This window comes from Prionailurus viverrinus, chromosome E2, assembly GCF_022837055.1.
Source record: "Prionailurus viverrinus isolate Anna chromosome E2, UM_Priviv_1.0, whole genome shotgun sequence".
NCBI classification, from domain to species: domain Eukaryota; kingdom Metazoa; phylum Chordata; class Mammalia; order Carnivora; family Felidae; genus Prionailurus; species Prionailurus viverrinus.
This window is the reverse complement of record NC_062575.1, coordinates 43,757,939-43,821,131: the sequence shown is the minus strand read 5'-3', so window position 1 is coordinate 43,821,131 and position 63,193 is coordinate 43,757,939. Positions and strand designations below refer to the sequence as shown.

Here is a 63,193-nt window from a genome sequence, read left to right as displayed (position 1 = left end):
CAGGAGGTCTGCAGTTGGTAAAAAAGGTGAAAAAAAAACCAGTAAAAAATAGTTTACGTAGGCTTTTCCTACTGATATATTAATAAAAGGGGGGACGTGGGTAGTGTGTACACACACATATACATACACACAAATTTGAAGAGGGACACTATTTAGAAGAAAACAGATAAACAGTATTTGCCTTTAAGGAAGAAAAGTAGACTTCTTATATACTATTTTGTTTCTTTTATAGTAACTGGCTGACGTGTAAACTGCAATAATCTCATATTGAGAGAGGATGCAGGAATATTTATTAGAATTACAAAGCTATGTCTCCTATTATCCAGAATTTCCAGTTACGGATTTACCTTACAGATAAATTCACCTATTTATGAAATAATTCATGGAGGTCCTTCATTGCAGGACTATCTGCAAAAACTGGAAACAACCTAGCTCCTTGTGGAGAGATGGTAAGTTTTAAGTCAGAGACAATAGAAGAGGAAAACTTTTGACTGTAAATCCTCTTAATCTGTTTTTGAACTGTGCGAATATGTACATTAAAGCCTTGGTCAGAGAAACAATCTGCTGAGGATACCATGCTGGCCACATGGCCTCTGCAGCAGATTCAGGGCTGGAAGTCTAGGCTGCAGGTTCCGAATGCCCAGGAGCAGGGAGAACACTTGGTCCGCCCTGGCCTCCTAACTGGTCTTCCTGCTTCTTACCCCACTAAGTTTATTCTGAACACAGTAGCCAGAGGTTCTCTTTAACTGTAAGTCAGATTGTCACTCTTTTTTTTAATTATAAAATTTTATTTTTTTAAATTTTATTGTACTTAAAAAATTTGTTTTTAATTTTTAAAAATTTACATCCAAGTTAGCATATAGTGCAATAATGATTTCAGGAGTAGAATCCAGTGGTTCATCACATACATATAACACTCAGTGCCCATCCCAACAAGTGCCCTCCTCAATGCCCCTTGCCCATTTTGCTTAGCATACTACACTCTAGTTCCATACACATTGTTGCAAATGGCAAGATTCCATTCTTTTTTATTGCCGAGTAATATTCCATTGCGCGCGTGCACGCATGTGTGTGTGTGTATATATATATGTGTGTATATACATATGTATATACACACATATACACACACACACACCACATCTTCTTTATCCACTCATTTGGGCTCTTTCCATACTTTGGCTATTGTTGATAGCGCTGCTATAAACATTGGGGTGGACGTGCCCCTTCAAAACCGCACTGCTGTATTCTTTGGATAAATACTTTGTAGTCCAATTGCTGGGTTGTAGTGTAGTTCTATTTTTATTTTGAGGAACCTCCATACTGTTTTCCAGAGTGGCTGCACCAGTTTGTATTTCCACAGATTGTTTCTTCTGTTCAAAACCCTACAACTGCTTCTACCTCACAATAAATGACAATCATTACACCACACTCTGCTGCTGCTTCTCTACCTGGCCTCCACTTACTCTCTATCATATTCTACTACTCTCCTCCTTTGCTCCACCCCAGTCATACAAGGTTCACTCCTGCTTCAGGGTCTTTGCAGCTATAATTTCTTCTCCTTGAGTATCTAATCACCTTCTTGAGTCATCTCTCAAATGTCAGCTTCCCTAACCTATTTATTTACTTAAAAGATTTTTTTTTTTTTTTGAGACAGAGACAGAGTGTGAGTGGGGGAGGTGCAGAGAGAGAGAGGGAGACACAGAATCCAAAGCAGGCTCCAGGCTCCGAGCTGTCAGCACAGAGCCCGATGTGGGGCTTGAAGCCACGGACAGTGAGATCATGACCCGAGCCAAAGTTGGACACCCAACCGACTGAGCCATCCAGGAGCCCCTTAAAAGATTTTTTTTAAAGTTTATTTATTTTGAGAGAGAGAGAGAATGAGCGCGTGGAGGAGAAGAGAGAGAGAAGCCTAAGCAGGTTCTGCACCATCACCATGGAGCCTGATGCAGGGCTTGAACTCATGATCTGTGAGACCATGACCTGAGCTGAAGTCAGATGCTTAACTGGCCAGGCGCCCCATATCTACTTAAAAGACTTTTAATTAATTTCCACACCCAATGTGGGGCTCAAACTCAGAACCCTGATATCAAGAGTTGCATGTTCCATTGACTAGGCCAGCCAGGCACCCCCCCCAACCTATTTTAAATTGGAAGCAGCAATCCCTCCTCTAGTCCATGTACCTTTTCTTAGCTCTTTTCTTCATAGCACTTAATCATCTTAACATATTACATATTTTATTCATTTATTCTGTCTTTTCACAATAGAAAACAAGCCCCAATAAGGGCCAGGTTTGTTTTGTTCACTGCTGCTTACTCTGCAATTGCAACTGTATCTCTTCCACAGTAAGGACTCAATAAATATTTGTTGAATAAACAAATTCTTTCCCATTTTCCATAGAAAATCAGTAAAACTAAAAACAGAAGACCAGAGGTAGGAAGGCATAAGACTGTGAGCATGATTACTGCCTTTCATTAAAATCCTTTCTGATTTAAACCAAAACACATACGTGTGCACGCGCATGCACACACACCCATACCTCTTATCAAAACAATTTTTTTTTCTTAAAGAGGTATTAGGAAGTAGAGTTGACAGGACTTGGTAATGGGTGTGATGGTGGTACAGAACTGAAGGAAAATGGGAGTGTCAAAGATGACTGCCAGATTTCTGGCATGCAGGTTAGCAGCTGGCACTGCTACATACTGGGATCAAGAACACTGGAAGAAAAGTAGAGGGGAGATCACTTCGGTTTGGGGACACTGAATGTGACAGGCTATTATTAAGACCTTCAAGTACAGGTAACAAGAAGTCTGATCTAGACTCAGAAAAGAGATCTATACCAGGTATGTGAATCTGAGAATAACTTCATATAAAGGCCATAGAAGCTGAGGCCAGAGAGAATGCAGCTTAAAAAACAGAAAAAAGGCAAAGTAAAACTCTAAGGAGCACTGTTACTTCAAAATGGGGTGGTGGAGGATCCGGTAAGAGACTGAGGAGTAGCCACTGAAGAAGGTAGGAGGAGCAGATAATATGGCAGCCAGGAAGATAAGAATACTTCAAGAAGGAAGAGTTCAGTTGTACACAACACTTCTGTAAAGCAAGTATGAAAGGAAAACTGAAAAGGCTCACTAGAGATCAATGGTGATCTTACCAAAAACTGTTTTAGTGGAGTAGATCAAGTGGGTTAAGTGAAAGGGAGATTGGGCATCTTGTCAGTTAAAGAAGTAGGTAGGGGCTGGGTGGATGTAGAATTCAAGTATAAATTTCTTTTCTTTCTATTTATTTTTATTTTTTAATATAATTTATTGTCAAGTTGGCTAACATAGTGCATACAGTGTGCTCTTGGTTTTGGGGGTAGATTCCTGTGATTCATCGCTTACATACAACACCCAGTACTCATCCCCACAAGCGCCCTCCTCAATGTCCATCACCCATTCCCCTCACCCCCACCCCCCCAACTCTGTTTATTCTCTGTATTTAAGATTCTCTTATTGTCTGCCTCCCTCCCTCCCTGTTTGTAACTATTTCCCCCCTTCCTTTCCCCCATGGTCTTCTGTTAAGTTCCTCAAGTTCCACGTGAGTGAAAACATGTATCTGTCTTTCTCTGACTTATCTCACTTAGCATAATACCCTTCAGTTCCATCCACGTTCAAGCATCAATTTCTTTAAAAAAATGAGTAACAATAAATATGCTACACATATTCACAACTATATATTAATATATATGAATATTAACACATTAATAGGATATAGTATGCTAATACAATTAAATACAAATGAAAGGATCCCTTATCAAGAAAGATGTTGAAGATACAGGCAGAGAAAGAAGTAAGGTAAATCAATATTTTAAGTCTGGAATGATAGGAGTTAGGGAGCCAGAGCACATGCAGTTTGTTGATAGGTGTTTTTTGTTTTTTCTTTTTGTATAGGGCCGCCAGGAAACTGGATACAGATGGAGTTGGTTGAGAGTGTGGTAAGTATCTGGAGTAGTTTCCATCATGTCCTCTAATTTCTCTTTGAAATAGATGGCAAGGCCTTTTGTTGACTGTAAAAAGGTGATTAGAGATAAGTACCCCGTTTTGCTGGCAATGCTGAGAGCCCAGTAGAAAGTGGTAATGAGATTTACAGTGGCACTAATTTACTCAATTGTGATTCTCTTCCGCAGGACTCAACCCTCTGGGTGAATACTAACAATGTTAAAGATGGATGCTTTCAGAGTAGAAGTTCCTTTAGGCAGGACCATAAGAAGCTCAGGAAAGGAGGAGGGAAATTTAGGGTATTTGCAAGATAAATGATGGATCATGGAGTCTAGGCTGGCTGGAGATGGTGGTGGGGAAAGCAAAAGAAAGGAGGGAGCTATATGAATCCAAAGTAGAAAGATCTTGGACCTGGACATTTGCACCAGCCTAAGAACAGTTACTGAGCAAGGGAGTGGTTAGGTCACTGTATATATATATATATATATATATATATATATATTTATTTTTTATTAAATATTTTATTTTTTTAAGTAATCTCTAAACCCCATGTGGGGCTCTAACTCACAACTCTGAGATCAACAGTCACATGATGGCTGACTGAACCAGCCAGGTGCCCCTACAGTTATTTCCTGACTAAGCCAGTTGGAAGATCAGTGTGGTTGTCTAAATCCATGATTCAGAAGTGACGCAACTGATGTTGATGTACAAGGTCCGGGTTTGTCCACAGCTTTGGGTGGGAGATGGAGGATAAGAGGAAAAGGTCACAGGTCAAGGAACAGGAACCAGCGTGTGGGATGGGCCCAGAAGAGTTAACATAGCAGGCCTGACTGCTATCCTTTGTAAGGCCTGCTTACAAGTTTGGCCCTTCACTGATACATGGAAACTGGAAACTTGGATTTCAGGAGGGTTTCCACCATTCCCAGAACTGGTAAGAGTAGCTCACCGTGCCTAAACTGTTTGGACAATCAATATGGTTTAATTGTGCTTTACTTCTGGCATTCTGGGACTTGGGTATGTGCCAAGCAGATGGTGCTTACATAGCCAGTCCCCAATCAAAATCATGGACACCAAGTCTCTAATGAGCTTCCCTGATACATTCCTCACGTGTTCTAACAACTTGTTGCTGGGGGAATGAAATACATCCTGTGTGATTTCAGTTCAAAATCCCCTCTGAAAGTTTGAGCCTGGTTTCCTCCAGACTTTGCCTATGTGTCTTTTCCCTTTGCTAATTTTGCTTTGCATCCTTTTGATGTTAAGAAATCACAGCCATGATTATGATTATCCTGGGGTCTCTCAATACAGATGGGTAAACCACACTGAAGCTGGTCACTTGGAAGGAGAGAAATGTAGAGGAAGGGGAAGACAAGTGACAGACTTTTCAAGAGAATGGGTAGTAATCAGACGATGAGATGATCACATAAGCCTCAATAAGGAGGGGTTTCAACCAGGAGCGGAAGAACAAGGACACCAAGATCACATCCTGAACACTGGTTTGCAGGGCAAGAAATGAGTAGTGTCCCCATGGGAAGGTTGCTTTGGGAAGCAGTGTCCTTAACGGACAAAGGCTATGCACAGAGGAGGATAAACCCTGCATCTGCTCTAATATAAACATCTATCTATGTCTACATCTATAGTACATCAGGGTTTTCTGGTACTTTATGGTTAGTAACAAATCAGTGTGCTGGTGTGGAGTGGCACCATAGCTGGGCACTACCATCTTTAACCATACTCTAAGTCCACTAGAAGGTAAATCAGTGCTCCACTCACCTACTCCAGCTCTGCCTTCTCTTGCGGAGGAAAAGCAGTGCTAGCATTATTTTAACAATCAAAAGCTAGAAATTACCCAAATGTAGTATCAATGGTAGAATGGCTAAACAGTGGTCTGTTAACACAATGGAATATTATGCTGCAATGAAAACCTCACAGCCAAATGCAACAATATGGACTAATCCCACAATGTTGAGCAAAGAAGCTAAGCACAAAAAGAGTATACATACTGTATAATTCCAATTATATAAAGAACACAAAAAAGCAAAAGCCATCTATGCTGGTAGAAGTCAGGATAGTAGTTACTCCTGAGGGGGCAAGGGGCTACTGGAAGGGAGCTGTAGGGGGGCTTATGGGGAACTATTAATACTCTGAATCTTGAGCTGGGTGCAATTTACAATTACTGATACATATACTATTCTGTGTGTATATTATACTTCAAAACTAAAACAGTACTGCTCAATATATTAAGTGACAACAGCAAGTTTCACCATAGTACGTACACTATGAATCCATTTTTGCTGAAAAGCACATGGCTGTAGAATAATGCCAGGCAGAACATGCCCAAATAGTGTTGATGATGGTTAGCTCTGGGTGGTGGGAGTGTAAATTTTCTTTTCTTCTTTTCCTTTACCTATTTTTAGAAACCATTTCCATACTGCCTGCATTCTTTCTTTTTTTATTTTTTAAGTAAGCCCAGCACGGGGCTTGAACTCACAACCCCAAGATCAAGAGTTGCATGCTCTACCAACTGAGCCAGCCAGGCGCCCCATACTGCCTACAATTTTTTTAAATGTATTACTTTTATAGACGTAAAACAAAACAACACCTAATTCCATTTTATAAACTGCAACCTGCAAGGTTCCACATACCCACCCTGGACAAAGCAATGCTACTAAACACTGGGGAGGGAGCAAGTGATAACCAACACCCAACTAACCCGTAAAGAAAAAAATTTACAAAACAATTTTGGCACAAGCAAAACACTGAACTGCAATGTTGGGATCTGCATTCTCATCAGCAATCCTATGTGAGGCTAGCACTGGAGGATTACCCGGATTAGGTGAGCACTAGGATTACAGGGGCACACTCCAGACACCTAGTAAACATGTTCCTGTCCTCTGTACCGGGAGGACTGAAAACCATTCACTGGAATTCATCACAATGTCGCCTGGGCCCGAGTTTCTCACACTCCCTCAAGACTGGTATTCTTTGCTCTTTCCTTGCACTCTCAGACTACTCTTCAGTCTGGGGGCAAAAGCAAGACTTCCTAAACGGGAGAGTCACTTTAAGAAAGCCTTATTGTTGAACTGAAATATGCTTTTGCCTCACAGTGCTACTTTGTTTCTTTATAAACCACAACATGGACATCAGTGCACATTAAAGCATTTCCTTAAAATCAACATTCATTATGAACTAGAATTAGATTCAGGTCTATTCTGATCCGTTTGTGAGCTAAACCTGAAAACATTTTAATCAGTCAGCCAAGTTCGTTAAATATGAACCAAGCTGAAATTTAAAGGACACCCACACCACTGGCTCATAGCTCTGCACCATCACTGAGAACAGAAACCACATTAGATTCATAGTCTCACCACGTGCTCCTGAAGCCAGATTTATAAATGTCTCAAAACCACAAACTTGCTTTTACTAACACTGGCTCTGAAAAACACAGGAAGAACCTTTGCCATCACACCTCCTCAGAAGTTTGGGATTACCCCAAGAGCAATGCCTGGGACCTGCACCTCTAGCTACCCAGTGCACACACTACCTGGCTGCCTGGCTGCCACGGGCCGCCAAGCCCCTGCTGCTCAAAGCTACACATCCCTTGCTTCCCTAACTTGACCAACTCCTTGCTAGTCAGGGAATACCTCTTCCAAGAAGTTATCCCTGTGTCTCCATCTTGGGAGAAGCTAGGGCAGTCTGCTCTGAGCAAAGCCTGATTTAGTATCTTAAGATTCACAGATTAATGGTGCTACTTTACTTCCCTAAATTGGCTTCCAATGTACAAATAAAACCTGTTGTCTTTTAAAAACACAGTCAAGGGGTGCCTGGGTGGTTCAGTTGGTTAAGCATCCAACTTCAGCTCAGGTCATGATCTCACGGCTCATGAGTTCGAGCCCTGCGTCGGGCTCTGTGCTGACAGCTCAGAGCCTGGAGCCTGCTTCGGATTCTGTTTCTCTCTCTCTCTGCTCTTCCCCCACTCCTGCGTGTGTTCTCTCTCTCTCTCTCTCTCTCAAAAATAATTAAAAAACAAAAAACAAACCCACAGTCAAAATGGTTTAAGTAAGCAAACTGGTGACACGTAAGGTCCTAAAGAGAGATCACTCACCTTGCTTACTCTATCCTGTGACCTCTCCCCACAGTCACAAATTAAACCAGCTCTGAACTAATAATAGGGCAGGGGGATCCTAGAATCTGGACATAATTAGATCTGAGTGATTAGCATGGCCTTGCGAAAGGTGCAGCTTCTCTTTCAGACAGATAACCCACAGAGACAGGGACAACAGCCATGTAAAACTGAGACACAGAAACAACCCACACCCTTTTCCTGTATGCTAGGAATAAAAAACCAAGTCTCAGCACTCAAATCAGCCAAACCCATAGGAAACCTGAGTCTCTGTCTCCGTTTTTCCCTGGATTCTGTCCTGCAGAAATGCTCCCTCCTGACTCTTAGTCCTTCCCCCCTCTTCCTGCCCCAGTTACAACCAAGATGTACTAGATTTGAGAGGATGGAGCAATGGTAAAATAATCCTACTGTGAAAACTTTACCAAGGCCCTTTAAGGAGGGGGCTGGATTAGATGAGCTGTGCTGTGTGCATATGTGTGTATGTGTGTGTGTGTGCGAGTAAATATATATATATATATTTGTTTGTTTGGTTGGTTTTTTAATTAAGTAGGCTCCACACCCAGTGCAAAAGCCCAACATGGGGTTTGAACTTATGACCCTGAGATCAAGACCTGAACCAAGATCAAGACTTGGACACCCAACTGAATGAGCTACCCAGGTAGGTGCCTCTGGCTGTGCTGTTTTAAAGCCGTTTTTCTAATCCTGTGATCAGAACTACCTGGGGGACATAGCCTGATGCCCAGGCTCCTCTGTAGAACTTCGGACTCAGACTCTCCAGATGTGGGCATGGGAATTTGTACTTTAAAATGTTCCTCAGCTGATTTGGAGAAGAGATTTGTGAACATTTCTTGAAAGAGACCAGGATGAAGTGGTAATTCCTGTGATAATGGGTTTCCAAAACATTGTGCCACTGGAAGTAAGGTCCCTTTATACCTCGATCTTTCATAGTCCATGTGAAGACCACGTTTTCAGTAAACGTTTTTAAAGATTTTGGGGAAGGGAGAAGAATGAATTCCCTACTCACTGTCTTTTCATGTGGAGGGAACTCAGCCAGTGTTCCTCAGAATGGAAGGGTCACCGTTGCACTTTGGGCTGGATAGCTGATTATGTGGCACTGTCCAGTATGGTGTAGGATTTTGCAATCCTTGGCCCTTGCTCTTAAATGCCAGTGGTGGTCCCTGGTCACTGTGACAACCAAAACACATCCCCTAATACTCCTCTAAATGCTCTCTGGTTATCAGTTCAATCTGTGATTAAGAGCCACTGAGCTGGATTAACATTCCTGACCTCTCTCCCTACCCCCTACAATAAGTCCTGCTTTTCGGGGGGAAGAAATGGTCTATCCAACAAATGAGTTTAGGAGTCAGCCTTCCCTCTCTCCTCTTTCACACTTGCCTGCCCACAGAGGAAGCATTTTAGCCTGAGGCTTCCAGCCTGGCCTGTGCCTGGCTGGCTTAGTCTTCTCAAGATAGGGAAATGTAACTCAAGAACACTCCACACTCTAGTGGGGGAGAACAGAGCTTCTAGCTTTACCTATAACAATAAATTAGTCTTAGGAAAAGTGTTGGAAATTAGTTATTTTAGAGAATATAAACATAACCATAACTCCATTCTTATACTTAAAAGATGTCTTTCATTGTTTCTCTCTATTATGACATTATTATTTTAAGAGAAAGAACTTTGACGAACATTTTTTATTTACCAGTTTTATTCTGTCTTAGAATAAAAACCTTGCTTTAATATTGTGAGGTGCACTGCAGGTATGCCATGCGGCCAGTTTTTACTGGGGCAAAAAATGCCTTAGTCAGTGACCCAGAGGCCTTGGAAAACACACGAATGCATACTTTCAAAGCATGTAGAGCTGGTATTTACAGCTTTTCTTGGAATTGGCCCGGGACATCTCAAACAATCTACATAGGTACTGTCATAGCATTTGCTTTGATGTTCAGAATGCTTCAGAAATGTGTTCAATATAATGATTTGTGGGTCCTCCAAAAGGTTTTGTTGTTAACATGCAAGCAAACAGTATTAAGCAATATTACCTAAACTATGGCTGGCAAGAACTGGACCTCAGTAATGAAACCAAATTACAAAACATTTCCGTGTAGCTATACAAAAGATATAAAATTAAAATTAAAAATATCAACCATCTTTAAATATTCCAATTCTCCTACAGTGCAGTTTTCCACATCTTTATCACTATTGAATACTTTAAGGACAGAGTTAACAAAAATCAAAATAGATAAAAATATTTAAATCTTTGGATCCCTTTATTCTATGGCCTTCATAAAAACACAAAAATGGCCATATTTTTTCCCCCACTATAGCTTAAAATATCAAAAAGATTTACTAGTGATTTATAATTAGCAATGAACTCTATTACTGAGTCATTTATGGGCCACGGGCCCAAGGACCAGTGTTAGGATATCTTATAGGTTGCCAAAATAATATCTAACACTCTGAATCCTCTTGAAATATAATGGAATGAATCAAGGTATTACAACAAAATTCCAGGCATATCTGGAAGAACAGGTTAATTGATGCCCAGTTTTATTGTCTTAAAAAAGGGGAGGGTGCTTATTTGAAAATACAGCTAAGTACATTCTTATCTATGATTATTTACATTCATATACTGAAAATATTTATTATTTGGACAAATCCTGTGATATGCCATTTGTTATAAAATGAAGTTCTTACAATGAGTATGAGCAATTTATCCTTTTCAGGTAATGGAAGAAATGTATCAAATCTTCATTTGTGTTCCAAACATTAAAAAAAAAAAAAAAAAAAATCAAAATCAGAAATCTCAAGCCTGGAAAACTATGAAAAAAGACCCACCACCCATAGCTCTGCTCCTCAGCACATCAACTTCTGCAAGGACACAGTATGTTTGCTGACTTTAAAATGTTTATTCTTTAAAAAATTAGTTGCTTTTTATACAGCTATACAAAGTTCTTAATGTTTCTTTGGCAATGGAATATAATGGAATTTTACAACTATATAAAAAAGTTACCTTTGCCTAAGAAACAGTATTTACTGTGTTTACATAGTTGACTGACAAAATTCTCTACCATCCAGCACCCTAATTAATTGACGAAATAAGCTACCTCAAAAGGGATATTACAGGATTTCCAAAAAGAAAGAAACAAAGAGAGAAAGATACACACACACACACACACACACACACACACACACACACACACACAACCTTCTGTGGCTCAAAACACAGTATCACGGCCCTATCTGCAGGCAACTTACAATCATTGCCAAATACAATTTAGTGATAAGAAAAATCCTTTCAGTGATGAAAAAATACTTATAAGTCCCATTGAAGTACTGTTGTAGTTTAACTATACATAAGAAATTACTTAACCTTCTGCTATTCCAAATATATTTAATGCTCATTTTTTAAGATGAGCCTTCCCGCCCCCTCCCTCCCCCCCAAAGTAACTGCATTGGATCTTTGAAATTAAGCAGAAAAAAACACACAAACAAACACCCAGTGCTGGTGACAAATATACAGCGGATTCACCTCTTCCTTCTTCTCAAAGACCGGAACCAATTCTCAGGACCATGAAGAGCTAGAAATTCACCTACTTTCAAAGACTTGTCTGTAGACTATGCAGCAACTTTGTTGTCTTTCTAAAAAGGAAAAAAAAAAATTAGCTCATGCTTCACATGATTGGTTTATTAGTATTTCTTTCTAATTTACTTAAGTATATTTCCCATTACTTTTAAATATGCCCTCCTTTTCCTTTCATGTATAAATCTTTTCACTAATTTCCAGAAAACATTTTGTAACTTCCACACACCCAGCAGTAGCTCATTATTTGTTAACTGCATTTTCCAGTTAGTGGAGGTTAAAGCAGTCATGGTGTGGGCTGGTTCCAGCAAGAAGGCCCCCTAAGATATAGGCATACCTTACTATCTTTGTTTGCATCCTAATTATTTTTAAACAGAATGACAGAACTTAAACTTTCAACACAGTTAGCCAAGGTCATCGAATATAACTGACAACATACTCTGGAAAAAGATTAATAAAATCCCTAAGTCTCTGATGTCCTTACTAAGCAATAAAATATCCAGACAGTAAAATAACATTTCTCTCCAAAGTTTCATGCAAGGAGAAAGCAATGATTTAGAAATTCATTTTAAAACTTTTAAATTTCAAATAAGTTCTGCAAATCAGCAAGCTGACAGGGTAATTTTTAAAAAGTAACCATGGAAAAAACAAAAATGTCAGAGAGTCTCTAGCTTCCTAGTGAGACGAATCCTAATCTAAAGTCTTGTATATAACATCAGAGCCAGGGGTCTGTTTTCCTCAGGACTAGTTGTTACCACATACCTGATTTTAAATGCTGATTTTCATCCTGTTAGAAATACACTATTTCCTATGTTAAAGATTTAACTTTATCTGTGTATACGGGCACCAAACCATTTGTACAATGTCATTAAACTGGAATACATATGGCATGGTGTAAACTGGTACAGAAAGAAATAAACTGAAGATAATCCCACCCCACTGTCCCCCACCAAAGCCAACCTTCACACGCCCCCATTTTTTTTTTTTTTTACCTTTCAGAAAGCTGTACGATCAATCCAGACCTATTTTAGGGTCCAAAAGCTGTGGTTTTCTGAAAGGTAAAAAAAAAAGAAAGCAAAAGAGAGAGAGAGAGAGAGAGAGAGAGAGAGAGAGAGAGAGAGAGAGAAGGGAAGAGGAGGGGGATACAGAGAAATAGAGGGAGGGAGGGGAGAAAATAAAAGGGGAGAAGGGAGAGAGAGTACCATGCTGAGTCATTTTGGTTACCTCTTTGTCTCTGGACCCTATCTGAAAAAACAGACTCAAACGGAAAGTAATCTGTCTTACCTGCCATGGTGGCTTAACCATCTTAGAAGCAGCATATAAAATAAGAGCAGACTATACTCTTATTACACCCAACCCGATCTCCTTGCCCTCCACCCCCACAAAGCATCAAAGGACCAAGCTCAGCACAAGTTTATGTTTCTAACATTATCCTTGAGGAAAACTGGGCTAGAAGTCAACGAGAGGAAGTTTTGGCTTTATTAGCTTGTATCCATATCAAGAGAGTTAACCTTGGGGCGCCTGGGTGGCTCAGTCCGTTAAGCGACTGACTTCAGCTCAGGTCATAATCTTACAGTTTGTGAGTTCGAGCTCCGTGTCGGGCTCTGTGCTGACAGCTCGGAGCCTGGAGCCAGCTTCAGATTCTGTGTCTCCCTCTCTCTCTGCCCCTCTCCAACTTGTCCTCTGTCTCTCAAAAATAAACATTAAAAACATAAAAAAAAAAAAAAAAAAAAAAAAAGAGTTAACCTCTCTGGGTCCTTGGTTTCCTAACTATCTACTGGGGGTAGGGTGAGAGAGAGCCTACAGTTCAGCTGATACTTTAAAGGAGTTCTAAAAATCTACAATTCTGCTTTGCCCATGTTTTCATTAAACAACCACTTGCTTATGTACACCTCAAAACTAATGATTCATGCCAATAGAGCACAAAGAACAAAGCCAACCCATTACATAAAGGCTGCTGCAAATGCCACTGACATCCATCTATGAGAAGTATTAGATGTTGTTTTAGAAACAAGTTTAATCCTTGAAAGTAAATCTCCTTTATGTAATAGTGATCACTATTTCTGCCAGGTGATATGATTTAGAAGGCATAGAATGCAGAGAAGGTCACTGCTCTAGTGGCAGACATAAGGGTCATGCAACTTTGGAATGGGCAATCAAGGGCTAGCCACACTGATGGATCTTCTGCCTTACTGAAGGGTGAAATAGTGTATTCCTAATCAGCATGCTGAGCATTTACTTCAAGCCCACTATGGTTCCATGTCCATTGGTGGAAATGAAAGTAAAATACATATTCACTAATTGCCAAGAGACTCCCATCTAGCTGGCGATGCAGAACAAAACACATGAAATATGGAAAATGAGTGTTAAAATGTGTGCCAATGAAAGCAGATACCACAAGAGGTCAGAAAAGGAAGAAATCTGTGGAGGAAGGAAGAGAAGTTTCCGAAGACAGAGCATACCTTGGACAAGACTGTGAAGGGTGTGAAAGGGACCCCGTGACTTTCAGCTGTGTCTATCTCTACATTGGACTAAAACACAAGAAGGCTAGGACTGCATCTGTTTTGCTTACACTAACATCCAGGCTAGTGCATGGCATATATGAATTCAATGTATTTGGTCAAGGAATGAGGTCAGTGTTGGAATCAAGGACAGTGTATACAAGTGATGACCACGAGTCAAACTGCTTGAACCAGATAGCTTAAAGGGTAATGAGAAATGGGGCTGGATACATTAGCAGGATCCTCACAGAGTACGAAGAGCAGGCAGTACAAGGTCACATTTGAACCTTCTTGTCATCAGGGCAATACCTAGGGTCCGGTCAATCTATCACCCCTTGAAACACTCAAGCAGAGGCTGGACTATTTGTCAAGGATACACTAATGTGGATAAAGACTCATGCAGATAACTTCTACAGTGCATTCTAATTCTGCAATGTATGTGACAGGGGATTTAACTGAAGGCTCAAAGTGACCAAAGAGTGAGACAGAGCTTCAAAAAATGTTTGTATTCATAAATGTATGTACTGTGCACCCAGCAGTTAATCAACAGTTTATGGATGACTGTTCAGATAAAGGGAAATAATAGTTCAATCTTACAGACAACATGACAGCTCTTTTTCCAAATATCTGCCAAATTATTAAGACAATTATGTATATTCTGTACTTTTACAAGGGTAGAGTTAAACTAATAGGGTGAGGATACAGGGGAAAAAAAATCTTCACTCACATTGTAAAATTGTAACAATTAAGACCATTCCTGAGGTAGGATGGATGCTCTTAGTAAAAGTAAGCTGCCAGCTCCTTAACAGGGATACTTCAGGACTCATGGCTTGGCCAAGAGCTCAGACCTCTCAAATGTTTTCCAACTCTGAAACTTTAATGATCTTTAGAAGGTGTATAGGAGATAAAACTGTGTTAACTCTCTTTCCACAATGTGAAAACTGAGGGCCTGAAAGGTTTGACGACTCAACTGAGGTCACACTAGCAACAATCACTAAAATCCTCATTGGGATCCAAGTTTAATTTAAATGTACTTTTTCTCAAACCAAGCTGACTCAATGTGGTCTTCAACAAGAAGGTGTCATAGGTTCTTCAACAGGTAACTGACATGCCTGAAGTGAGGTAAAGAAGAGACTGAATGTCTGAAGACCAATCAGTGAGTTGTTATGGTAGCTGGCAGGGACATCTCACAGGAATGAATGTGGTAATGCGGACATGGGCTATACTGCCTGGGAGATGAAAAGAGTGACACACCATTAGCCAATGCAGACACTGGGAGGAGGCTGTGCGGAGACGATGGAAAGGCTAGAAGATGATAAGGTCATTTGAGGAAGGTTAAGTTTAAGTTGGTCACAGGACATAAAGCACATAAAGACAGAGAAATGCAGGTAGAAGCACAGAAGGTCCTAGGTGAAAAACCAATTAAAAGCGATGAATCAACACGTTCACAAAGGAGAGGAGGAAAGAAAGGGGAAGGGAGAGGAAAAAGAAAGAAGGGAGAGGAAGCAGGAGCCCAAGCATGAGCACAAATGCTTACAAGGAGCAAACTGAACATTCTGGGCAGAAGGAATGGGTGAAAAGGTCCTGAGATAGTTGTAAGTTTGGCGCTGAACAAGAGCAAGAAGGTCCACATATCTGCAGCAGAGTGAATAAAGAAAAGGTGAGTCCCACTGGCAAAAAAGACCAGAGCCAGTATAAGACTTATGACCTGAAGAAGGAGTCAGATCATGAAGTGCCTGGCTGTGGTGAGGAACACATGTTATTATTATTTTCTAAAGATTTTATTAAATAATATTTTATTTTTAAGTAATAGCTACACTTGGGGTGCCTGGGTGGCTCAGTCGGTTAAGCGTCCGACTTCAGCTCAGGTCATGATCTCCTGGTTCGTGAGTTCGAGCTCCACGTCAGGCCGTGTGCTGCCAGATCAGAGCCTGGAGCCTGCTTCAGATTCTGTGTCTCCTTCTCTCTGCCCCTCCCCCGCTCATGCTCTGTCTGTCTCTCTCTCTGTCTCTTTCTCAAAAAATAAACATTAAAAAAAATTTTTTTTACATTGCATTCCATTTTAAACGAAAACTTGGGCGCCTGGGTGGCGCAGTCGGTTAAGCGTCCGACTTCAGCCAGGTCACGATCTCGCGGTCCGGGAGTTCGAGCCCCGCGTCAGGCTCTGGGCTGATGGCTCAGAGCCTGGAGCCTGTTTCCGATTCTGTGTCTCCCTCTCTCTCTGCCCCTCCCCCGTTCATGCTCTGTCTCTCTCTGTCCCAAAAATAAATTAAAAAAAAAAAAAAAGTTGAAAAAATAAAACGAAAACTTGCCTCAATGCTTATAATCTTTTCTGAGTAAGATATTGAAAAGCAAAAAAAAAAAAAAAAAAAAATTGTTTTTAAAGATTAAAACAAAAAGAAAAAAGTAGTAGCTACACTCAATGTAGGGCTTAAATTCACAACCCCGAGGTCAAGACTCATACTCCACTGACTAACCAGCCAGGTGCCCTGGAATATGTGTTATTTTTTAAAAAGAAAAAAACAAAACAAAAAGACCCCAAACAACAGTATTTAAAAAAAAACTAGGAAGAAAGTTTCTAAGTTGGGTCAGTGGTTGTCAGTGTCAAATATTGCAGAGGAGTTCAGGGCAAATATTTGTGAAAAGGCTACTGACCTCTATAAGCAAAAGGTCACTGGCAAGAACCTTAATAGTGACAAGCAAAAGGCATTCTATAACTCCTAAGACACAGTCTCCCCAGCCAGAACGGCAACTTTCCAAGTTACAAGTCCTGTAGCTGCACCAGGTCACCAGTGCTGGATAGCCTGAGCTAATGAACTGAGGCTAATTTTCAGCAGTCTTGGCTGGATGATACAGTATCAGAGGTGTCAAAGTTAACAGACCAGACCCAAAAGCCACTAACACTGATCCTTCAAGAAGGATCTCAACAATGTCCAGTTCAAATAATGGACAGTGAAACTCCTGCCAGTAGGTCTTTTTGTTTCCAGCTGCCCTGTGCAACTCTTAGATCTCTTTATAAGGTGATTTTGATCCCTTCTGTGATTATATAAAGTTCCTCTCTACTAAACCTAAAAATCAATAAACTAGGAAGTGACATTGACTTAATCGACAGACTCCTTTAAATAAATTAATTATATATATAAACAATACTATACAGAGCTATATAGTTTTCTAGCAGCAGTTTGCAAATACCAACATATCACAGTATTTTCAAGACCAAGGTAAAATAAGAAAACCAGGGAAAACATAGTTGAATTTTCCACAAAACTAAATTAAGGGTACTGACTCAGAAACAAACTTACAAGGCTTGAGACCCTGAAGCATCGCTTACTAGCTGACCTTGGACAAGGTATTTACTATCTCAATACCTATTTCTTCATCTGTAAAATGGCGGTAAGAATAGTACTATCTTACAGAGTTCATGTGAGGTTTAAGCGAGTTAATACACAAAAAACATTTAGAACAATGCCTAGTAAGTACATGCAAAATTCTATATAAATGTTGGCTGCTATGAATGCTTTCCACTCTGGAGTATGTGCTTCCTAGACTCTTTTGGTGTTAAAGCACACTCCATAATATGAAATAAAGGTGACATTATACAGTCTTTTTTTGGTATAATTTCTTTAGCAATCCCCCATGCCTCCAAAAAAAAAAAAAAAAAATCCTAAGCCTATCTCTAATACACTTTTTATTTTGGGGGGAAATTTTACTATCCATGAAATCTAAAACCATGGTTCTATAATAAAAAAGACCCCTCCACCCCAATCTCATTTCTATCTTTTGCTTCCTCCAAATGGAAACAGTTAAAAAAAACTTGGACTCATTAGCCAAGAAATTACTGCTCCTTATAATTATATAAACAACCTCATCCCCCACTGAAGAGTCAAAATGGAAGTTATACAATGTCTTAAAAATATTCACCCAATATAAAGTAAAAACATTCCAAATTTCATAAAACTGCCTGCCAACCCCAAAGCAGACAATACTTACTCTGTATTCAAAATCTGCAAACTCCCTGCCCCCACGACCTCCTCTGAATCCACCACGAAATCCTCGAGGGGTAGTGAAGGTACCACCTCTGCCACCACCACGCCCTCGGCCACCACGGAAACCAAGACCTCCTCTGCCTCTGTAACCGCCACGGCCACGGTTTGGACGAAGTGGGATTCCAAATGTTTCGGCATTTAATCTTCTTTCCTCAGCCCAGGTTGGTCTCCGTTCTCTGTTATAAGAATAAACTCTACTGTATCAGGTCGTAAGAACATTTTCCGGCAAAACTATGTGACACTAATTCCCAAATTACGGATAAGTAATTCCTAAAGATCAAATAAAAATAAGCACCTTATCTGCGCTGACAGTGTGGAGCCTGCTTGGGATTCTGTCTCCTCTCTCTGCCCCTCCCCCATGCACTCTCAAAAATAAACATTAAAAAAATAAAAAATAAAAAACCAAGCACCTTATCTAAGTCATCACAAGCCATCCATGGCAAAATGTCCTCATGATATTCTCTTAAATTTCATATGCAAATATGACCAGTATTAGTTTTTTCCAAATACAGTATATAAAACAAACATGGTAATAGCCCCCAATATAATGGGAATTCAAATATAGGATTGGCAACTGACTCCACTCTCCTTTTGGCCCAATGTAAGAGAGGGCAAAGCCAGGAAAGGGGACTCTGTCTCAGGAAGCTGGAAGAAGGAAGCTAAGTCCCCAAGTTCCTAGTATGCTCCTGGCCCAGTCCCCGGACCTGGTGTCTGAAGCAAGTGTTTAAATTGCTACTGATGCAGGGGTGCCTGGGTGGCTCAGTCAGTTAAGTGTCCAACTCTTGGCGTCAGCTCAGGTCATGATCTCATGGTTCGTGGGATCGAGCCCTGCATCAGGCTCTGCTCCGACAGTGTGGAATCTGCTTGGGATTCTCTCTCCCTCTCTCTGTCCCTCCTCTGCTCATGCTCGCTCTCTGTCTCACTCTCAAAATAAATAAATAAACAACAAAAAAAATTAAATTGCTACTGCTGCTGTAGTAAATTGCTCCAGCCCAGACAATCGCAGGACTTTGATCACAACATCTCCATCCGTGTTTACACTGAAGTAGACAACTGCCACCAGGTGGCACCAAACTATAGTCAGAAACTCTGGAACTAGTGATGCTGGATCTTTCAATTAACCTGACAATTTTCTGGATCCACATTTGCTGTGATATGACAAAGTTTTACTGTATCAACAAACTTCAAAGTAACATTAGTGCTTTTGGCCTTGGCTTCATTTGAACCACACTGAAGAGGAGTAAAATAAAAGGTCTTACTTAGATGTCAGATGTTAGCTTTTGGTTTAATTACCAATTCTCAAATGTGAATGCATCCCTAAACAAAAGTATACGGTTATTTCTTCTTCACAAGGAGTAATATCACTGAAAATTTTAGTATGGATTATTTTCTTCTAGCAAAATAAAACATTAAAAAATTATAGTCATTAGATATCTTTAAGTATTCATTAAAGTTTGTGAATTTCAGGGGCGCCTGGGTGGCGCAGTCGGTTGGGCGTCCGACTTCAGCCAGGTCACGATCTCACGGTCCGTGAGTTCGAGCCCCGCGTCGGGCTCTGTGCTGACAGCTCGGAGACTGGAGCCTGTTTCCGATTCTGTGTCTCCCTCTCTCTCTGCCCCTCCCCCGTTCATGCTCTGTCTCTCTCTGTCCCAAAAATAAATAAACGTTGAAAGTTTGTGAATTTCTAAGAAATCATTTCATATTTCAAGCTAAGAATATAAGAGCAGCTTAAAAGACTGTACCTATTATCATCACAAGAAATATTATCAAAGAAGGATTTGGTTTTATCATAGTAGCAATTAGGTCCAAGTGGATCTTCTTCATCTGCATTTCCTTCACTGTTTTGGGTATCAACTCCTGAGTCTCCTTTATCTTCACCATTTACAGGCTTTTCCTGCTTCTCAAGTTTATCTTCTAATGAAAAACAAGCACATACCAGAAAGTCAAGACTTCTATTAAACATCCATGATTCACAAGTCAAATCAGAACATTTTCTGAATAGAAAAACGAAAACTCACCTTTCAATTTAAGTTTATTATGAAACTCTCTGTCAATTTCCTCCTTGTTAAATTGTGCATTCGCACTTTCAAAGTCAAAGTCTTTCTCAAACTTCATTGGACCATCTCGTCGGATACCAAATCGTCCCCTGCCACCTCGATGACCCCCACGTCCTCTTCTTGGAGCTGAAGGAGCACCTGGAACTAGGTCAATAAAGAAAGAATAAGCTGGTTTAGGACAGAAACTATTATTGTAGTCAACAACAAAAATGCTTACAAGTCTCTATACACTTCACTGTACTTGTAGTTTTTACATATAAAAAAAAGGAGTTTCACTAACACTTAATATATAGTAGGCTGAGAACCACGCACATGAAATTTATTTTTATGGGGTCCACACTCATATATGTTATTTACAGAGTGTACAACCAAACAATTTTGGAGGCTCCTGTACCAAATTACTCTAATACTCTTTGAGGGAGGGGCTTTGCTCTGCTTATAGTTTTAATTCCTACAATGTGCCAAACGTATAGTGAATTCTCAAAATTTAGGAAGTCTTCTATGAAAGGATCATAAGAAACAACATTTAGAATGAGAAAAATAGGGGCGCCTGGGTGGCGCAGTCGGTTAAGCGTCCGACTTCAGCCAGGTCACGATCTCGCGGTCCATGAGTTTGAGCCCCGCGTCAGGCTCTGGGCTGATGGCTCAGAGCCTGGAGCCTGTTTCCGATTCTGTGTCTCCCTCTCTCTCTGCCCCTCCCCCGTTCATGCTCTGTCTCTCTCTGTCCCAAAAAAAATAAATGTTGAAAAAAATTAAAAAAAAAAAAAAGAATGAGAAAAATAAATGAACACTAATAAACACAAATTGCAAGGTAGGAGGTATTCTTTCCACATCACAGATCACAAAAGAAGCACCAGGTCTCAACCACTCCAACCACTTCCTCTTTCACCTTTCTTTTCTCCCTCTAAATGTCTTCATATTATTCAAGTCTTCTAGCACCTATTCTTTCTCTATTATGATAACAGGATTTATGAGATATGATAATGAAATACCAAAGTAGCATAAATGACAGTGAAAAGTTGAGAACCCAAATATACAACACAAGAGGAAAAGTTAAGAAAAAATAAAAGAGGAATATGGAGCAGTAATTGATGTGAGTTAACAGAAACAACACAAAGCAGTATGAATTCAATGATTATAATTATGTGAAATGTTTAATACTGACAAAGATCAGAAAGTGGCTGCACAGTAATAGGTTTGTGATCAGTGTTTGCTGAAGTTTGGCAAATTGCCCATGTTTGAGAAAACAAACTACAAAAAGCCACAGCGGCATATCCAGACACTTAGATCTAGATAAGCAGGATGTTTAAAACATTCAACTTCACTATTAAAAACACTTTGGCCACAAGCCAGGAAGTAAGTATAGCACAATCTTTCCGTGTTAAAAAAAGTTTAAGTGTAGTCTGTTTGTAAAACCGTAAGAAAAACAATCTGAAAGAATATTCACTGTTCTGTTAACGAACCTTTGAGGGATGAATTTAAGGGCAGTAAAAGGTCCTTTTATTTATTACTTTATATGATTTTTAAATGATGGTAGTATGGCAATTATCTTCTTTTTTCTTTTATTTAGATTTATTTATTTATTTTTGAGAGAGAGAACACATGAGTGGGGGAGGGACAGAGCAAGAATCCCAAGCAGACCCTGCACTGTCAGTGCAGAGCCCAGAGCCCGACGCAGGTCTCAAACTCACAAACGATGAATTTATGACCTGACCCGAAGTTGCACCGTGGCATTTATCTTATTTTGAGAGAGAAGGTCTCTCTTTCAAGATAAAAAAAAAGTGAAATGTAGTAAATCAAACCAAAACTTCTGTATTCTATGGCACATAGCACATACAAAAATACATACAGCAACGTACAAGAGAAATACAGTATACGTTTTCTGAAGTGAAAAATCACTTTCTTATTATTATCTAAACAAGGTGGTTAAAACTTGCCTTTTATTTTTTAATTTGGACATTTAAAATAATACTTTATCTTCTAATAATATATTTGAAAGTATTAATAAAATGAATGAATCTGGGGATAAATGTTATAGATTACAAAACAGAAGAGTACAATCATATGAAGTCAAAAATCATGAAAGAAAATTAAAGTTCTACAACAATTATAGAAAAAAAGCTCAGGGCTTAAATAATTATATTAAGAAAGCCTCAAACCTTCAAGGTACAGATAATTTTACTCCTAACAGCATAGAAAACATTGAAAATAATTTTATAATGCTAATGTGAAACTGACACAAAAATGTAAAAAAAGAATACAAAAGTACAAATGAGGAAACCATACAACAATGTAAGTATACAAATCTTACTGACAGATAAAGTCAATATACTTTAAGACAACTGCCTATCATCCAGTAGAGTTTATTCCAGAAATATAATGGTCATTAAAAAAAAAAAAACTTGTAATTTAAAACAATTAGACACAAAAAAATTGAAAATATAGTACAGAGCAGTCCTATATGCTCATTACCTAGTCTCCCATCTAATGGTAAAATCTTATTTAACTATTTTACTTTACAAAAACCAGGAAACTGACCCTGGCACAATATAATTATACTACCAATCTCCGATTTCAACAGTTTTTTGTGCATACTCACTTTTTGGTGTATCTTTGTAATTCTATAACATTCTGCTACATGCATACATCTGCACAACTAGTGCCCTAATCAAGATTAAGAAATGTTTTGTTTCCCCAATAGAACTCCCCAGTGCTACTCCTTCATAGTCACCAACTCAGGCTTTCATTTTTTAAAAGTAATTATGCATCAAATGTTCCTTCTAACTGAGCAGCACAGAATATGGCTTTCAGAATAAAGTAACTTACCGATTTGTCTCTTGCTATCATTTCTGAGTTGCTCATTTTCTGGTCTTGAAACTTTGTGTACTTCAGCTACAAAAGATATACAAAGTCACAAATCAGCTCAGTACACAAAATCAAACACTTCTGTAAAGTTCAAAAATGGGAAAAACAAAGAAACCCAAAACAAAAAGCAAAAAATCTATACCCCCACCACCATCACTACTTTGAGTCAAATTTGAAAGACTGAACATCTATCAAGTTCAGTTTAAACCTTCTAGGATCATTTGTATAAAGTAAATCTTTTTAATGAAAAATAAGGTGAATGGAAAATGTGGATCAGTCAATTAATGAATAGTAAATAGCTAAAGTTCTACCTCGCCTGTGCTCTTGATTCTCTATTGCTTTTTGGCTGGTAGATGGTAAAGGCCTGGTTGATACAGGGCTCCTCCTCCCAACAGGTGCTGGAGCAGGTAAGTGGGCCGAGGCGGTCTGTACTGCTTGTTCCATGGTTGGGCTTTTTCTCAAAGGGTCTAACTGAGGGCTTGAACGACCTAAAACGTAACCAAAAGATAAGAAACTACCCTATCCTCTGGGGATTTCAAAATAATCTAGACCCTCAACAAAAATGTCTACAGTTTTATTTCTACCAATTTAAATCTTTAGCACAAATTTGAATTCACCTACTTATTAGACCAGAGTTTAAACCTGGTTATCTTTAGTGGGCTGGTGACTAGGCTATAAAGAAACATTGAAAAAGCAAAACAAAACAAAAAAACAAAACCACCCAACGACCGACCAACCAACCAACCTTTGGAACTTTATTTGTATTTTAACTGGTGGAATAAGATTTAAGTAAGTTTTTAAAAAAGTACTCCCTGGGCAAGATTTCTGAAGAATACTATCAAAGATCATGTTGTAGGCAGTCAGATGCAGGCTTTCCCCAGTAATGACAGCCACAAGATTATACTGACACCTCAGCCATTATTTCCAAAGGCTGTAACCTAAGGTTTTATATCTCCATTACAATCCATTATAAAGGAAGTAAAGGATTAGAAAATTAGACAGGTGAAGTCCTCTAATACCTTAGGTAAATTATACATCAATACTCAGGCCAGCAACAGATAACAACCTTCAGATAATTACACAGCAGCCGTATTCATTTCTGGCCATTTGAAACATCTCTTGGAAGTTTTTGTTTAATATGGGTTTTATACTTACAACTTCCATTTTTCCTTTTATGAGGTCAGAGTCTGGTCATAGTATGAACAGAAGACTGTAACATCAGATGCTCCCATCATGCTTTTTGTCCCTATAATGTTTTCTATAAATCTCTGCTCCAGGTGCCGTCATATCCCATGATATTGCACCAAAATGTTCTAAGGAAATTATGCTCATTTCATGTAAAAAAAAAAAAAAATTCCAAGTATGCTGTACATGTTACTACCCACCTGTGCATATCTGCATAGGCTCCAACCACTGGTAAACTGCGGTGAGTGCTGACAATGCACTGGTTACTGTGTACCAGATGCTTCAGGGACCGTTTATTAGTAACACTTCCCAAGTTTATGGTTATCTAAAGTATGCATTCATAAATGTGTATCACCATTTCCAGCCATTAATGCCAAAGTTTACCATTAAGAGGAACAGTACAATGTTCCCACTGATTAATGGGAAACCATGGCAGTCTGTGTAAGTTTTGGCCTGTGAGAAAGCATTCTATAATCACTTACCACCTTACAAAGGGCTTTATTTACAAAACAAGTGCTAAGGTTTTTTTGAAAAGCCTAATGTTTAATTTTACAATACTAAATTAAATAATCTTATAAATATACAAGACTTGTCTCATCAAGGCTTTTGAGAAAAAAATCCTGTGACTCCCAAGTGTTACAGAACTACAAGTGATGGGGCGATCAAAGCAATCAAGTTGAGTCTTCTAGTCACAGCAATTTCGTTATCGGAGGGAAAGACACGTAATGCTGGACTACCATTAGGAATAAGATCAGAAGGTGGTTTTAGCATAGTAAAAACACACCCCTTCACCTAGTGTCACATTCTTATCAGTTCAAAGAATATTCTTGGTATTTTAATTTTGTAAAATTCAGAAGTTTTAATTGATGAAACTTAATAATGCAGAATCCCAGGCTTTCTCCATCACTGCTTTATAGAAATACATCCCTCTCTTCTAATAAATATGTACTTGAAAAAAAATCTTAAAATACATTAATCTATTTAAAATTTATTTTCTAAGCATGCAAGAAAGAATCTAGATTTATTTCTCCCAAATGATCAGGCAGTTGTCTCTCCCAACATCACTTACTGGATAGCCAGTTTTCCTCTACTAATTAAAAAATATCTTTATCATATATTAATCACTTATTTATATTTAGAACAGTATCTTTTTTTTTAAATGTTAATTCCTTTTTTTTTTTTTTTTTTGAGGGAGAGAGACAGAGCATGAGTGGGGGAGGGACAGAGAGAGCGGGAGACACAGAATCTGAAGCAGGCTCTAGGCTCTGAACTGTCAGCACAGAGCCCGACAGAGGGCTCAAACCCATGAACCATAAGATCATGACCTGAGCCGAAGTCGGATGTCCAACTGCCTGAGCCACCCAGGTGCCCCAATATTTGGAACTATTTCTGACTTTTATTTCTGCATTGCTTTATTTTAGGTGTACTATTATCAATTAGGTAAGCCCATGTCATTACTTTTATTCTAAAAATATGTCTAATTATACTTCCATGTTTATTTTTAAGACTGTGTATGTTTTATTAAGTTCTCCTACTATTTTATTTAGATTTATTAGAAGTATCATAAATTTAATTATATGAGACATAAAGTCTTTCTAATACTACATCTTTCTATCTAGGAACAAGATCTGTTTCTTCAATTATATGTACATTTTGTATTTTCTACAGAAATTGGCCATATTTATTATGTATTTTATATATAATTTTTATTTCTCATTATTGTGAACACCTTTTATCTCCATTACATAATCAGTGGGTAGGTTTTAGGACCACTGTTGGTTTTTCACACGTCTGACTTTACAGCTGACCTCGAATTTAGTCCTTTATTAGTTCTAGGTTTTTCAGTGAATTCTCAATTCCAAGTACAAAGTCACAGCACTGTCAAATAATACTAATTCTAATCATTTATGCTTATTTCTTTTTCATGTGTTCCTGATTTGGCTAAAGCTTCCAGAACAATGCTGAGTAGCAGTGGTAACAGGCTTCCTTATTTATGATTTTAATAAATGCTTCAATATTAAGGTTAATGTTCGCTATTAAGATATTTAACAACTAAGCACACTATGTGTTAGGCACTATGCTAAAGGCACTGCACACGTTTTAAGAAATGTAATTCTCACGATAAATGTTAGTTACCAAGGAAGTCCATTTTAATTTTTTTTAAACTTTATTTCTGACAGAGAAAGAGTGAATGGGGGAGATACACAGAGAGAGAGAGAGAGAGAGAGAGAGAGAGAGAGAGAGAGAGAATCCCAAACAGGCTCTGCACTGTCACTGTGGGAGCCTGAAGTGGGGATCAAATCCACAAACTGAGATCATGATATGAGCTGAAATCAAGAGCCAGATGCTTAACGGTCTGAGCCACACAGGTGCCCATTTTAAATTTTTTAAAAGATTTTATTTTTAAGTAATTAATGTCTACACCCCATGGGGGGCTTGAATTCACAATCCGGAGATCAAGAGTTGCATCTTCTACTGACTGAGCCAGCCATGTGCCCCCTAAAGTCCCATTTTATAGTTTAGAAAACTAATGCTTAAAAACATGAAGTATTTTATTTAAGAAAGAATTCTTAAAAACAACCATTTTAGCTACAGATAAAAATAGAAACAGAATCTTGGGACCACCAAAGATTGTAAGACTGGCTGGTGGCAAAACAGATTAAATGGGAATGCAAGCTGGTGCAGCCACTCTGGAAAACAGTATGGAGGTTTCTCAAAAAACTAAAAATAGAACTACCCTATGACCCAGCAATTGCACTACTAGGCATTTATCCACAGGATACAGGTGTGCTGTTTCAAAGGGACACGTGCACTCCCATGTTTATAGCAGCACTATCAACAATAGACAAAGTATGGAAAGAGCCCAAATGTCCATCGATGGATGAATGGATAAAGAAGATGTGGTATATATATACAATGGAGTATTGCTCGGCAATGAGAAAGAAGGAAATCTTGCCATTTGCAACTACGTGGATGGAACTGGAGGGTATTATGCTAAGTGAAATTAGTCAGAGAAAGACAAAAATCATATGACTCATAGGAGGACTTTAAGAGACAAAACAGATGAACATAAGGGAAGGGAAACAAAAATAATATAAAAAACAGGGAGGGGGACAAAACAGAAGAGACTCATAAATATGGAGAACAAACTGAGGGTTACTGGAAGGGTTGTGGGAGGGGGGATGGGCTAAATGGGTAAGGGGCACTAAGGAATCTACTGCTGAAATCATTGTTGCACTATATGCTAACTAATTTGGATGTAAATTTCAAAAATAAATAAAATAAAATAAAATAAAATAAAATAAAATAAAATAAAAATTAAAAAAAAGATAAAGATTAAAAAAAAAGAAAAACAGATTAAAAAAAAATTAAAAGATCTTTTAAGAAGCTAATTAGAATGCACATCCCCAAACTCCAAGGAGTCTAATACAGCAGTTTTCAGGATCTACATATACTTTTTAAAGTTATTCTTTTCTTTCTCTTTTTTTTTCAGGATCTACATTTTTTTAAGTTTTTAAAATTTATTTATTTATTTAGAGAGAGAGCGCGAGCGAGTGCATGCAAATGTGGGCAGAGGAGGGGTATGAGAGAGAGACAGAGAATCTCAAGCAGGCTTCATGCTATCAGTGCAGAGCCCAGCAGGGGGCCACCCAGGCATCCCTTAGCATCTACATCTTCAAGAAGCACTCCAGGGGTGCCTGGGTGGCTCTGTCGTTGTCCGTTAGGTGTCCGACTTCAGCTCAGGTCATGATCTCGTGATATATGGGTTCAAGCCCCACATCAGGATCTGTGCTGACAGCTCAAAGCTTGGAGCCTGCTTTAGATTCTGTGTTTCCCCTTCTCTCTGCCCCTCCCCTACTCGTGCTGTCTCACTAGGTCTCTCAAAAATAAATAAATTTATTAACAAAAAAAAAAAAAAAAAAAAAGCACTCCAGATGATTCGGTTGTGTGTGGTCTACACTGAGAACCACTGCTTTAGATCCTGTGAGGATGCTAAGAAAGACCCAACAGCATAAAGCAAAGCTTGCCTTTTTTTTTTTTTTAAGGTATTTCTTTTTGTTGTTGTTAATGTTTATTATTTTTGAGAGAGTGCAGGCGGGGGAGGAGTAAAGAGAGAGAGGGGGACAGAGGATCCTAAGCAGGCTCTGTAATGACAGCAGAGAGCCCGACACAGGGCTCGAACTCACGAACCGCGAGATCATAACCTGAGCCAAAGTCATTATGTTCAACTGACTGAGGCAACCCAGGCTTCCCTTAGCTGCTATTTCAAATTCATTAAGAATAGTTCATCTTCAATGGTGAGTCCGGGACTAATTTGATATATTTAAGTATTATATACAAGTTATATAACTGCCTTGCAAAAAAAAGTGTCAAATTTAGAGAGTGTTCACTGGTTCACAGTTTTATGATCTAAGAATTGTAGAGTATAAATGGTGGATGCCATTCAATAATACACCTATTGCAAGAGCAAGCAGGAGAAAAATTAAAAAAAAAAAAAAAAAAAACAAATTACACATGTGATTTGCAAGCTGCAAAAGCTCTTACATTCAGAGAAAGACAAAAACCACTATAGATGTCAGGAATGGAAACATATAAAGAAAAAAAACCCCGGCTTACCTTGAGATAACTGTGTTTTTAGAGATCTTGTATCCTGTGTAAAGGCAGAACCAACTGCACTACTTTGGGATAGGGTACCACTGTTTGATGTTTCTGTTCCAAAGGACGTCAAAGAGCTTCCAGCTTTAAGAGATTTTTTTAATGACAAAAAAAAAAAGTATTAATTTAAACTTTTCAATTATATAAAGCAATATTCCATTTTAATGATGATAACTGTTGCCACCCTTCCCCTTTTGGAACACTTGTGCAAATTAATAATCGTGAAAAATTAATGGAAGTGCATCAAAAATAATTTGAGAAATCTTTCACACTATATGAAAAAAGCAAGCCAACACATACATACTCCAGCATCCTTGGATGCAAACAATTTTTATTTTTATTTTTAAAGTTTTATTTTAAGAGAGAGAGTGTGAGCAGGGGAGGGACAGAGAGAAGGAGAGAGAATCTCAGGTAGGCTCCCCATTGCCAGTGCAGAGCCTGACACAGGACTTGAACTCACAAACCATGAGATCATGACATGAGCTGAAACCAAGAGTGGGACACTCAACCAACTCAAGCCACACAGGCGCCCCCAAACAATTTCTGTAACAGCAACACTGTCCTAGGCAGTTACATGTATGGGACAGCAAGGACCCATGTCAGACAGAGAAGTAGCAGGAAAAGGCACATTCTACACCAATATTAAGATTTAATTACTCTAATACCAAGTATCTGCACAAATAGCCAAACGGGCAGTCAGGTCTATGAAGAGCTTGTCCAGCATTTCTAAGGCAACAGCCAGTTGGCTCCTGATTTTAATGCTTCCCCCCAGGATGGCACTGAGGGGCTGCATTCTGCCTAAAGCAACCACAAAAAGTTCTGCTTTTGTGATGTGAATAACAAATCCCTAGAAAGAACCCAAATTCTTTGCTATACAAGGTTATGTCAATCTTTAAGTTTCTACAGCACTTGTGGATCATTTACTTTTCACATGCTATGTTCTCTTCTGGTAGTGCCCCCATCTGTCTGATATTAATTTGTCTAACATAGTTTTGTTACTAGTGTTTGTATGGTACATCATGCTGTTTCTTATTCTTTTACCTCTTTCAGGGTATTTCTTATAGACATCATATAGTTGGATCTTGCTTTTTTTTAAAAATTCATTTTGATGCTCTCTGCTTTTTAACTGGAATGTTTAATTCCTTTCACTTTACCGAAGTGGATCCTTAACAATCCTTACTTAGCCTGTCAGTCCCAACGTATGAAATAGCCTCCTGGCTTTATGCTCACTATAAAGTTCATAAGCATGCCTTCTAATGTTCATCAAACTCAGTGATTAAAAATTAATCTGTATGAAGCACTGGAGACATAAGAGAATCATTGTCTAATATGGTTTGACTACTTAACCAGCTAAAATGTATCCAATTGTCTGTCTCTTCAGCCAGTACCCCTCCATCCTCTCCACAAAGGTACTGTGAGACTTAGCTTGCCATGGCTGTTCTGCTGCTTCCTTTATCGTGGGATCATTATTTTTTCCTAAGGATCCACTCATTAAAGTGAATAAAGACTGAAAATCTTTGCACACAAGAATTACTTTAGCATCAGTTTAAAAAAAAGAGTGCTTTAATTCTGTCTGGTGCATCACCCCTTTCAATGTATCTGTTTCCCCACTATCTTATAAAGATAGTATATATATACTCAAACTTTTGGGTTTTTGCCAAATTGATAGTGAGAAACGATGCCTCAGTGCAGATTTAATTTTTATATCTATTATAAGCAAAATTTAAGCATTTTTCCTGTTCAGGGGACATTCGTATTCCTTTTTGAAAAAGGCAAAGTAGTTCCTAACACCTGCCTCTTTTTCTGTAGGGTTGTAGGTCCTCATTTCCGGAAGCCCTATAGATGTTATGGATATTAATTCTTCATGATATAAATTCCAAATAAAACTGTAAAGACTGTAATATATAAAAATTAAAAAGGAAAAATTTTCCCCCAAATAGCAATAGTGTTTTCCTGATTTATTTAAACCTTTTTTTTTTTTTTAAAGTAGGCTTCATGCCCAGTGCGGAGCCTAACGTGAGGCTTGAACTCATGACCCTGAGATCAAGACCTAGGCTGAAATCAATAGTCCAATAATTAACTGACTGAACCACCTAGGCATCCCTAACCTTCCTTTTTAAGTCAGAATACTGTACTATATTCTGACAATAAGCTGGAGAAAAGAAAATGTTATTAACAAAATCACATGGTAGAAAAAATACATTTAGTACTGTATTTATCAGGAAAAAAACCCATGTTTAAGTGGACTTATGCAGTTCAAACCCATATTGTTCAACGGTCAATTGCACTAGGAATTGAAAATGAAAAGAGGTTTAGATTAAAATGGCTTCGTTGGTGCCAACACAAACCATATCTGAGTTAATTCTTTTTCCAAAAAATGCCTGCCACCTTAATCAATGCTACAATTTTCCTCTTCCTCATTTAACAACTTCTAAATATTATTATAGCTCTCTAGCCACTCCATAAATTATCCTACAAATACAGAAATCAAAAAATCAAAAATAATCTGCAAAAATTACTCAACTGACATAGAAAATACAAACACCCTCTACCTTTGTGACACCCAAAGAACATTGAACTTGCAACTCCCAGTAATATTAAAACTAGACAAAAGCATTTATAAGGAAGAGATATTTCACCACCACAAAATATTTCTTGGTTAGAAGACCAGGCTCTGAAGAATGGTAGAAGCAGTATTTACTATGTAACACCATGTGCTAGACCCTATTCAAATGCTTTATACATATTAAATCATACAAACATCACAGTAATGTAGGAGGTAAGTACAATAAAAATCTGTGTTGGGGCGCCTGGGTGGCTCAGTCGGTTAAGCGTCCAACTTCAGCTCAGGTCACGATCTCGCGGTCCGCGAGTTCGAGCCCCACGTCGGGCTCTGGGCTGATGGCTCAGAGCCTGGAGCCTGCTTCCGATTCTGTGCCTCCCTCTCTCTCTGCCCCTCCCCCATTCATGCTCTGTCTCTCTCTGTCTCAAAAATAAATAAACGTTAAAAAAAAAAAAAATTAAGGGGCGCCTGGGTGGTGCAGTCGGTTGAGCGTCCAACTTCAGCCAGGTCACGATCTCGCGGTCAGTGAGTTCGAGCCCCGCATCGGGCTCTGGGCTGATGGCTCGGAGCCTGGAGCCTGTTTCCGATTCTGTGTCTCCCTCTCTCTCTGCCCCTCCCCCGTTCATGCTCTGTCTCTCTCTGTCCCAAAAATAAATAAAAAACATTGAAAAAAAAATTTTTTTAAAAAAAATCTGTGTTAGCCAACTATTCAATTTAATCAAAGGAATCTCAAAAGGCTAATTTGCAACCATCCCTTATTTAAAACCTCAGAATAGGATTCTAACAGTTATAGCTAACAGAGTAAATCTTGATTTCCCTCCTCCCTATATCATCACATTAGGAGACATTTAATTAGTTAACTATGGCAATGCCAAACTGTATGACTTGATTAAAATGGTGAGCATCGGGGGCGCCTGGGTGGCGCAGTCGGTTAAGCGTCCGACTTCAGCCAGGTCACGATCTCGCGGTCCGTGAGTTCGAGCCCCGCGTCGGGCTCTGGGCGGATGGCTTGGAGCCTGGAGCCTGTTTCCGATTCTGTGTCTCCCTCTCTCTCTGCCCCGCCCCCGTTCATGCTCTGTCTCTCTCTGTCCCAAAAATAAATAAATGTTGAAAAAAATAAAATAAAATAAAATAAAATAAAATAAAATAAAATGGTGAGCATCAGATCTCTCCCTTACAAAGGCACGATGTCTTCCCTCTGTAATTAATAAGTTAACTCTGAGATGATACTTTAGGACCATTTTAATATTCTGCCCAGCACTGTTCACCCAATGATTTTAGCATCCACTAATAATCCTTGCTAATTAGTATACTGGAGATTACAAAAATGATGATTTTCTACATCTACCATTCCTTCTATTTATTAGCTAGCATTTTTTGGTAAAAAAAAAAATAAGTAAATAAAATAAAGAACTTTTATTTTATTTACTGTTGGGATGCCTAGCTGGCTCAGTTGGAAGAGTATGCAACTCTTGATCTTGGGGTCATTAGTTCAAGCCTCATGCTGGGTGTAGAGATTACTTAAACAAACAAACAAACAAACAAACATAAAAAGAAAAAAGAGCAGTTTCCCCATCTTCTTTTTTCAAGGGTTCCAGTTCCTTTTAGTGGGGAACAGTATTTAGAAACCAATTTCAGGTGTATCTTGAAACTCACTAGTCTACACATATTCTCTGCCACTGGGCATCATTGCTTCTAGGGCCTTTCTATGAACAGAATCAAGAAATAACCAGTTTTAAAAAAATAAGTTCACATTCATACTTCCAATTCATATTCAACACCACAGGGTTCTGCATCATCCCTATATTTCTATCTCCCTTCTCCATGGAAAGAACAGCATTTGCCAACAATATTAATATACTAGTCATTTGCCCTATCCTGTAATACATACAAAATAGTTTAAAAATTAACATCAATACCACTACCAATTACAAACCCTAAGTCAAGGTTTTTTTACATTGCTATTTATTCTTACAATATATCCCTACTACAAGTGTAAAAGTTACTTGAATTCTTTTTTTCTCTGTGGTTATATTATCAATTTGATATACACTTAGCACCAATTGTGGATACCAGTTGTATCCATTCAACTTTAGGATTTATTTTTTCCCATCCTTTTTGATTTTGTGAAAGCCAAACATTCAACATACTTGAAATTACAACTATATAAAAAAGTATATTTATAAAAAGAAATTAATTTTAATAAAACCTGTTAACATACTGATGAGTTTTAAGATATATCTGAAACTGGATTTGTGATTCAGAGAAACAAGGTAAACTGATAAATGGTTATTTCAATTGAACGAACAAAGATTAAGGGCTAGAATTTGAGATTTAAAAAGTTATTCCTTACTGTGGGAATTTCAGTAAAGGTGTAGAGCTAAATAGCTATAAAAACAAAACAACACTGAGCTGATCTTATTATATCTAGCTTTCTCCTTACAGTGTTAATGTTTCTAAAACATTGTTACAATCAACAAAGCACCACACCCTCGAAACATGCTATATATGAGTATCTTTTCACATTCTGCATAATATAAATACTCCTTACTGGCATCATCATTCCCTAATAATTACAGCATTATCTCTAATCCCTTTCTGAAAACCCAACCTGCTGGGAATAAATGGTTATTTTACTATTATTTTTATTTTTTAAAGTTTATTTATTTAATTTTAGTAATCTCCACATCCAACGTGGGGCTCGAACATACAACCCTGAGATCAAGAGTCACATAGTCTTCTGACTGAGCCAGACAGGCACCCCAGAAAAAAAATGCTTATTTTAAACGGAGATAGCTTATATAAATTTAAAATAACATTCAATGAAAATTGGTACTTGGATATATGTAGGTTTAAAAACAAATGTGACTATTCTGGGCGATGACCTTCATAGAACCACTAGTCAGTCATCAAAGGCATTAAATAAAGCCTTTAAAATAATAGGTTACAGAAAGAACAACAAACAACATGTCCGCAAATTTGTGGTAAAGGCAGGTAAATTAAAAAAAAAGAAAGAAAAGAAAGAAAAGAAAGAAAGAAAGAAAGAAAGAAAGAAAGAAAGAAAAGAAAAGAAAGAAAAGAAAAGAAAGAGAAAGGAAGAAAGAAAGGAAGAAAGAAAAAGCAAAAGCACAACATACCAACACCAACAGCACCAAACTGCTGCCCCACTAATGAACTTGGACTGAACTGACTGTATGTCGACATCCTGCCAAAAGGTCCATAGGAACCCACTGACTGGAATGAAGAAGTAGATGAGCCTAGTGAAGACTGAAGAAAGACCGGGGTTATTTTTCCAGGCTCTACACAACATGTATAGAATGAAAAAATTTGAGTATTTACACTTTTAAGAAAACTTTAATTATAATTACTAGATACAAAACCAATTATAACAACTTACAACATGCATTTAATATCAAAACAGTTTAATACCCTTCTGATTTCAATATTTGCAGATAATGTGCCAATTACACTGGATGTGATTTATAAATAATTTTTTCTGCAATAAACTCCTACTTTGAGTTAAGATTTTTATAGCAGATTTAGGAAAGAAAAGTTACTTGAATAAGTAACTCTGCTTGAAGAAAAAAATATGGGAAAAATTACATTTGGTTATACTGTGTTTCAGTCTGGTGCTGACAAAAATAAGACAACTCACTTTTGATTTTGCTCATATTTTCAATCATTCGAGATGCACTATTAAATTTACAGGAAAGAGATGAAGAAACAAACTATCTCACATAAGACCATTTACATTTTTAAATATATTTATCATTACGTTAAAGGTCATTTTCTAAAAACTTTAACTTACTAAACCTAAAATAATTATAATATGTAAGTATGCATGCTATACACTAATTTATCTTAATATATAAAATATCTCATAATACAAATATGAAGTGTACTAATAATGACCAAAAGAATATAAGCTCACTAATGGCAGGACTCTGTGTGTTTACCGCTACTATGAGGAACATGGCAGGTACTCACTAAATACTACTGAATATTTGAATCAAAAGATCAAAAGTGAAAATTTATGGTGGCTGGAAGAAATTCAACACCAGTTTAACTTGTGTTCTTTTGGTTCTTCTTATTCCATAAAGCTGATTACTTAAGTAACTATTTCCCTGGAGAATTATCAGAAGATATATATACAAAAGACAATCAGCTAACACCACTATTTGGTGAGGGCTAGCTATATTAAAATGTGTCTCTTCTCCCTCCATTAAAAAAAATCACATTTTTGGGGTGTCTGGCTGGCTTAGTCAATAGAGTTTGTAACTCAATCTCAGGGTCATGAGTTCAAGCCCTGCACTGGGAGTGGAGCCTACTTAAAAGAAAAAAAAAAATTTCTTTTAAGGATTTTCTCAGGATTCCTTCAGACTACTTCCTCAAAAGTTAAGACTTAAAAAGGACCAGGGGGTGGAAGGGGAGATGAGAGTAGAGAATTTCTCCAGTTTATGTATATTACAAGAATAAATTTAACTATTTCTTATTAAACTATTTCTTATTAACTATTTCTTATTAAACTATTTCTATTCAGGGGTGCCTAGTAGCTTGGTCAATTGAACATCCGACTTTTGATTTAGGCTCAGGTCATATCCCAGGGTCATGGGACTGAGCCCTGTGTCAGGCTTCACGATGGAGCCTGCTTAACATTCTCTCAAAACAAAAACAAAAAAACAGAGAGAGATTCTCTCTCTCTCTCCCCTGTTTGCATGTGCTTTCTCTCTAAAATAAAAAAAAAAATGTTTTAAAGCTTATATTCAGGAAAAATAAATACTAAATAAATGTTAAAAGGTACTTTCTCTTTTTTCCTTTTTTTTTTTAACTAATTTCTATACCCAATGCGGGGCTTGAACCTACAACCCTGAGATCATACACCCCCTCCACTGAGCAAGACAGGCACCCCTCTTTTTTTTCCATTTTAATTTTATATACCACTTACTATTTTCTTCAGAAGAGTTTATCAGGTATTTTCTTTTAATAGCTGGAAGTAAGACAAACCTTATGCAAGATAATATTTATTCTAAGAATCTGTTTTGTGGAAAACTAAGATTTTATCACGTACAGCATTAAAAAGGGGAAGTTAATTTTTAAAAATCTAAAAGTATAACCTTAAAAAAAGTCAACAAGCATATTTTAGTGCAAATGACCAAAAATTCTGACAAGAAAAAAGGCTGAGAAGAAAATGGGTCCAGGAGAAAAACCTAGGGGGTCATAAACTTTTAATCAGCTATGCCCTAAAATGAAAATATTCCTATATGAAATCTGCTTCCTCTGCTGTTATAACTAAATTCAGGCAGTTTCTATACACTTCCAATTAACATGGAAACAAGTACTGAAAGGAACAGCCTTTTTAATTCATAATTTACAATCTCTTAGATATGTTATATCTATTTCTAATAAATTACAAATTTTTTATTTCTTTTACTGAGAATACTTAGGGTCTTCTTTTTTCATACCTTTTTAGAAGTATACATAAAATCCTTTTATGTTTTTGTGCTATCTTATTATATAACACTGCATGCATATTATGTAATATACATATATAAAGTACCAATGTGATTTATCACTTTTTTTCACTGAACTTAATTATCTTAACCTAAGAGTAGCCATTACCACCCTGGTTTATAATATGAACCAAATGTGAATAATATAGTGAGTGGCATGGATTCTGGATTCCAGAGCCAGACTGCTTGGTCTGTCCAAATTGTGGCTCTATATTAATTTATTCACTTATAAAAATGAGAAATATAAAAACAAGATTATAGTACCAAGCTCAGAGAGTATTGTGAGGATTGATTTACTGTATGTGCAGTGGTTTGAATAGTGCTTCTCATACAGTTAGACTTCAATAAATATAAGCTATTTTAACTATTGCTGAAATTAGAAAATATTTTATGATAAAAATAAATTCCTCTGCTATCGCTTACTTTATTTAGTCCCAACTTACGATCTAAAGAATAAAACCTGGGTGAAAACATTATCCAGGTATTTTAGGTATCTAGGTGACTAGGAAATGGTAAGTACACGAACATTCAACTGAGAAAATTAAAACAAAAAACAAAAAAAAAAAACCATGCCAAAATCCAAGAGAGGTACAAGCTAAGGCTAGCCATGTACTTGCAGTTTTCTTGCACTCTAAGACAAATTTACTATCCGTTACCTGAACGATAGCTGGGTCCTGAGGCAAAGAACATTGTGGTTTTGGTGGCTCACAAACAGTGAGGTCTTTAATATCACTCCCACGGAATATGATGTATTCAAAGACTTCATCACGAGGTGGTATTGGACGATCTGTTGGTCTGTCTTCTGTACCAAAGGATCGAACTGGTGAGAAGAGAGAGGATATGAGATATATGTCTACTCATTATATTCAGGTAGTGACTGTACAGTTCCAATAAACTGCTGTTCCAATACAGCAGTTCTTAAATGTCAGCTGTGAGAAAATATCTATTAATCTGTAGCTAAAGAAATTTTGTTTAAAAAAAGAGGAAAACAGAGTGGGTTTTGCCTAGAGCTCAATGTACTCAATTTAAAAAACAATCTGTATCATGAGGTCGTGTTCTTCCTACATCTTTATTTATTTATATCTTTGGTGATTATGGTGAGAGGATGTGTTAAAAATGTCCTTTCATTGTTGATTTATTTTGAATGTCATCATTCAGCAACACAAAAAACTGGCAAGCCTACGTGAGATTTCTTGTTGGGAGTGGCAAGTGAAGACTTCCCTGTCAACAAAATACCAAATTGAACTTTTGGATTAAAAGAAGACAATGAAGGGAACATCTATCCTGGTGAGTAGTAGGTCCTCTAGAAGCCAAGCCAAGCGGCTGTCAGGTATTCACCCCAGGGGACAGCCTGAAATGACCTAGTTACCTAAATTTTTTTTCTCATAATTAAATATGATTATTTCAACACTTAAGACAGCATGACTCAAAGTTAAACCGTAGACCACCTGCACAATGGTAAGCTGGCTAAAAAGATTTCTGGAATCCTATTCAAATCCATTGAATCAGACTTTGAGGAGAGTCTAGAAATCTGTATTTTAAACCAATTCCTTAAGAGTTTCTTATGAACACTAAAGTTTCAGGTTTACTGTCTTACACCTCTGAAAATATCTGCATCCATACGTAAGTTCCATATAAGAAAGTTTGAAAGATCATATATTATCCACTTAAAGACTAACCTAAAGGGAGTAAACGCTTTAACACTGTGCAACATTTTGAATGTATGCATTTTTCTGCAAAACTGATTCAGGGCTAGATTAAATATGAATGCTATTTCCTTTTAAATAATGACCCACCCATCCTAAAAATTCTATTACTTATGCTGCTTCCAGGAAAGATGGTGGCATAGATGTAGGCTTGCAGAAGAATATCCCTCCCTAAAATTAAAGAAAATGAAAAGTTAAAATACCCCTATTGAGAAGATCTCAAATTCATACCATAACTTTTATTAAAAAGTATCACTCAGCTACTGAATTTGTTAGTCCAAACTGGAAGGCCAGTCTGAGAATCCACATGCGTGCGGCATGCCCTGAGAAATTTTCACTGGCACCTCCATATTGGTAGATGGGGACAGAAACACTGATGTGGTAAGGGCAAAGATGCAGAATGCCCTAGTTGAAGTTCTTCTTTCCCTAATGGCCAAAGAATACTTTATAAGGAGAGGAGTAAGTGACAAGGTTCTATATTTTGTCCTGTATCCAAAAGGAAGGGTAAAGAGTTAGAAAAATCAGGATTAAGAAAATTGCATATAAATCAGTATCATCCCTAACCTCAGTAACAGCAGCACCACCACAACCACCACACAATGTATAAAGTTCCAGGCCTCAGAAGTAATAGACTAGTTCATCTGAAGCAGAGGGAGGAAAAGTTCAAAGTCTTCCTTACACAAAAATGACGGACAAGCCCCATCAGCTTTTCCAAGGCCTAACAAAACCATTCAAACTATACCCACGTAGCCATTAGACAGATGAAAAATCCATGCAGGATTAATATTTGTCCCAGGAAATAGAAGAAAATTTCAGGAACATACTGCTTTACCTTTTGAAAAAATTAAAACTCTTATGATCAAAATGATACTGAGGGGTGGCTGGGTGGCTAGGTCGGTTAAGCGTCTGACTCTTGATTTTGGCTCTGGTCATGATCTGTTTGTATGTCCAAGCTCCTTGTTGGGCTCTGCATTGACAGCTCAAAGCCTGCTTGGGGTTCTTTCTCTCTCTCCCCCTCTCTCTCTGCTCCTCCCCTGCTCACGCACACACGCTCTCTCAAAATAAACAAATAAACTTAAAAAAAAAAAAAAAGATGCTGAAAAGGTAGCATACAGAGTTAAGGAAAAAATAGGTAAGACAAATATAATATAGAACATAATATAGAGTTATTAGCAGAATAATTACATCAGCAGATCAAAGCAGTAAAGCCAAGTCATTAATAGAGAATAATTTTGAGAAAAAGCAAGTAAAGAAAAACTACAGCAATAAAATGGTTGGAGGTGATTATTCTTGCAGACCCAACAGTTAACTGATGCTGGTTAGAAAGACAACAAAATGAGAAAATATACTTAAATATATAACAGAAATTTCCTGAATGAAGCTCTAAATTTGATCAAAAGGTTCCACTGTATTTCCAGAAAAAGACTTACTGCTCTATGAGCCATAGCGACTTATCCTTTGCTGTATCAAAATAAGGAACTCACAGAAAAGTGGTATCAAATAAAAGACAAGAGATGAAAAATAAATTCATTTAAGCACATAAATGTGTATGACAATTTACTATGGTCTTAGAACAGAATGTGTTGAATAGTTGTCAAAAAAGCTACAAAGTTACACACTGACAAAATCAGTCAGGACAGTGTATCACATAGTATTCTAACAAAAATTGGAAGATGAAGATGAGTGGAAACAGGAAAACACAAAAGGAAATACATAAATTAATACTCTCCCTTTTTATAACAGGGACTCACTTGACAAAATTTTGGAGAAAGTTGATAAATTAATATATGTAGGCTTAAAATTGTGTTATTTGAGGTTCTAAAGGTAACCAATGATACAGTTTAAAGCTTAGGGCATATTTTCCAAAATGTGGTGTGAAGAAAATCTCTTATCATAGAGGAAAATGAAAATAGAGACCATGGAGAATGAATTGCACACAACAAGAGTATGGGAAACACGCTCTAATGATAAAAACTGATTTGATTAGATTTAATGTTTCTAACAGACAATTCTTGTACCATTATAAAGAACAAATTAAAGACATCAGAAGGACACACATGGCTGGAAGATGATACAAATAACCTGGGCACTGTGAGTGGAAAGAAAGGAATGGTAAGCACAGAAAAGGTAGAATGTCACCACTACCATTCAGCTACAACACAATTCAACACATGAATTAGCTCATGTACACGTACAACTTGTAAGCAGGGGAATTATGTCAATGCACTAAGAAATCACACTGGTTCACCCCAGTTTATCCTGTTATTTAATTTTTGCACTTGGAGGTAACAGCAGCTAAACACAACAAACCATGGAAGAATAGTATATGATACCCACTCACCCCAAGTTTCCTCTTGGCTCAATCTGGTTATGCAAAGAAGACTTAAAAGTGCTTATTGTATGGTTCTCCCTGATCTTTATGCACTCGTCTCCAGCAACAAGCCTGAATTCTTTATCTTCTTCTATCAGGCTTTCAATTTTTTCTTTAAAGCTGACAACTTTATTAGGTATACGTCACTAGCATTTTTGTTAATGCTATCATTTTGATTTTTTAAAAAACTGCAGTAAGAACACATGAAATCTACCCTCTTAACAAAATTTTAAGCATACAGTACAGTATTTGCATAACAAAATGTTGTATAGTAGAGATCTAGAACTCTATCATCTTTTTTTTTTAATTTTAATGTTTATTTTTTATTTTTGAGAGAGAAAGAGAGAGAGCGAGTGAGCACGAGCGGGGAAGGGGCAGGGACAGAGAGGGAGACAGACTCTGAAATAGGCTCCAGGCTCTGAGCTGTCAGCACAGAGCATGACGTGGGGCTCGAACTCAGAAACGTTGAGATCATGACCTGAGTCAAAGTCAGACGCTTACGTCACCCAGGTGGCCCTAGAACTCTATCATCTTGCTGAACTAAAACTTTATACCCACAGAACCACGATTCTTCATTTCCCCTGCTCTTAGCCCCTGGCAACCACTATTATATGTCCTTCTGTGACCGTGGAAAACAAAGTGAAAATAGAAACAAGAAGACCAGTTTGGAATTTACCAGGCAAGTAATGGTGAACAGGAACTTAAAGAAAGGGGCCAGTCTTAAAGAGACTCAAGCTTGGGGTGCCTGGGTGACTCAGTCAGTTAAGCATCCAGCTCTTAATCTCGGCTCAGGTCTAGGTCATGATCTGCTGTGCTGCCGGTGGGGAGCTTTTGGGATTCTCTCTCTGACCCTCCCCTGCTCACACATGCTCTCTCTCAAAATAAATAAATATACTTAAAAAAAAAAGAGAGACTCGAACTCACCAAAATAATATGATTTGTTGAATGCAATGTCTTAGAATTCTACAACTCTGATCATTATTTTTTCCAAAATAGATAGGTATATTATTTGTAGCATTAAAAAATCAGGTAAATATATAGTAACATTAAACATCTTATATAGGCAGATTATAAAACTGTAATTTTCAAGAGATTACAACTACCTAAAATAAAAACACAGATGCAACTGCTATAATGAAAGATGGCAAAGTAGGAAGATCCAGGATTCAGTCCCTACACCGAAACAACTATTTAGTTGGCACGTAACGTCTGAATAAACCATTTTGGAACTGTGATGTCTACTCATACACTTGTAGCATCTGTGGGAGTACCTGATGAAGAAAGAGACTGTTAACTTGAGGTAAATTTTAGCATTTTGTGTAGTGGCTGGCTGTACCATTCATTAACTCCCAACTCCACAAAAGGCAGCTATGGGGATGGCGGCTCATGTTCCTGGTGCAGCTTTGCTAGTGATAGAGGGACAACAGGAAGCATATCCTACAAAAATTGGGGTTGTATGATTTGAAACTACCTGGCAATTCATTGAGAGACCACTGTTTCAACCCTCAAGGGCCAAAAGCACTTCCCCCATAGTGTCTTTAAAGTATTTAAAAGCAACAGATTATGCCCCTACCCCCCACCACCAACAGCAGAATATACATTATTCTCAATTGCACATGGAACATTCTTCAGGAAAGACCACATGTTAGGTCAAATTCAACTCTCAATAGATTGAAAAAAAATTGAGATTTACAAAATATCTTCTCTGACCACAGTGGAATAAAGCTGGAAACAATAATAAAAAGAAAACTGGAAAGGTCACAAGTACCTGGAAATCAAATAACACACTCTTAAACAACCAATGAGTCAAAGAAATCACTAAGGAAATTAAGAAAAATTGAGACAAATGAAAAAGAAAAAACAACACGCCAAAATTAAGGGATATAAAGAATGATGAACTCAAAAGGGAAATTTATAGCTATAATCACATTTAAAAAAATCTCGTATCAATTTTACATCTTAAAAATCTAGAATAAGAGCAAACTAAACCCAAATCCAGCAGAAAGAAGGAAATAAGAGAGATTAGAGCTGAGATTAAAAACACAGAACAGAAAAATAGAACTAACAAAGCCAAAAGTAGGTTCTTGGAGAAGACCAACAAAATTGACAAGATTTTAGCTAGAATGACTAACGGAAAAAGGTGAGAAGATGCAAATAACTAAAATCAAAAAGGAAAGCAAGGACACTGCTACCAACCTTATGGAACTTAAAAGGCTTATAAGAAAAAACTACAACTGTATGCCAACTAACTAGAAAATCTGGATGAAATAGAAAAATCTCCAGAAATACCAAATTACCAAAACTGACTCAGGAAGGAACAGAAAATCTTAACAGACCTATATAACAAGCAAAGAGACTGGACCAGTAATCAAAAACCTCCAAAGAATTAGGACCAGATGGTTTCACTGGTGAATTTTACCAAACATTTAAAGAAGAAACAACACCAATCCTACTCAAACTCCTTCAAAAGAGAAAAGGGAACACTTCCTAATAGACTCTTTGAGCCCATGTTACTCAAGTAATACTAAAGTCAGACAAAGATACCATAAGAAAACTAAAGACCAGTATCTCTTATGAATACAGATATATAAGTCCTCAACAAAATAACAGTAAAGAGAATCCAAAAGTATATTAAGAGGATTATATATCACAACCAATGGGGATTTTATTCTAAGAAGGTATGGGTAGTTGAACAACAACAACAAAAAATCCGGGGCGCTTGGGTGACTCAGTTTAAGTGTCCAACTCTTGATTTCAGCTCAGGTCACAATCTCACGGTTTGAGGGATCCAGCCCCATGTTGGACTCCACACTGTCAGCATGGAGCCTGCTTAGGATTCTCTCTCTCCCTCTCCCTGCTTGCACACATGCTCTCTCTCTCTCTTTCAAAGTAAATAAACTTAAAAAAATCCAATGTAATACACATTAATAAATCAAAGGGGAAAAATACCCCACATGATCATTTCAATATATGCAAAAAAACCAAACCAAAACAAAACCACATGTGATAAAATTTAACACCCTTTCACTATAAAAACACTTAGCAAACAAGGAATAGAAGTTATTTCCCCAACAGGATAAATGGCATATATGAAAAACCAAGAGCTAACATCATATTTACTGGTAAAAGACTGAAAACTTTCCCTTAAGATGAGAAACAAGACAAAGACGTCCACTTTCACCACTGCTATTCAACGTACTAGAAGTTCGAAACAGTACAATTAGCAAGAAAAAGAAATAAAAGGCATCCAAACTGGAGAAGTAACTCTTTTCTTGCAGATGATATGATTCCATATGGGAATTCTACATATAAAGAATCCATTAAAAAACTAAACACTAGTGTTAATAAATGAATTAAGCAAAATTACAGGTACAATATCAAAATACAAAAATCTGGGGGTGCCTGAGTGGCTCAGTTGGTTGAGCATCTGATTTCAGCTCAGGTCATGATCTTGTGGTTTGTGAGTTCAAGCCCTGTATCAGGCTCTGCTGACAGCTTGGAGCCTGGAGACTGCTTCAGATTCTGTGTCCCCTTCTCTCTCCGCCCCTCCCCTGGGTGCACTCTGGCTCTCTCTCTCTCAAAGATAAATAAACATTAAAAAATTTTTTTTAAAAGTAAAAACAAAACAAAACAACAACAAAAAAAAATCTCACTTACAGTACCATCCAAAATGAATAAAGTACCTAAGAATAAATTTAACAAAGGAGGTAAATTAATTGTACACTGACAACTACAAAACATTGCTGAAATAAATTAAAAAGCAGCTGAATAAATGGAAAGTCATGCCATGTTCATGGACTGGAAGACTTAAGTATTAAGATTACAGTGCTCCCCAGAGTGAGCTAAGATTCAGTGCAATCCCTATTGAAAATGCAATTCCCCCACCCTGCAAAAAAGGTAAAGCCAAACTTCAAATTGATAGGAAACTTCGAGGGAACCTGAATAGCCTGAAAAGGTTGGAAGACTCATACTTCCCAATTTCAAAACTTACTACTAAGTTACAGTAGTCAAAACAACGTGGTAGACCTATAAGGAGAGACATATAGATTTATGGAATGGAACAGAGTCCAGAAATAAACCCAAAATCTCTGGCCAATTGATTTTAGATAAGGGTCTAAGGATATCCAACGGGGAAAAGAATGGTCTCTTCAAACAATGGTTTTGGGACAACTGAATGACCATATACAAAAGAATGAGACTAGAACTCCATCTTATTCCAAAACAAAATTTAACTCAAAGCAGGTATGATGCTGTAATATAATAAACAATATATATTTGGTCTCTATCTGCAGCTCCCGGCCAGAACTCCTAAAACCTTTGTATCTCCTAAGAGATAAAGGTACTAAGAGCATCTTTTTTTTTTTTTTTTAAAGATTTACTCTTAAGTAATCTCTATACCCAACATGGCGCTTGAACTCACAACTCCCAAGATCAAGAGTCTCACGCTCTTCCGACTGAACCAGCAAGGCGCACCGATCATCTTTTGTTCTAATATTTGGTTCCTAATACAGAGCTCCCAAATCTCTTGGAATTTCCTGGGCAATAAGAGCATCTTTTGTTCTAATGAAGAGACTCTTGGTGGGCTCCTGGACAGCTTCAGAAAAGGGGCTGGTCACCAGAAAGCCCATCCTCTGGGGAGGAGAAAGGGCTGGAGACTGAGTTGATAACCATGCCCATGTGATGAAACGTCCAAAAAAATCCCTGAACTATGGGGTTTAGAGAGCTCCTGGGTTGGTGAACACGTGGAGGTGCTGGGAGATTGACTCACCTGGAAAAAACACAGGATCTCTGTATTCCTTCCCACATATCTTGCCCTATATATGTTCTATCTGGATGTTCCTGAGTTGTATTCTGTTATAATAAACCAATAATCTAATAAGTAAGCTGATTTCCTGAGTTTTGTAAGCTATTCTATCAAATGACCAAACCAAGGAGGGGGTCATGGGAACCCCCAAATTATAGCCAGGTGGTTAGAAATACAGTTCACAAGTTGTGACTGGAGACTGGCATGTGAAGTAGGCGGGATGGGTCATCTTGTAGGACTGAGCCCTTAACCTATGGGTTCTGACATCAACTTCAGACAGTGTCAGAAAACGAATTAAATTGTAAGATACCCAGTTGGTGTCTAGGGAGTTGGGAAAATTGGTTGATGACTTGACACATGTGGTGGTAGCCAGAACTACTGAGTAAACTGGTAAGTAGAGGAAAAGCAGTTTTTCTTTTAGTGAGTCAACAATATAAACCAAAACTATAAAACTATTAAGAGAATACAGGAGTAGGGGTGCCCGGGTGGCTCAGTTGGTTAAGTGTCCAACTATTTCGGCTCAAGTCATGATCTCACAGTTCATCAGAGCCCTGCATCTGCACTGTCAGCGCAGAGCCTGTTCAGGATTCTCTCTCTCAAAATAAATAAATAACTTAAAAAAAAAAAAAGAATGTAATCAATTCCCTATTTCTGGCTACAAACGATTTATTCAGAAATATGTGTCGGGGAGCCTGGGTGGCTCAGTCGGTTGAGCGTCTGACTTTGGCTCAGGTCATGATCTTGCAGTCTGTGAGTTCGAGCCCCGTGTCAGGCTCTGTGCTGACGGCTTGGAGCCTGGAGCCTGCTTCGGATTCTGTGTCTCCTCTCTCTCTCTCTGCCCCTCCCCTGGCTCATGCTCTGCCTCTCTCTGTCAAAAATAAATAAACATTAAAAAAAAAAAAAAAAAGAAAAAAGAAATATGTGTCCCATGATTGTCTTTAAAAAAAAAAAAAAAATAGAAGTGACCAGGTGGCTCAGTTGGTTGAGTGTCCAATTTTGGCTCACGTCATGATCTCACGGTTTTTGAGTTTGAGCCCCTCATTGAGCTCACTACTGTCAGCACGGAGCCCACTTTGGATCCTCTGTATCTGTCTCTCTGCCTCTCCCTGACTTGTCTGCACTCTCTCTCTCAAAAATAAACAAACATTAAAACAAAAACATAAATAGCGTCAAGGTTCTGTCAAAATCACTTACCTAAAAAAAAAAAATCTCTATTTCTAATAGATCAAGTTCAAACATCACACTAATGTCAAATCTAGTTACCAGTATATTAATACCTCCACATACAGTGATAGTACATGCATAGAGGGAAGAGCTATAGTGACCGACTTCCCAATACAATATCTCTATTATAAAATACCAAAGTTTGATAAATATATACATAGTTAAATATAGTCAATATGCCAAAATGACATCATTAGTATTTTCCAAAGACTTCACCTTTGGATACAAACTAAAAATTATAAATTAGGCTCTAATACCAATTTGATAAGGAAGAAACACAAGTCTGTTGAATACCAAAATGTGAGAGCAATAAACAAAAGACTGAATTATTCAAGTTAAGTTAGAAATCTAAGACTAAGTTCAAATGAAGTCTAGAATAAGATTTCTGATGTAGTCTCAAAGTTAAAACTGTAGTCAAGTATCAGTTGAAGATCTGGTCCCAACCCACTTACAGAATCTTAAGTTCCAACCAAGCTCATTATTCTCAATGCACAGAGCAGTTCTGTACTCTACCACAGCTTCTCCCCACATTCAACCCATCCTAAATTTCAGCTTATATACTACTTGTATTCATCAGGTTTCTCAGAGAAACAGAACCAACAGGATGTGTTTGTGTGTGTGCATGCACACACACATTTATTTACATTAAGGAACTGGTTCATGTGAAAATCCAAAATCTTCAGAGTAGGTTGGGAGGCTGAAATTGAGGGAAGAGCCACAATCTGAAGTCCAAAAGTGGTCTGGTGGTAAAATTCCTTCTTGCTCAGGGGAAGTCACTCTTTGTTCTATTAAGGCCTTCATATGATTGGATGAGGCCCACTCACATCTTGGAAGGTAATCTGCTTTACTTAAAGTCTACTGATCTAAAAATTAATATCATCGAAAAAACATCTTCACAGAAACATCCAGAATATGTTACCAAATATCTGGGCACCTGGCCCAGCCAAAGTGACACAACTCTATCCGTAGTATTTCCAGGTGGAAGTAACAAATTTTCCCTCTAAAAATGACAGTGCATTCTACCCGTCTATAGCTCCCCCTTCCTAGAATTGAAAGATCTTCAGAAAGATCTGTATTAAAGTAATCTTTGCAACTCCCCCAGTATCCAACGCAGTGCCTTACATACTGCTGACATCTGAATACTTCCTGAATAAATTCCACAGTGGAAAAAGCTATTAAGTAGGCAATTTCCAAAATTACTGGATGACTACATCAAAAAGAAATGACAATTAGAAATCAATAGGATGGGAAAACAGAAAAACAGCATTATGTAAAAAAAGCATATATGGAAAAGCATCGAACCAAGGGAAAAAAAGTGAAAAGTTGCACTTGGTATTTTTCTCCTCTGATAGTTATCCAGAAGTACAGTTCTTGTTGCACATCCAGTATCATACACTAACTCTTGTCAAAAGCATATGAAATACTGAATATTTATTACCTGTTATATATGGTTTAATTATTTAAAATACTAAAAGAAGTAGTGTAGAAGAGAAGCCATCTATCTCTTCTACAATGTAGTATCCTTGTACAAACACTGAAAATATGCTCTTCATTTTTTATTTGGGAGGGACACAGGCCTGCTTGTGAATCACATCACAAACTGCCTCCACAAAGCTTCACTTTCCACATATCTGCACTTTGGCCCCTTCTTCATTCTCGCCCACACTACTTTGTGTCAGGAAGTATTACTACACTGAGTGAAAACATCAGTCTCTGGCCTCTATCATCTCTCTCCTGTATGTATATGCAGCTATAGACATGTCACCCCTAATAGACTTTACCACCAATCTTTGTCTGCAATATTCCGAATCTCCTCAGCACTTATCACATGCCAATCACTGGTGATCCGAAGACAAAAAAAACCCACCTCCACCTCCAGAGTTCACAACCCAGATGACTTTCCCCTCACCTTTCAAACATTCTTAGAACCAACTCCTTCTACTTTACCTCTAAAGGATGGGGAGCCTGTATGGCTCAGTTGGTTAAGTGCCCGACTCGATTTCAGCTCAGGTCATGGTCTCACGGCTTGTGAGTTTGAGCCCCTCATCGGGCTCCACAGTAGCAGTGTGGAGCCTTCTTGGGATTCTATCTCCCTTTCTCCCTCTCTCTCAAAATACATAAACTTAAGAAAAAAATAGGGGTACTTTGGGTGGCTCAGCTGATTAAGCATCCGACTCTGGGTTTCGGCTCAGGTCATGATCTCGCAGTTCCTGAGTTCAAGTCCCACATCAGGCTCCTCTGCACTGACAGCGTGGAGCCTGCTTGGGCTTCTCTCTCTCTCCCTCTCTCAAAATAAGACTTTTGAAAAAAGAAATTTTAAATAAATAAATAACTGCTAAAATAAAAAAACTTGTCCTTTTCATCAATACATTTCATCATCTTCACTGATTTTCTTCCCTCTTGCTTGCACACTTGGGGGGGAAGAAAGACCCTTACATTTCCTTTAACCTAAAGTCATCTCCCACAATTACAGGTTTGAGACCTTGCTCAGTTAACTAGCTCCTCTCATTTGCAACTTCACTTCTTATGCAAGACTCTTTCCCTCAAATTACTAATATATGCAGATTTACTCAGATGCATCTTTCCTCAAACATAATTTCAGACTAAGCATAAGGGAAGAATGACTTGTGAGAATAAGAATTTGAGGAGAGTGGCATGCAGAGAGAATGGTAAAACCAAAAAGCAATTAAAAAATTTAGATGGTGAGGCAGTAACAAGACAACAGTAATAACGCTAAATGCATTTACGAGGACCTTTTTGAAACTGTAAATAGGAGACTCTGAAACATTTCTATCAGGCACAGGATGGCAAAAGAAAACTGAGTTATACTCATTAATCTGAGAGTAAAATATCTTTAATAGTGTCTTCATTTATCACACTGTCTTTTCCTATTAAATATCAAGCTGTTCAACTACATGTTTTCCAACGAAGGAAAATTTTCAGATAATAACCCTTCATGTGACCAACAAAGAGTTAATAGTTAATTTGCTATGTACGAGGGACATAAGGGGGACAAGATGCTGAGGTCTAGTAGTGAAATATAATAAGGCGCAATAAGCACAAGAAAATAAAAGACAAAAAGAGAACACAGAAGGTACATCTAACATTTCCTGACTTATGGGAATTAGGGAAGGCTTTGCGGGGTGATGACACTCAAGCAGAATCTAGAAGGATATACCTGATTACCTCCTGATCCACTCCTAATTTGTTGACAGGAACCACTATATGTACTATCACTTAATTCCTCCCTGTTCCTTGCCCAGTCAACTTTTTTTTTTTTTAATTTTTTTTTTCAACGTTTATTTATTTTTTTGGGGACAGAGAGAGACAGAGCATGAATGGGGGAGGGGCAGAGAGAGAGGGAGACACAGAATCGGAAACAGGCTCCAGGCTCTGAGCCATCAGCCCAGAGCCTGACGCGGGGCTCGAACTCCCGGACCGCGAGATCGTGACCTGGCTGAAGTCGGACGCTTAACCGACTGCGCCACCCAGGCGCCACGCCCAGTCAACTTTTGAAAAGTCACGTCATTCTTCTCATTTCTCATGTATCTGTTCCTCCTTCTCTATTTTAACTAGTTTAGGTCCGTATTTCCTCTTTTCCAAACTCTTAAAAATACTCCAACTGACCTCACTACTATCAGCCTCTCCTCTCACCCCCCATCAATCTTTGCACAGAGTTGCAGCATAAGCTTCCTAAAGCTGGACTTGGACATGCCACTTTACTGGTTAAAAAACTCTCAATGGCTCCCTACAATCTACCAACAAAATTCAGACTTGTTAGCCTGTCATTCAGATGACAAACTGAATATATTAAGATAAATTTAGCAGTGGAAGCAAAATAAAAGGGGAGGGGAGAGTGCCTGAGCCTGTTATTTGACACATCTTCGCTGTCACTTAAGCTTCCAGAGCTGTTAGTTCTTTTCTTTCCACTGTGACTTCTTAATCTGGTGCGTTGTTCATTTCTTCAACAATAGCCATATAAGGGGAGTAGGGAAAGAGAATTCCAATTCAAGGGAAGCTTGTGAAAAGGCCCCAAATCTGAAGGAACTTGACTGAGTTGAGGACCTGAATGACCCCTAGTATAATCCTACCCTTAGTGAGCTGCAAGGTGTTATAAGTCAGGATGAAAGTTTTAGACTCTAGTTGCTTTTGTGTTTGCTTCCCTGGTAGACGGCAAACTCCCTGTGGCTTGGAACCAGACACTTACTTCCTCCCAGATATCCTCTTCCTGTGGCTAACTGTGATTATCTGTCAGGCTGCACCTTAAGACACTGTGTTCTCAAGAATCTTGTCTGTAAGCTCTCTTTTGTTTCCTAGCACCTAGTATACTATCTAGTAAGCACTCAGTAATTCTCCTGAATGAAATAATAAGCACCAGGGGTGCCTGGGTGGCTCAGTCGATTGAGCGTCTGAGTCTTGATTTCGGGTCAGGTCATGATCCCAGGGTTGTGGGATTGAACCCCGTGTTGAGCTCTGCTCTGAGCACGGAGCCTGCTTAAGATTCATTCTCTCTCTCTTTCTCTCTCTCTCTCTCTCTGCCCCTCTCCCCTGCACTTGTTCTCTGTCTTTCATAAATGAATGAATGAATGAATAAATAAATAAATAAATACACCAGGCATATGCAAGCTTCTTCTATGACCTATTTGCTCCAAACTGTTCTTAGTGTGGTAGTAGGTACCTATGTTCCCAACTGTGCCTGGGTTTCCCCAGAACCTCTATTTTACCAGGGTTGGAGAAGAGTACCTATCCAGGTTGTGTGAAATGCAAAAGGGGATTTGGAAATCTGACCACTGCTGAAACAAATTATGAGTTACTCTTCTAGTTTTTAGCTCCATCTTCACTCCTAATTACTTCATAGCCTTCTAGTTTCCCTGCACCTGGTGATGGTCAATTGCTGAGCCTTTTAGGAGTTTGGGTGTTAATCAGGCTTTACCTACTGTCTACTTAGGTTGCAGCTTTCTCAATTCTTCTAAGTCATTTAAATTCACCCATTTGCTTTTCAGACTGTTGCTGTTGTCTCCTTTCCAAATCTACCTTCTTTATGGGTTTATGCCTAAAACAATAAAAAAGTCCCTCTCACATAGTTTTAGTAGGATTTATCAGCAGGAAGTAAAAGTAAAAGCTTGTCCAATTTGCAGTCTAAATTTAATCTTCACCCTGTAAGCTGCTTTCAGTTGTGCATTCTTCGTTATAGTTAGTTTTATATCTTAATCTCCCAAACTATCAAACCAAGAGACAGAGATATGAAAATATAAGAGCAAATACACGCACGCACAATATTGCATCCAAAAGGAATTAAAACAAAACAAAAAACAAACAAAACAAAACAAAACATGGATGAGGAAGGGAGGAACAGAAACAAGACTGTCTAATCTGAGATAGACACAGAATTTATTAGGTTAAAGAGACTCTGAGTCTTCAGATTTGTAAGGTCTACAGAGAAACCATTCAGGAATCAGTGTGGTAACATTTCTCAACTCTTAAGAATAAAAGCTTCCAGAGAGAAAAGTGACTGAGAATCAGACTGACATCAGTAATCAGAATGTTAGAACACAACAAACCCATACCCTCAAAGTTCCACAGAAAAAGATTCTAAATTTAGAATCATACAGTCAAGTGATTAAGAAAAACATAGGCTCACTAAAAAAACTTGCTACCCACACATTCCATGTTGTTTTAATGGTAAAGATACACTCAAACAGTACTGAGGGTGAAAAGAGAATCAAATAAGAGGCCGACACTGAAATAGGAACCCCTGAGTGTCTCTGAATAATCTAGTGAAAGATAATAAACCAAGGTAGAGCAGTAGAGGTAGTAAGAGGTCAAATTTTGGATATATTTTTAAAATAGAGGCGATAGGATCCAAAACGCATTAGAGGTGTGCGAGAAGAGGAATTAAGGATGACTCAAAGGTTTTTGGTCTTACCAACTAAAAGAATGAATTGTCATTCAAATAGATGGAGAAGGCTGAATGAGAAATAGGTATGCAAGATCCTTACAAGATATCCCTCCAGGTGGCAGTGTTAGGGAGGCAGGTGGTATATACATCAGGAGTTCAAGAGGTCCAGGATGGAGATAGAAGTCAGTAATGTACAGAAAGTATTCAAAGGTAGGTATTGCAGATTATCAAGAGAAAAGTGCAGATGGTAAAATAAAGTAAATTTTAAAACACAGAAACAGCGGGGAGCTTGGGTGGCTCAGTTGGTTGAGCTTCGGACTTTGGCTCAGGTCATGATCTTGCAGTTCGTGAGTTCAAGCCCCGCACTGGACACACTGATGTCAGTGCAGAACCCACTTCGGATCCTCTGTCCCCCTGCTCCTTGCCCCTTACCAGCTTGTGCTCTCTCTCAAAAATAACTAAACATTAAAAAAAATAAATAAATAAAGAGTGAAAGACACATACACACAGAAACAAGACAGAATGAGACCCTGGAGCTGGCCAACATATGGAGGTTTGTAGAAGAATCAACAAAAGAGACTGAGATGCAACCCATGAGGTATGAGAGAAAACCAGGATAAGTCAAGTGAAGAAAGTATTTCAAGGAGAACAGACCAACTATGCCATATATTGGTGATGGGTCAAGTAGACTGAGGATAAGCACCAACCACTAGATTCAGCAACATGGAAGTTTTTGGGGACCTTGATAAGTTTGTCATCTGTGCAAATAAAAAACCTAAATAAAATGGGTTCAAAAATTAACGGATAAGTGATGTAGACAATTCCTTCAAGGGGTTTTGGTGTAAAGGAAAGGACAGAAACGGGGTGATAGAAAAGAGGAAACAGTTAAGAGTAGTAGTGTTTTCTTGTTGCTGTTTTTTAAGATGGGTGAAATAGCATCATATCTCTTAGACAGGAAAGATCTGGTAGAGAAGGAAAAACTGAATACACAGAAGAGAGAGTACAGAATCACTAAAAGAAATACCTTCAAATCAAGAGGAGATGAAATCTGCACAAGGGGAACAGTGGTCTAACAGAGAAGAAAGAACACTTTATCTACACTGACCAGAGAAATGGTAGAGGTGTGGAGCACAGCTGTGAGGAACTGGGTACATGTGGGATAAGTTAATCAAAAATTTCTATTTGCTATTCTTTCCTCAATTAAATAGGAAGGAAGGCTCACAGGCTAAAAGTGAAGATGGGAAGGAGGTGTTGGAGGTTGGAAGAAAACAAGGAATAAAAGAGTCATTAGGAAAAATGGAACAAATAGACTATGGAAATGCATTAAGACTGCTGGGAAGTAACTATGACTGATGAGGTTAGTGAATGAAGATTTAGAGTGAAACTGGTCACCATGTCTGTGTTAATATAATCGGGACGGTGGTTTCTCTAAGCTTGTGCAAGAAAGCAGAAGGGCAGGGGGGGTTAGAGTTTATGCTAAGTACTGATTGTAACAACTGCTCATGGAATTTAAACAGGATAAAGAAGGAAGTAAAGTCATGAGGGGGATGTGGGACAGTGAAAGGTAGTAAGATCAACAGACTGTAGAATACAGCAGGTCCGAATGACTTATGGAGTTCAGGTACTAGAGAGACACAGATGGAGATGGTAGCTAGAAATAACAATGAGATACTCACTCTCTATTAAGCACCTACAGTAAACTAGTTACGTTTGACATTATCTCATTTAATTTTCAGAATGACTGAAAGATGGGCATTATTATCTATATTTAAAAGATGCAGAAGTTAAAAGCTAAGGGTTCAATAACTTGTCCAAGGTGAAAGAGCTCCTAAGCATTCCAACTGGCCTTTTGGGTCACATTTTCTTCCAGAAACAAACACCTCACATAACTAGAATAAGATCCCTGTGAATAAAATATTTTACAAATGAACTCACACTTTATTCATTAAAAAACTTACCTCAGTGATACCTAGCTTTTAATACAACTAAGTAAAGTATCGTAGAGAAGTAAAAGGTAAACTGTTCCTGTAGAGGGCATCTTCTACCACGGAGTAATAAATTGAAGCTAAACCATCTGCAGTTACTGCTATTATTACTTTGGCACTGGGTTTATTATTATAAAAAACTCTTGCTATGTGTCAAGAACAGATAATATTTCTTTATTCTTCCTACTTCCGTCTTTTTACTACTACTACTATTATTATTATTATTTCGGGGGGGGGGGCTTTCTGCTGTTTTCTCTACTTCTGATTCAGAAGGCCACAGCTTATCTCGCTCTGCTGGAAAGTGCAGTTGGTTTCTGGCATCTGACTTCAGACTCCCAAAATTACTAAATATTTCTGTGGACTGTACAGCAACAATAAACTGTTTCCAAGGCTCCCAGTTCTGGCAACCTCACTAAACAGAGGAACCAAAAGAAACTACTGCTTTAAGTGTTACTAGATCTTTGACATTCTAAGTAGTGATTTTGTGAACTGCTAGATTTAGGTCCCCAACTCATGTGAGAATGGAAGAAATCAATAAAGTACTTTACAAGTATTTCATCCACCATACAAAGCTCTCCTACTTGCTCACTCGAGTCTATGAGTACGTCGCTAATTAACAATCAAGAAGTGGGTAAGATACACCAATGGGCAAGACTTAGCAGATGATTTAAGGAAATAATTCATTACCAACTTTTATATTCCCTTTACCAAAGCCCTGATTTTAAGGACAAATCATTTTAAAAGCAGCTAGCTTGGGGCGCCTAAGTGGCTCAGTTGGTTAAGCATCTGACTTTGGCTTAGGCCATGATCTTGCCCTTCCTGAGTTCGAGTCCCGGGTGGGGCTCTGTGCTAACAGCTCAGAGCCTGGAGCCTGCTTCGGATTCTGTGTCTCCCTCTCTCCCTGCCCCCCCCTGCTCGCACTGTCTCTCTCTTTCTCTCTCTCAAAAATAAATAAACATTAAAAAATTTTTTTTTTAATCAATAAAAGCAGCTGGCTTATAATCATTCTTCTTTACAAAGTCTCTTTTCCTAATGCAGCAGCAACCTGGTTTTCATTAGAGTAGTGTATTATCCAGGTATGGCTGACTTAATATGTTAGATAAGAATTTTGCTCTTTTTAGGGGCACCTGGGTGGCTTAGTCGGTTAAATGTCTAACTCTTGATTTCAGCTGGGGTCTTGATCTCACAGTTCCAGGGATCAAGCTCGCTAAGCAATCTGCGCTGGAGCCTATCTGGGACTCTTTCCCTCCCCCTCTCTCTAACCCTCCTCCGCACTCCCTCTCAAAAATAAACAAAAAAGAACTTTACTTATTTTAGCCCATTTTATTTAAATAGTGTAAAAGTCTACATATATGATGCTTATAGTAAATGTGTACTTTCTCCAACTTTGAAATTCCCATAATTAGAAACCTTCACTAACTACAAGTATCCTTTCATTTATTCAAATATTTACCAAGGGCGTGCTATGTGCCAGGCACTGTTCTAGGCACTGAGGATACAGCAGTGAAGGAGACAAAAATCCTGCATTCACGCAACTTCCATTCTGTGGGCAATCTCTTGGCATCCAGGATCTAGTATGTGCTTGAGCATCATGTTCACAAGACACAGGTGTGAATATACAGTAAATTGAAAACATGCCACCACTTTGTAATTCCCTCAAACATCTTGAACTAATTCTTCCCTTAAATTTTAAATGAAAATTATAATTGAGCTTGAGTCATAAGGTAAAACTCTGTCTTCCTAACAATGTCAATTTTGTTATAAGATTTTTTTTATCCTCTTGTATCCCTATTCTCCAAAATCTCTCACTGTTGGGGGGGGGGGGGCGGGGGACGACAACATATCTTAGGCATTGTAAGTTTAGGGAGATATACAATTGTGAACATGGAAAGCATTATTTGGAGATACCCCAAGAAACTTCTACAAGATTAATAAACAAAAATGCTAAATCATTTTCACTTATTCATTAAATAAACATTCGTTCTTCCAGGAGCTCAGACTATGGTGGGGAGGGAAGGTGACAATAAACCCATGCAAATAAAGCAAAGCAGATTACGTGCAGATCATAATCAGTGTTAGGAAGAAAAACTCAGAGATGTGACAAAGACTCTAAGAGACAAACTACAGACAGATGATCTATTAGCATACTTAGGAAACTGACATCAAGGTTGCCTTTATGACTTCTTGACATTCATACAGAAGATCCTGTGTATCAAAGCCCATCAAACTTACTTCTATTTTACCTTCACGGAACTAGAGCTAATCTGAAATCTCTAGTAGAAAATAAAGGACATCACTCACTTAGTTATGATCTCTGGGATTGGGCTTTTGATTATATTTAGTATGACCATACAATTTATTACCCAAACTGGAACATTTTCAAGAAAATAAAGGGATACTTTAATAATGATGCCAGAACAACAGGCACAAACAAGGACCTTCCATCAGGCCAAAACAAGCCATACGGTCACCCTAATTATATACCACATCAAACATAACGAATCCAAAATTTTAAGAGCATTGTATAATTCCACATGAATTTAAATTATAAGTAACATCCAAGTAAGGGACATAAATTTTAATCTGGACCATATAAACCAAGTGACTCTCTTACTAAATTTAAGTGAAAAGTGAAACAAAAAGTTTTGTAAAAGTAATCAAAGTACCTCCATGACCTTGGGGTAGGGAAAAATTCCTTAAAAAAAAAAAAAAAGAAAAACACTAGCCATAAATAAAAGTGATAAACATGTCTACATTAAAATGAACTTCTGTTCACCAAAAGAAACCATTAAATGGAGAAAGATGTTTACAACATATTCCCAGCAAAGGATTCATACTCAAAATGCTGAACTCTAGAAAGAGACATGCATTTCAGTAGTAAAATGGGCACAAGATTTCAAAGGCATTTCATGAAAGATGAAATCCAAATGAGTAAGATATGAAAAAGTGTTTACCTCATTAGCAATCAGGGAGATTAAAGCCAGGTACAATCACACCCACCAGATTGGAGAGAATTAAAATATCTGATACTAAGTATTACTGTTAGTAAAGGATGTGGAACTACAATTCTCATATACTAGTAACTGAAATCAAAACTAGTAAACAACCACTTTGGAAACTGCTTGGCATTTCCTAATAAAGACGAACTTTCCCCATGATCCTCCAATTCAAGTATATACCCTCAAGAGAGGTACACAGGCCATCAGTGTACTTAAACACAAATATTTATAAAGGCATTGTTCGTAATAGCAAAAAACTGTAAACAATTTAATAAACACTAACTGTAGAATATCAAAAACAAATGCAGAATAAAGCTGTGTTATACTCATGATGGAATACTATGCCACAACAAAAGCCAAAATCAAAAATATACAAGATGGTTCCATTTATATAAAGTTCAAAAAAGGACAAACATAAACACTATTACTTAGGGATGTAAACTTAAGTGATAAATCTACAAATGTGAGAATAACATTTCTATCTAGCTTAAGAGTGTAGTAGTGATAATGGGAAGATGCAGGGGGTGGGAAGCTTCTGAGATTCTGCAATGTCTTTCTTGCCCTGGGTGGTAGTTACACGGAGGTTTGTTTAAAAATATTTCATTTTTATGCATGCATCTTTTCAAATGTGTGGTTATTTCACAGTAAAAAAGGGGAAAAAACTCTTCCCAAAGGGGGAAAAATTAACATCCAAAAGAGAATTCTAAGAATGTCACTTGAAGAGATTAACTCAATTGATAGTTTACAAAGATAAGGGATCTCTAAATCCAAAAAATATTGTATTCTAAACTCCACAAATAAACTTTAGGCTTTTATCTGTTAGACTGCCATTCTTCAACCAAATTTTCAAAAAGGTGGAAGTGGAATATCAGATATCAAATTACTCACAAGGCATGTAAATTGTAAAATTTGAAGACCAAACACCCCACTTCTAATTTTAAAATTTGAATTAAGTGCCCAGGGTTGACTAGACAGCTATATAGTAGTTCTAGATTAGATACTGCTAAGTAGAATAAGCTACCAAAATTTGGTAACTTCAGTTTTTACAAACACAATTAACTTCCCAAACCTGTCACCCATTAAATAACTCCTACTGCTTAAGAAAAAGCATATATTTTGTGTTGTGAGATTATCAAAGCCGTAAGTACAGATATAAATTCAATGATTAAAAAAATCTTTTCACTGTTGTACTATTTATGAAGTCATGACTGATACAAAGGAACAAACTGGCATATGAATTATTACAGAATAATAAAATTTTAGTTTATGGACTCTAGAAGCTGTTGAAAATAAGTTTTTTAAAATGTCGGTCATTAACAAAATATTTTTTAGTTTTCCTGCATAAAAGAACATATTCAAAGATTTTTAAAAGACTTTTTGAAATCTTACATATGTACATATTTTTTTTCACTGTGAAGAATAAAGGCACAGCCAATTCAACAATAAGTCACTAGGCTGGCAACACACCTTAAATAAAAAATTATTAAACGCCCTTAATGAAAAGTACTGTATGTGGCTCTCATCGAGAACTTTAGGAAGCCTTTTTCATAATTTCATAAAGCCATAAAAACTAAGACAACATACAGCTAAATATCCATGGGGGGAGAGCGGGGTGGCAAGGAACCTAAGATAAAAAAATTTAAGACCTCTTACTCAGGTAATAAAATTTGTTCCAACCCAAGTGTTATTAAAAAGGACACAAAAAATGTCACTAAAACGTTTGCTTGATATTGTGAAACGACTCTCCTGTAAGTCATACGTTAATTTTCTTTTCTTTTCTTTTTACAGATTTAGATAATTTCTTCCTAGCCCTTGGCCCTCTGTCTCTACCACGGTATTCATTCTGTAACTCCACCAGATGTGCTGGGAAAGCTACCTTGGTTATCTTGCTACCCTCTCCTAAGCATTCTTAACTTGCGAGATTTCTTTCTAGAGAATGAGCTAAAGTTTATTTTCTTCCTGGTTTTCTGGCGGAGCGAAGGCACAGGACGTGTGAACGGAAAGAAAACCCACTCAGCCTGTGCGACCCTTAATTACATACTCTACTACGGGTAGGGCACTATCCTCAACACCCAGAAGAATCCGCCGGCCCAGGGAGGCTGCCCGACGATCGGTCAGCGCCCAATGACCACTCCGATTAAGGGGACTCCGCACCGGCTTTCCAGAAACAGGGTCGATGCGACAACAGCAAGCAGCTTTAAAGAGGTGGTTGCACAACAGCCTTGGAGAAGGATTCCGGTTTAACAGGTAAATACCACGTATGAGACAAGTGGGATGCGATCTGCTGGATGGTACCGATGGCACTCCGAGACCGTCTGCGTCGCTGAGCAAACCCAAAGTTTTGCACATTACTTACAGTTCACCTGATGAATTCCGTAACGAATTGAAATTAAGAACGTGAGAAAATAGGTGCCTCAGATTCAACAAATCAGCACTACACTCAAGCTAGGCGGAAAAATTCTTTGAATACTTAGGCTTTGTTTTGCGGTAAGACGACAGAACCACCGAATTTCGGAGTTGGAAGACACGTCTCTCCGTGTTCTCCGGCCCGTTCTCGGACTTCAGGGCCGCCCCGCCCGCCCCGCTCACCGTCCTGTAGTTCCCGGATTGAAGGCGCGGACCCTCGGGGTGGGAGCCGGGAAGCCCCGGGAGGCCGCGGCCCAGCCCGAGACGCCGGGGCCCGGAGGGAGGGAAGGGAGCGGCCTCCGGGAGGACGACGGAGGGGGTAGGGAGGGAGCGAGGAGGCCGCGGGCCGAGAGCCGGGCGCAGCACCCCACCCCGAGGCCCGCCCCGGCGTACCTTTGGCGAGAGCTACGGTGGAGTTCTCGGTGTCGATGGTGTAGAGGATGCCCTCGTAGCGGATCTCCGCCTTGGAGATAAGGCTGATCTTGCTGCCGATGTAAGGGGTGCCCCCGCTCATGGCGCCGCCGCCGCCGCCGCTCCCGGCCGCTCGCAGAGAGGCAGATCCCACGTCGCTGTCGCCGCTCCTCAAGTCCGCTCGCTCCGTCGGCGCCTACAGCAGCCGCCTCAGACCCAACATGGCGGCGGCGCCGGCTCCGCTACCCTCCCCCAGCCTCCCGCCCTCAAGCCGCGGCGCGGCGGCGGCGGCGGCGGCAGCGGCGGCGGCGCGGGGCATGCTGGGCTGGCGAGGCCTCGCTCTCGCGAGAGTCGGCCGGTTTCGAGCGGCTCAGCCCTCCGCGGCGTGCGGCCTCGGTGGTCCCGACAGCGCCGCTGGGCGAAGCCCAGGGCTGCCGTGTCCGCGCGGGCGGAGAGGCGACTCAGGGAGAGACGAAGTACCTCGTGGCTCTCGGACGCCGTGGGCTGGAGTGGAAGTGCGCGCGGCGCTCTTAACCTCACCTGCGGCCTCCGCGATTTCCAGACCCGTCGTATCTAGTCCTAACTCCTGTGTCTTTGCTAATGCGGATACCTCAGCCTGGAAAGTTGCCCATCCGCCTCCAAGCTGCTGGCGAGCCCCTCTATGACCGGGTCCTTTCCCCTTTGAGACTATTATGCCCCCTTTGAAGCTCTCAAGGCCCCATTACGGCATCCATTAGCCAACTCTCCCCCCCCCCCCCCCCCCCCGTTCTCTCTTTCGCAGCTGCTGGAGCTGGGACTCTGTCCAATACTTTCAGATGGTCTCATCTAGACTTATGGCTTTCAATACCACTGTACACAGACCAATCCCAAGCATTTGTCTGCAGCTTTGACCGGTTCTGTGAACTCTGGATTCATATAAGCCATAGTCTTCTCAACCTTTCTAGTTGGATGTCTAATCAGCATCTAATTAACTTTGTGTATCCAAAGCAATACTCCCGATTTTCCCTCTAAAGTTAACCTTTGCTCATTATTTACCGCTGAGGTAACTGGTATCATTAATTCACCTGCTCATCCTTGGAGTCATCCTTGACTTCTCCCTCACCCCCACATCTGTTCTCACTGCAAATCCTGTCCGTTCCACCTATAAAATATACCCTGATCACTTCTCGCCATTTCCATCCCTACTCTTAGCACAACAAACCCCACTTACCCTGCCCAGCATTATTGTAATAGCCTCCTAAAACATCCCTCTACCTCTCTTCTTGCCCCTAGTAGTTAATTGTGGACACAGCAGCCAGAGGGATCATGTCAAAACCTAAGTCAGATCATGTCCTTCCTGTACTCAAAACTCTCCACGGTTATCCCCTGTCACACAGGAGTGAAAGCCAGACTCCTTACTTAGGCTTATAAAAACATACATGATTTAGCTTCTTGTTACCTCATTTCACCATTCTGTTCTAGCCCCCTTTCTTCACCCAGAACTTTTGCACTTCATTCAGATCTCAAATGCGACTTCTAGAGATGACTTTCCTTACTGTCTTCATTAAAATAGGACAGCTCCATCACTATATGCTCTTAACTTGCTTACTTTTTCTTCATAGCATTTATCTCTCCCCTCTATGTCTTTTTAATTATGTGTGTGTGTATGTCTCCTTCGCTAGAATGTAAACATTTTGAGGCAGGGATGTTTTGGTCACTGCAGTATGGTCAGGACCTAACATAGCTCCTGGCACAGGGTGGCTTCTCAGTAAATTTGCTATACGAACGAGCAGTTGGATGAGGGCCGGGCACAGACACGATGTCTGGTGAGCTAAGTGAACAAATGGCGAGAAGCTTGACAATGCAGAGAGGGAAAGGCAGGAGACAAGACTAGAGGTTGTTTTGGGTCTGATGCACAATGGCTTCAAAGGAAGGCTATGAAATACCTGCTTCAGTACAAGCTTTGTGCCGGGGAGTTGAGCTCTTACTCCTGTTCATTCCTTTCCCTTTGAACCCTGGAACCTAGCTTGGCTTCTCATGCTTCCTGAGTGAGCTCATCTTTTTTCCATCTCAAAGCTGATGATTCCCAAATTTACATCTTCATTCCTGATCTCCTGACTTCCAGGTCATACAAACTATGTACTTTCCAGATGCAGTTGCTTGGGGCGTATCTCACAGGCACTTCCAACTCAACATGTTCAAAATTATCTGCATCTATACCCTTCCTTCCCCAAAATAAACCTGCCCTTTATCCATGCTCCTCATTCCCATCACTGGCAGGACTCCCCCAGGTATCTGATACTGAAACCAAGAGTACTCATTTAGGTAGGCCCAATCAATCACCAATCT

General features: G+C 38.7%; 1 protein-coding gene across 4 annotated transcripts; it reads right to left on the bottom strand.

Moving 5' to 3' along the window:
* Window positions 1-10,627: 10,627 nt before the first annotated feature.
* On the bottom strand, window positions 10,628-61,153 carry LSM14A (LSM14A mRNA processing body assembly factor). Of its 4 annotated transcripts, XM_047835510.1 has the most exons (11): window positions 60,848-61,152; window positions 37,717-37,880; window positions 34,688-34,817; window positions 28,949-29,071; window positions 23,458-23,634; window positions 23,108-23,173; window positions 20,243-20,425; window positions 19,967-20,138; window positions 18,169-18,400; window positions 12,670-12,728; window positions 10,628-11,736 (listed from the first exon to the last, which is right to left on the bottom strand). In XM_047835510.1, the coding sequence occupies exons 1-10, from the start codon at window positions 60,966-60,968 to the stop codon at window positions 12,705-12,707; spliced, it is 1,392 nt and encodes a 463-aa protein (XP_047691466.1). In that variant the 5' UTR covers window positions 60,969-61,152; the 3' UTR covers window positions 10,628-11,736; window positions 12,670-12,704. The 4 variants fall into 4 exon arrangements, with proteins under 4 accessions (XP_047691466.1, XP_047691469.1, XP_047691465.1 ...); XM_047835513.1 differs by lacking the exon at window positions 23,458-23,634 and having other exon boundaries at window positions 60,848-61,153; XM_047835509.1 differs by lacking the exon at window positions 12,670-12,728 and having other exon boundaries at window positions 60,848-61,151.
* Window positions 61,154-63,193: the final 2,040 nt, after the last annotated feature.

What these genes read in the sequence shown, in the direction of transcription:
- LSM14A (XM_047835510.1), bottom strand. Translation starts at nt 60,968, where the DNA reads ATGAGCGGGGGCACCCCTTACATCGGCAGCAAGATCAGCCTTATCTCC. An exon ending in GTTTGGTGCTGTTGGTGTTG is followed by an intron (nt 29,072 to 34,687) that starts GTATGTTGTGCT and finishes AATCTCTTAAAG; the next exon opens with CTGGAAGCTCTTTGACGTCC. An exon ending in TGATAGCAAGAGACAAATCG is followed by an intron (nt 20,426 to 23,107) that starts GTAAGTTACTTT and finishes TTATTGACCTAG; the next exon opens with TTCCAGGTGCTCCTTCAGCT.